Raw genomic sequence first — 72,089 nt, 5'->3', positions numbered from 1 at the left:
CCTTCCATTGTGAGCAAATGATATTCCCCCTTTCCTGCTTCAGACTCAATTTGATAAGGTCCTTCCCATTTGGGTGCTAATTTCACATCAACCGGATTTGTTGTGTTTTGGAAGGCTTTCCTCAATACTAGATCTCCTTCTTGAAATCTTCTGATTCTGATACTTTTGTTATATGCCCCAGCTACCCTTTGTTGATAAGCTGCCATTCTGATTTTTGCTAGATCTCTGAGTTCTTCTATAGTATCCAAGTCTTCAAGAAGGACTTCTTTATTAGCTTCATGATCACGGATGCTGGTTCTAGCAGTAGGGAAAAACGTCAGAAAATGTCATGTTCGAGCTACGCGACCAGGTCATACCATTCAAGAAGCATGTGGTAGATTCCAACATGTCCCAAGGCTGCCAAGAATGTTCAAGAATCAGCTACCACGTCTATTTTGTCTTCTAGTGGGCCTAGTGGGCTTGTTTTAACCTATTTTATATTAGGAATGAGGTGTTTAAACATATATATAAACCCTAAAACCCTATGAACGAAATTATTCAAGTTTCCAGCCATCCCACACCTGCTCTAGAGGAGAAACCAAGGAGGACAAGCTTACGGTTACATCTTTTATCCTTCGGTTGTCGGTTTTGACTATTTTAACGTTTGTGAGTTCGTTTTTGGTTTTTAAGCCTTCAAACCTTTTGTAATCAGATTTATATGAGCATGTTTATCATTTATATCAATTTTATCTACTGTTCATTGATTATGATTGGCTAAACTTATTAGTTCTACCTAGGTTAGATGAATATTGTTAGGTTTTAATGAGTTTTATGGATTGTTGATCATCATGGCTTGAATTGTTAATGAAAAGTTGGGTTTAACATTGAATTAGGTTGTGTTTAGTGGCTGTGAATTTATTAGTTATACTCATATACCTCTTGCTTTGATTAATCGAATAGGTTTTGATTGATTTTAGCTTGTTTGAACTCTTTACTTTGTGTCTAGAGATTGTTTGCGGGGTGATCAACCATAGGGTTTAAGTGGGTATATTAATTGATTAGATTCAGTGGGTGAACACCTTCTTAGAGACCGAGAGGTGATAGGAAGTAAACTCGTCTCATAGCTTTTGCTTGTTAGAATTAGGATCGCGCGAGAGCGGGTTCGGTTCTTGTCGGGTTTAGGTTTTTGAGCGATTAGTTGGTCTAGTTTAAGTTAAACTAAATTGTTCCTCTATCCTTGGTTGCGTAGTATTCGTCTCCATTAGGGTAGTGTATCGGTGAGTCCGAGAGGAGAGTCGACATTAGAACACTTTAACATTTCGTTTCTCGGTTTGTTCTTAAAATCAACTAAGTGTAAGTTAGAGTTTGTTAGTGAGACTGAGAGGTGATCTAGCTTTATTGAGTGAACCTTAGTTGAGTCATCCTTAGGAACCGGTGTCGTGAGAGTCCTCAGTTAATTAGCTTATTATACCTTCAATATGATTCTTACCTAGGTAGACGTTTTCTCCGATTGCAGTAAAGTTTCCAAGTTTCGTCAAGAGTTTCATTTAATTAAGTTAAGTTTAGTTAATAATTTAGTTAAAGTAAGTTAGGTTAAGTAGTTAATTATATTAAAAATCATTTAAATATTATTAGGTGAGTCTTGGTTAGGGTTAAGTATCATATACGTTTTCAAGTGTCCTTGTGTTCGATACTCGGACTTCCTTAGGTCTATACTATTAGTGATCGGTACACTTGCCGGTTGTGTGTGGATTCGTTAGGATTTTTGTTTAATAAATTTAAAGCTTAGTTGTGAGTCATTTAGAAAGAGCATCATTATACACACATCACTCCCCAACTTCCTGTTCTCCTATTGCTGGCGTGAGAATGTGGATTATTGGGATTTTCAAATCCTCAGGAATCTTCAGAGATGAGGCTAAGTTTTCTAAGGCATCTGCCCCAGCATTTTCTTCCCTCGGTACCTGTGTAATACTAAATATATCGAAGGATTTCGACAATTCCTTCACAACATCTAAATATTTCATTAGTTTCTCACCTTTAACAGCATACAAGTCGTTAAAGTGGTTAGTTATCAATAAAGAGTCTACATAAACTTGAAGATACCTGATCCTCATGCTTTTGGCTAATTGCAAACCTGCGATTAAAGCTTCGTACTCTGCTTCATTGTTTGTTGTCCGGAACTCACAAGCTATGGACTGGGGTAATATGTCCCCCTGTGGCGATTTCAATAGGATCCCTAATCCTGTTCCTCTTACGTTGGATGCTCCATCTGTGAAGAGTATCCAAGGATCCTTGGTCTTTTCCAGTTGTTGGACTTCCAAGTCAGCTTCTTTTTGTAGATCACTAGTGAAATCAGCCACAAAGTCCGCTAGTGCTTGAGACTTGATTGCTGTTCTTGGCTCGTATTGGATATCATATGCACTTAACTTTACAGCCCACTTAGCCATTCTACCTGACAACTCTGGTTTTCTAAGAACATTCTTTACAGGATAGTTAGTTCTCAAAATAATAGGGTGAGTTTCAAAATAATATCTCAGTTTAGTAGAAGCCATAATAAGTGCAAGAATTAGATTTTCTAAATGAGAATACCTGGACTCTGCATCTAAAAGACTTTTACTTACATAGTATACAGGATGTTGTTCACCTTCATGATTTTTTACCAAGACCGCGCTTACTGCATTTCCTGACACAACAAGATATAGATACAAGGATTCTCCATCCACAGGCTTCATCAGAGCTGGAGCCGAGGATAAGTAATCCTTCAGGGCTGTAAGAGCAGCTTCATGTTTTTTAATCCACTCAAACTTCTTGTTCTTTCTAAGGATATCATAGAAGTCTTTGCACTTCTCGGAGGATCTTGAGATGAACCTATTCAGGGCTGCTATTCTTCCGGTGAGTCTCTGGACGTCTTTGGCATTTGCAGGAGATTTGAGATTGACAATAGATTCGATCTGCTCCGGGCTTGCTTCAATTCTTCTCTTTGTGACCATATATCCCAGAAACTTTCCAGCCTTAACACCGAAGTGGCATTTGGATGGATTTAGTTTCATGTTATACTGGTCAAGGATATTGAATGCTTCCTCAAGGTCTCTGAGGTGATCCTCTGCTTTCTTCGACTTTACCACCATATCATCTATGTATACCTCCATAGTCTTGCCCAATTGGTCCTTGAACATCATGTTGACTAGTCTTTGGTACGTTTCTCCTGCATTTCTTAGTCCGAACGACATAGCCGTATAACAATATATGCCGGTTGGAGTCATGAACGTTGTATCCTCTTGATCAGATGGTTCCATCTGAATTTGTTGGAATCCAGAGGAAGCATCCATAAAGGTGAGCACTTCATGTCCAGCCGTCGCATCCACCATGGCATCTATTTGTGTTAATGGGAAAGGATCCTTGGGGCATGCCTTGTTTAAATCCGTAAAATCGACACACCCCCTCCACTTTCCATTCTTTTTTGAAACAACGACCACATTAGCTAGCCATCGAGGATATTGAACCTCTCTGATCATACCGGCCTTAAGAAGTTTTTCAACTTCTTCTTGTATGATCTTGTTCCTCTCAGGAGCGAATTTTCTTCGCTTCTGATGAATAGGTTTAACAGATAAATCAAGGCCGAGTTTATGAGTGATTACCTCTTTTGAAATACCTGTCATCTCTGAGTGCTTGAAGGCAAAAGTAGATCTTCTTCGCCCCAGGAAGGATATTATATCCTCCTAGATTTTGCTGGGGATACTGGATCCTAGGAACACTTTTATCTCTGGATCTTCGGGGTCCAATGATACTTCTTTGAGGTCTTTCTCCCGAGCTTCCAGCACGTCTTAGGATGTTGCTGTAGTTTCTATGCTATAATTTGCTTGGCTGCTAGCTTCATTGATGATGAATAGTAGTTCTTAGCTTCCGCTTGGTCACCTACTATCTTTACAACTCCCCAAGGAGTTGATTGCTTGATGCATTGGTGATAAGTTGAAGCTACGGCCTTCATTCCATGGAGCCAAGGCCTACCTAAAATTACATTGCAACAGGAAAGTTTATCTATAACACAAAATTTTTTGTATGAGTTTAACCCTTCGATATAAATTGGGAGGTTGATGTCCCCCAATGTCTTCTTGGTTTCACCACTGAAACCGACTAGCACCGATGTTCTAGGAATGATTTTTGAATCCGGGATGTTCATCTTTTTGAGGACGTCATGCTGGATAATATTGACCGAGCTGCCCCCGTCCACTAGGATCCTGCATACATAATGGTTAGAGATAAATAAAGTAATAATCAAACCGTCATGATGAGGATCCTGGATGTTCAGCTTGTCTTCTTCATCGAAGAAGATTCTCTTTTCTGTTGTTAATGTAGTTGAGACTATAGGATGATCTCCGTTATCCATCTTGATCTCCTTGGCGAATATTTTTGCCGCAGAGAAAGAAGTTCCAAATATGTCTAAACCTCCCGAGATGAAATTAACTGCTGGCACATCCGGCTTGTTTTATTGAGGATCCTGGATCCTTGAATTGAAAAAGACTCTCTGATCAGTCACCCGAGTAGTGGGATGAGCGGTCTTCTCTCATCATCCAACTCGAATTCTTCTACGGGACTTTCTTCTATGGTACAGAAATCTTGAAATAATTCGTAGTCTCTGGAGACAAAGTTGATCACATGTGCATCTGGCGGTGGTGGTGTTGCTTTCTGTGGAAGGTCTTCAGGATCCTGGGTTTTGGATTTCTTCCTTCCCAAGAGTTCTTTAAAGTGACCCTTGCTCAGGAGGTATCCAATTTCTTTCCTTAAGCCGATGCACTCATCTGCCGCAAGGCGCACCACTTAGACTTGTCCTTGAAGCCAACCACCTTCTCATTTTTTCAAGGCCACCTTGCTTTTTCTCCCAGATCCTTCATGGCGCAAGTCAAGCCATGAATATCTACAGAGAAACAATAGTCGGAGATGCAAGGGTAGTCTTCATCGTCATCTCCTTCTTCAACTGCCCGTACGTTCTGATTGTTGAACTTGGCGTATGGCTTCGAATTGTTGTTCCTATTCCAGGGTCCTTTATTCTTCTCAGGAGTTTCTTGTTTCGTTTATCCCCCGAGACGATCCTGGATCTTTTTATCTTCTTCCAAGCGGATGTACCTTAATGCCCTGCTTCTGACTTCATCTAATGTCCTGCACGGAGTCATCACTAAATCATCATAAAAAGGGGAGCTCTTTTGAATTCTCATCTTGAATGCTTCAACCGCAGTAGTCATATCAAGGTTTGGGATTTCTAGAGCTTCCTTGCCGAACCTGGTAACGAAATCCCTAAGGGATTCATCACTAGGCTGGATAACACGATATAAATCACTGGTTAACCTCTCAAATTTCCGACTACAAGAAAATTGAGTGTTAAACAAATTAACTAAATGAGAGAAAGATGTAACCGAGAAAGGGGGGAGACTTAGCAGCCATTTTAGTGTAGCTCCCGTCAGTGTGGCTCCAAATCCTTTACAAAGGCAAGCCTCTTTGAGTCTTTCAGGAATAGGATTAATTTTCATCCTTTCCCTATATTTGGCAACATGTTCCTCAGGATCGGTGCTCCTATCATACGTCTTCATGTTGGGAGTTTGGAACTGCTTCGGAACTTCAGCATCACATATGGGCGGAGCGAATCTGGATAACTTGTGACTTCCCTCCGGTATCTCAGGAATTGGACGTATCACCCCCGGGACACTGGATATCATATCCTTTAGCTTTTGTAACTCCCTAGCCATGGCCTGGTTGATCCCTGAATCCTGCATGGGAACATGGTTAGTATCTAAAGATGTAGGATCGTACCAGTTACCTCTCTGCTGGGTGGTGTTTGGTATTCCAGACGAGTATCTGGGAAAAGAGGAGTCAATAATAGGAGTAGGTCCTCCTGAAGCTATGGTCTGCATGGGGATTATGTCCCCATCATGGACTTCGGAAGACTGTATGTGTTGAATTCTTGAGGATCCTTGATCCTGAACAAAGGATCCTTGAGGTTGGTAACCATAGGAGCCTTGAGCATATAACCCAGATGATCCCGGCGGAATGATTGATGACCCCTGCTGAAATTACGAGGATCCTTGAGCATGTAGACCCACGGACCCTTGTTGAAGGATATGTGATCCTGACTGAAAGAGTGAGGATCCTTGAACCTGCTCTCCCATGGGCCCTTGTTGAAGGATAAGTGATCCTGACTGAAAGAGTGAGGAGCCTTGAGCTTGCTGACCCATGGGCCCTTGTGGAAGGATGGATGATCCTGGGTGAAAGATCGAAGATCCTTGAGCCTGTTACACCATGGACCCTTGTTGCAGGATAAATGATCCTGGCTGAAACACTGAGGATCCTTGAGCCTGTTGACCCATGGACCCCAGTTGCAGGATAGAGGATCCTGGCTGAAAGATTGAGGATCCTTGAGCCTGCTGACCCATGGACCCTTGGTGCAGGATAGATGATCCTGGCTGAAATACTGAGGATCCTTGAGCCTGTTGACCCATGGACCCCGGTTGCAGGATAGAGGATCCTGGCTAAAATAGTGAAGATCCTTGTGAAAGCTGAGCCATGGATCCCGGACTGGTGAAATCCAGCATCCTGGGCACCAGGGGAGTGAGATCTTCTGCTGGCCTCTTATTCTTCCTGAGATCTTCTACCTCACGAAGGATCCTCTGGTTAGTCTTGTTCTGTTGCTCCATATACGCTTTAACCTGTGAAAACATAGATGAAACATCACTGTTAGTATTAACCGCCGGGGCAGCAACAGTGGTTTTCGAGCTCTGGAAGATTGGTAGTTGCGTTTTGCTTCTAGTAGTAGCAGTTCGTTGTGCTGCCGTGATTGGTGGAGGCATCGGTGGCAAGGTCCTCTATGAGAGAGGAATTGATGAGGGCATGGTTGACGAAGCAGAGGTAGATTTAGAGGCCATTGTGAGTGTTTAGGGTATGGAAAAATGAAGCTTGATGAGAATAATATGGATTATAGCACCAATTGCCCCACGGTGGGCGCAAAATTGTTTTGGACAAAAATCAGCTAAGGATCAAGTATCCAAATCTGTTATGTGAGGTAAGGTGCCAATTCGATGATAACGAGTGTATGAGCGTGATATTGATGAACACGATGATTTGATCTAGAGGGAAAAAGCCCTTAACCAAGATAGTCTTACTTCGGTCAAAACTTATCAAGGCAATCGTTGGTAAAATAGCTCCGGTCAATGATTAATAAAATAATCTTTGGTCGAAGTACTTTAGTCAATGATCAACAAGGTAACCTTTGGTCGATGAGTATATGGTTATCTCGGTCTCCGGCACAAAAAACCCCCGGACAGTGAAAACTATCACCGTCGAGTTTATTGATGAACAAAAGGTGATTACAAATGTTTGTGGAGTATGTGATCGAGATTACAAAGAATATCTAAGTGTGTAGAGAAAGTATTTGCTTATGCTCTAGTGTGTGTGTAAGTACATGTGTCTATTCCTACTCGATCACACTCAAATATATAAGGAAAAAGTAATTAACAAACTTAACAACTTCATCCTATAAATCCGCTAGTCTTCCATTCTTCATCAACGTGCCCTTTGACCATGTGCTGATAGCCACTCACTAGCGAATAAAACGGTAGACCAGGTCTAGATACTGTTGTTGTTATTTAAATGTCAATCTTCTAGAGAGTTCGTCCATAATCAGCTACGTTGAATTAGGATCCTAGATCCACGTTCCAGCTATAGGATGTCCCGCGAGGATAATTGATGCAAGTTCATCTTAAAGTAGATATACCTTCCTAACACATCACCATACTAAACGCAATCATTAGTAAACGGCTGTGTGACTCGTTCTTCCGCTTATCTCGCTACTGAACGACTATACGCACGTGGTCAAAGTCATGGAGCGGCTAGTGGAGGACTTCCGTGTAATTAGGAGATATTGTTATTATTGTTATATTATTTAAACAGGTAACGATCGACTAGGAAGAACACTTGTATTCTCACACACACTAGAGCAGATTCAATAATTCTCTCTATACACTAGCTTACATTGTAATTTCGATCATATACTCCACAAACATTTGTAACCACTTTTCGTTGATTAATAAACTTGACGGTGATAGTTTTCACGGCCCGGGGGGTTTTTTGTCCCGGAGACCGAGATAACCATATACCCGTAGACCAAAGGTTATCTTGTTGATTATTGACTAAGATACTTCGACCAAAGATTATCCTATTAATCCTTGACCGGAGCTATTTTACCAACGATTACCTCGATAAGTTTTGACCAAAGTAAGACTAACTTGGTTAAGGGTTTTTTCCCTCGTGATCAAATCATCGTGTTTATCAATATCACGCTCATACATTAGTCATTATTGTGTTAGCACCTTACCTCACATTTACAAATTTGGATACTTGATACTTAGCAGATTTTTGTCCAAAACAATTTGGCGCCCACCGTGGGGCAATTGGTGATATAATCCATATTATTCTCATCAAGCTTCATTTTTCCATACCCTGAACACTCACGATGGCCTCTCAATCTACCTCTGCTTCGTCAACCATGCCCTCATCAATTCCTCTCTCATCGAGGACCTTGCCACCAATGTTTCCGCCAATCACGGCAGCACAATGAACTACTACTACTGGAAGCAGAACGCAACTACCAATCTTCCAGAGCTCGAAAACCACTGCTGCTACCCCAACGGTTAATACTAATAGTGATGTTTCGTCTATGTTTTCGCAGGTTAAAGCATATATGGAGCAACAGAACAAGACTAACCAGAGGATCCTTCGTGAGATAGAAGATCTCAGGAAGAACAAGAGGTCAGCAGAAGATCTCACTCCCCTAGTGCCCAGGATGCTGGATTTCCCCAGTCCGGGACGCAAGGATCTTCACTGTTTCAGCCAGGATCCTCTATCCTGCAACCAGGGTCCATAGGTCAACCGGCTTAGGGATCCTCAATGTTTCAGCTAGGATCCTATATCCTGCAACCAGGGTCCATGGGTAAGCAGGCTCAAGGATCCTCACTCTTTCAGTCAGGATCACATATCCTTCAATAAGGGTCCGTGGGTCTACAGGCTCAAGGATCCTCACAATCTCAGCAGGGGTCATCAATGATACCGCTGGGATCATCTGGGTGGTATGCTCAAGGCTCCTATGGTTACCAACCTTAAGGATCCTTTGTTCAGGATCAAGTATCTTCAAGAATGCAGCATATACAGTCTTCCGAAATCCATGTTGGAGACATAATCCCCATGCAAACCATAGCTTCAGGAGGACCCACTCCTATTGCCGGCTCCTCTTTTCCAAGATACTCGTCTGGAGTACCAAACACCACCCAGCAGAGAGGTAACTGGTACGATCCTATATCTTTAGATACTAACCATGTTCCCATGCAGGATTCAGGTATCAACCAGGCCATGGCTAGGGAATTACAAAAGCTAAAGGATATGATATATAGTGTCCCGGGAGTGATACTTCCAATTCCTGAGATACCGGAGGGGAGTCACAAGTTATCCAGATTCGCTCCGCCCATATGTGATGCTGAAATTCCGAAACGATTCCAAACTCCCAACATGAAGACATATGATGGGAGCACCGACCCTGAGGAACATGTTGCCCAATATAGGGAAAGGATGGAAATTAATCCAATTCCTGAAAGACTCAAGGAGGCTTGCCTTTGTAAAGGATTTGGAGCCACGCTAACGGGAGCTGCACTGAAATGGCTACTAAGTCTTCCACCTTTTTCGGTTACATCTTTCTCTCATTTAATCAATTTTTTTAACACTCAATTTTCCTGTAGTCGGAAATTTGAGAGGTTAACTAGTGATTATATTGCGTTATCCAGCCTAGTAATGAATCCCTTAGGGATTTCGTTACAAGGTTCGGTAAGGAAGCTCTAGAAATCCCAAACCTTGATATGACTACTGCTGTTGAAGCATTCAAGATGGGAATTCAAAAGAGCCCCCCTTTTATGATGATTTAGTGATGACTCCATGCAGGACATTAGATGAAGTCAGAAACAGGACATTAAGGTACATCCGCTTGGAAGAAGATAAAAAGATCCAGGATCGTCTCGGGAGACAAACAAAACAAGAAACACCCGAGAAGAATAAAGGATCCTGGAATAGGAACAACAATACAAAGCCATACGCCAAGTTCAACAATCAGAACGTGCGGGTAGTTGAAGTAGGAGATGACGATGAAGATTACCCTTGCATCTCCGACTATTGTTTCTCTGTAGATACTCATGGCTTGATTTGTGCCATGAAGGATCTGGGAGAAAAAGCAAGGTGGCCCCGGAAGAATGAGAAGGTCGTCGGCTTCAAGGACAAGTCTAAGTGGTGTGCCTTCCATGAAGACTTTGGCCATGCGACAGACGAGTGCATTGGCTTGAGGAAAGAAATTGGGTACCTTCTGAGCAAGGGCCACTTTAAAGAACTCTTGGGAAGGAAGAAATCCAAAACCCAAGATCCTGAAGACCTCCCACAGAAAGCAACACCACTACCACCAGATGCACATGTGATCAACTTCGTCTCTAGGGACTACGAATTATTTCGAGATTCCTGTACCATAGAAGAAAATCCCGTAGAAGAATTCGAATTGGATGATGAGATAAGACCGCTCATCCCCACTACTCGGGTGACTGATCAGAGAGTCTTTTTTAACTCAAGGATCCAGGATCCTCAGCAGAACAAGTCCGATGTGCCAGCAGTTAATTTTATCTCAGGAGGTTCAGACATATGTGGAACTTCTTTCTCTGCAGCAAAAAGATTAGCCAAGGAGATCAAGATGGACAACGGAGATCATCCAATAGTCTCAACCACATTAACAACCGATAAGAGAATCTTCTTCGATGAGGAAGACAAGCTGAACATCCAAGATCCTCACCATGACGGTTTGATTATTACATTATTTATCTCGAACCATTATGTACACAGGATCCTAGTGGACGGGGGCAGCTCGGTCAACATTATCCAGCATGACGTCCTCAAAAAAATGAACATCCCGAATTCAGAAATCATTCCTAGAACATCGGTGCTAGTCGGTTTCAGTGGTGAAACCAAGAAGACATTGGGGGACATCAACCTCCCAATTTATATCAAAGGGTTAAATACATACTAAAACTTTTGTGTTATAGATAACCTTTCCTGTTGCAATGTTATTTTAGGTAGGCCTTGGCTCCATGGAGTGAAGGCCGTAGCTTCAACTTATCACCAATGCATCAAGCTACCAACTCCTTGGGGAGTTGTAAAGATAGTAGGTGACCAAGCGGAGGCTAAGAACTACTATTCATCATCAATGAAGCCAACAGCTAAGCAAACTATAGCATAGCAACTACAGCAACATCCTAGGAACGTGCTGGAAGCTCGGGAGAAAGACCTCAAAGAAGTATCATTGGACCCCAAAGATCCAGAGATAAAAGTGTTCCTAGGATCCAGTATCCCCAGCAAAATCTAGGAGGATATAATATCCTTCCTAGCGCGAAGGAGATCAACTTTTGCCTTCAAACACTCAGACATGACAGGTATTTCGAAAGAGGTAATTACTCATAAACTCGGCCTTGATTTATCTGTTAAACCCGTCCATCAGAAGCAAAGAAAATTCGCTCCTGAGAGGAACAATATCATACAAGAAGAAGTTGAAAAACTTCTTAAAGCCGGTATGATCAGATGGCTAGCTAATGTGGTCGTTGTTTCAAAAAAGAATGGAAAGTGGAGGGTATGTGTCGATTTCACAGATTTAAATAAGGCATGTCCCAAGGATCCTTTCCTATTACCACATATAGATGCAATGGTGGACGCGACGGCTGGACATGAAATGCTCACCTTTATGGATGCTTCCTCTGGATTCCAACAAATTCAGATGGAACCATCTGATCAAGAGGACACAGCGTTCATGACTCCAACCGGCATATATTGTTATACTGCTATGCCGTTCGGACTAAGAAATGCAAGAGCGACGTACCAAAGACTAGTAAACATGATGTTCAAATACCAATTGGGCAAGACTATGGAGGTATACATAGATGATATGGTGGTAAAGTCGAAGAAGGCAGAGGACCACCTTAAAGACCTCGAGGAAGCATTCAATATTCTTGACCAATATAACATGAAGCTAAATCCGTCCAAATGCCACTTCGGTGTTAAGGCTGGAAAGTTTCTGGGATATATGGTCACAAAAAGAGGAATTGAAGCAAGCCCGGAACATATCAAAGCTATTGTCAATCTCAAATCTCCTGCAAATGCCAAGGACGTCCAAAGACTTACCGGAAGAATAGCAGCCTTGAATAGGTTCATCTCAAGATCCTCCGAGAAGTGTAAAGACTTATATGATATCCTTAGAAAGAACAAGAAGTTTGAGTGGACTGAAAAACATGAAGCTGCTCTCACAGCCTTGAAGGATTACTTATCCTCAGCTCCGGCTCTGATGAAGTCTGTGGATGGAGAATCCTTGTATCTATATCTTGCTGTTTCAGGAAATGCAATGAGTGCGGTCTCGATAAAGGATCATGAAGGTGAACAACATCCCGTATACTATGTAAGTAAAAGTCTTTTAGATGCGGAGTCCAGGTATTCTCATTTAGAAATGCTAATTCTTGCACTTATTATGGCTTCTACTAAACTGAGACATTATTTTGAACCTCACCCTATTATTTTGAGAACTTGTCGGACCGGTGCGGGACACGGTTTCCCAACGATTCACGGGGCAACGTGTTACAGTGCGGAATCCTCTAACACGGCGATTCGGTGGTGATCAACAACGCACGGTTACGATTCCTAAGACGGTTTGACACCTAGGGACGGAGGAAAAGACCGACACGACGAAGATGGGCAGAGAGGATTTTCGGCAGTAGCAGGTTCGTGACTGTGTGTAATGTGTGCTCTCTCTTGTGAAATTTCCTAAGTTTCGTTTATATATCGTATACTGATTCGATCGAATGAGTATCTCATTCGATCGAATGAGTCCTGGTTCGATCGAATCAGTCACTGATTCGATCGAATCAGTTTCTTTTGACATTTTCAGTCCGTTAACTTGGTTTCACGATCGTTATTTTCATATCGAACCATCCTGATAGAACTGGGGACATACACATGACATTTCATGTCCTAACAAACTCCCCCTTGGAGCCAGTTCTATTTACTTATAATCAATCGAGTTCTCTTGCTCGATCATAACTCCCCCTTGGAGTTATCTCACTCTCTCTTTTCTCAAAGCTAGTGGTGCGCACGTTGCATCCACGAACTCCTTTCTTCATGAAGTTCTCTCAAGATCAAATGGTTCAGTCAGTCAGACTTACCATAGGTTCCGCATATCCTGAGAAGCTGTTCTGTTGCTCTTTCCAGTTTGATCCTGCATGTATGTCATAGGCAAAGCAAATCCTAATGACATTTCTATACGTTAATGCTTGCTCTCTCTTGTGAAATTTCCTAAGTTGCCGCAGGATGTAATGATGTAGGGTCTGATTCTAAGTCTACAAAGCCGCAGACTTCTCGGATTACCTGGGCAGATATTACGATGGCATGCCCTCTGACCGTGGAGCGAATAACCGACGGCACGACTGTTTTGTCGTGCGTGGCATTCCTCCAGAACTCTTGTTGAATTGACATTATAGGCTCAACGATCCTCGAGATAGGTCCAGAAATCCTTGACCTCTTCAGAAATTTGATAACTGTTGCAAAATCCTTCCCGTGGCTAGACTTTTCGTCCAGGAAAGCCACGATATTGTGCTTGATAGACGTTTTGAATGGAGCAACCACTTCTGCAACTTCAGCCATTGAATATTTTTGTAATCTACGTGAAAAACTGAATAAAGTGATCGGATCAAAAAGAGGGTTTGAGAAAAACAAATTTGAGAGAGAAAATCCGTAATATTTTTCGAATAATTCTGTCCGATCGAATAAGTTTGAATATTTATACTGTTTTTGGACTTATTCGATCGAATGGACTTGTTCGTTTGGATCATTCGATCGAATGAGATTCTATTCGATCGAATGAGTCTCTTCACAACTGTTCGCATTCTCTCACACACTGATTCGATCGAAACTGTCCATTCGATCGAGTTATTCATTCGAATAGCAACCTATTCGATCGAATGAGGGAAAACATTTGAAAAATAAATTTTTTAAAATTTCTTATTTCCCGTCCATCGATCGTGATGCCTTTGAACCTGCACGAAAACATAAACTTTTGACACTTGGTTAGTTTTCTTAGACATTTTCCAATCCTGAGAGCTTCGTTCCTACAGAACATATAGATCATAATACATTAGTAACAAATGGAAAAATATCAGGCTCAAACATCTTTGGGTTTTCTTGTCACTTCATTCTTTCTTTCATGCACAGCCTGTTGCACAGATGAACATTTAGCAACCTGCATGAAATTTTCTTTCATTCCTACACACTGGATAAACATTTAGTAGGAACAGACAGGGATCAGACTACCTGTCACGATGATTTCTCATTAAAAAAAAACAGAATAAAATTAAAAAAATTAATTCAGAATAAAAATCTTTTTGTATGTTTTTTTTTTTTTATAATATCCAAACTGAAATAAACAACTGTACAAAAATTTAAAACACATTATTTTTTGTTGAGAATGATCTATAATAAGAAATCATACAGACGTATATGACTATCTACTGAGACTTTTCGGGAATTTTTTTTTTTTTTTTTTTTTTTTTTTTTTTTTTTTTAACAGAATATACGAAGTTAAACAAGACATAATGAATATTCTTTTTGTGAGAAAGATCCGAACAGGAATCATACTAATTACGTGACTGTCACACAGATCCGTGTTTAGCTGTATTATGACATAAAGAAACAGGTTGTGAGCATGTAAATAACTTAAAATGGTTTTCATCGTTTCTGTGATACGAGTTAGGTTCAATTATGTCTCAAAATTTAAGTGGGTAACAACTCAGAGATTATGATGCCTCCTATCTATTCTCAAAGCGTATTTGGCTTTCCCCAAGTCACCCCGAATTGACCTTGACCCATAGTGTCTGATTAAGGTTGTAAGTGTCTTCATCTGCTTCCCGTTTTCTTTCTTACTCCATGATTGAGAAGTCTTGACATTGTTAACTCTAGAATGTTTCAATCACTCATAAGGTAAATTTTTTTTTTTTTTTTTTTTTTTTGAATGTTACATAGACTTCAGAGTAGTAAACAATTGCAAGTCCCGAATCTGGATCACTGCAGTTTCTTCACACACTATCTTTACAGGAATCAGAACACTTATGGGCTCGTGTATGACTGGGTAATCGCTTTTCTGCCTATCATTCGGAAAGATATATATGAAGACATACAAAACTCTTAAGGAGTTTCCACGTAAAATCGAGTAGATTTAGTTTGTATCACATCTACTTTTACGCACCATAAAAAGCTACCATGACACACAATGACCGTTCTAAAGCCTTTTAAGCCTAATAACTTCACTATTTAAGCTCACAGAATCAGTGTATCTATCATTTTCCAAGGTTGGATCAATTTCTCATTTTCTGAATATATATGAATGTCCTTTTTTTTTTAAAAAAAATAACGTTTAAATTATTTCGCCCCGATCAAGTCAAAGTCTTCAGGTAAACGGCTATCCTGAAGATCCAATGGATCAACTGGACCGACCACATACGAGTATGTGTCCTTCTAACTAAGTATAACCGACTATTTTTCAGCGAAAGAATAAAAAACCCATCAAAACCCGCCCCGATCACTTTCAGTCATCTGGTTAATGGCTATCCTCATAATCTACTAGTAGAAGTAAGGACCAAAACACATCCGAAAATGTGTCCATCAAACTGAGGTAACCGACATAATTTTAAGCGATAGTGATGTATAAAAATTTAATATAAGAAAAATGAAAATAAGCTGTACAGAAATAACAAATCTTTTTGATGTCTCAGTATGATAGCGTCTGTGTACTATCACCTTTCTTGTAACAAGATCAACTTCTCAAAATTTTGAAAATTTTTGGTTTTTCTTGAAACCTTTCTCCCCCTAGAATTTATAAAAAAAAAAACAAAATCTTTTTGGATTTTTTTTTTTTAAATTTTTAAGAAAAGAAAAAATGAAAACAATTTAAATGATATCTTCAGGAACATCTTCTGATATACGTTTAACGCCGTTGATCTCTAGTAAATATAAAAACCGTGGTTTATCAAATGCTTTAGTGAAGAGATCAGCGCGTTGTTCCTGAGTGGGGATTTTTATCACATCGATTAACTTCTTTTCGTAGCAGTCACGAAGGAAGTGATATCGAATTTCGATGTGCTTCGTTTTGCTAAAATGGACCGGATTTTTGGTAATTGAAATTGCAGCAGAATTATCAATATATATGGGAGTAGTAGAACATTCAATACCGTAGTCACGCATTTGTTGCTGAATCCAAATAACTTGAGAACAGCAACTGGCAGCCGCAATATATTCCGCCTCAGCTGTTGAAGTGGAGACTGACGTCTGCTTTTTGCATTGCCACGTTACTAAACGACTTCCAAAGAACTGACATCCTGCTGTTGTTGATTTGTAATCGAGTTTACAACCACCATAATCCGAATCACTATACGCATGAAGATCGAAGTTGTCATCATAAGGATACCAAAGACCCCAATCTGGAGTACCCTTCAGATAACGCAAAATTCTTTTGACTGCAATCAGATGGGAGACCTTCGGCTTTGACTGGTAACGTGCACAGAGACACGTAGCAAACATTATGTCTGGCCGAGAAGCAGTCAGGTACATTAGAGATCCGATGATCCCTCTATAGTGAGTTGGATTGATCAATTCACCCTTCTCGTCAGGATTAATCCCGTGATTAACCTCTAAAGGAGTTCCCTGTGAAGAAGAACTCAACATCTCAAACCGTTTCAAGATGTCATTGACGTATTTTGTCTGGTGAATGAAGATACCGGAATCTTTTTGATCAACTTGAAGTCCTAAGAAGAACTTCATCTCACCCATGGAGCTCATTTCAAATTTTTCTTTCATCACTTGTTCGAACTCCTTACAAAGTGTTTTATTCGTGGACCCGAAGATGATGTCGTCCACGTACACTTGTACCATAATTAGATCTCCTTCTTTTTCTTTTGAGAATAGCGTGCAGTCAATGGTTCCCCTTCTAAACCCGTTGTTCAGAAGGTGTTTGGATAGTTCTTTATACCAAGCTCTCGGGGCTTGGTGAAGACCGTACAAAGCCTTGTTGAGCAGATAGGCTTTGTCCTTGTGATATGGGTCTTCAAAACCTGGAGGTTGTGCCACATATACGGTCTCTTCGATGTGACCGTACAAAAAGGCACTCTTGACGTCCATTTGATATACTTTGAATTTCTTGAAAGATGCATACCCCAAGAACATCCGGATTGCCTCCAAACGAGCAACCGGAGCATATACCTCATTGTAGTCTAGGCCTTCGATTTGCCTAAACCCTTGGACCACCAGGCGGGCTTTGTTGCGAACAATCACTCCACGATCGTCACGTTTACATTTTAGTACCCACTTAGTGCCAATTTTCTTCTGTCCTTTGGGGAGATCCACCAGCTTCCACACACCAAGTCTTTTAAACTGCAATAATTCCTCTTGCATGGCTGAGACCCAGTTGGGATCTTTCAGCGCATCGGTGGTGCTGTGTGGTTCTTCTTGTGCTAAGAAGCATTCATGGGCATTAAGAGCAACTGATCCTGACTCCATCATTTCTGTGTAGAGACCAAAATTCAGCTGTCGACGAGTTTTGACACCCTGTTGAATGTCCCCTATAATGTTGTCTTGTGGATGATCACGTTCAGTCCTAACAACCGGATTGTCAGGAACGACAACATTTTGTTCCAAGTTAGTTAAGTTCGGCTCAGGAACTGGAGCGGATTGTGGTGCCTCTGAAGTAGACGTTAGAGGCTGATCTGCATTCGGCACTTCTTGATTTGACGATGAAGGTTGTGAAGTAACCTGAGTTGGTGCCGATTGTACATCATCTGCTGGAGATTCATCTTCAGATTCAGATTCGGAAGATTCTTGAACTTGATCGCTAGACTCTGTGGAGGAAGATGATGACGGACCAGGATGAGTTGAAGATTGCAAAGATTCATCAGGAGGTGCATTTTGCGCCTCATACATCATTTGAATAGCAATCTCATACAGATTGAAAGACTTGAACAATTTGTCATAATCAAACAACCAGTCTTCTCCTGTCCCCTTGGCTGGTTCTGTGTAGCGTTGAACATCGACATGGTACCATTCTTCAACTAATTTTGTTGTTCTGTTGAAGACCCTTTTGAGAGGTACGCTGTAACCCAGAAAATAACCCTTGATAATCTTCTCCTCGAACTTATTATCAACGTGCCTTTTAAGTAACGTGCAAAGAGCTCCGAATGGTTCCAGGTGCTCTAAGTTAGGCCTTCGTCGTTGAAGAAGCTCGAAACTTGTCTTGCCGTGGCGCTTGACAATGCCTACCCGATTTAATGTGAAACAGGCGTTGGCAATTGCCTCACTCCAAAACGTAACAGGTAACACTGAGTCGGCTAACATTGTTCTTGCTGTCTCGATTAACGTACGATTTTTCCTTTCAGCAACCCCGTTCATTTGTGGAACATATGGAGCACTGAACTCCTGAACGATCCCTTTTTCTTTGCAGAAATTTTCAACATTCGCATTTTTAAATTCTGTACCGTTATCTGACCGCATTCTTCGAACCTTCAGATTATATTGAGACTCAATAGTTGTAACCAGCAGTTGTATACATCCAAACGTTTCTGATTTTACTTTCAAGAAAAACACCCAAGAGAATCTAGAATATTCATCAGTAACCACTAGACAGTATGAGTGCCCAGAGATACTTTTGACGCTTATTGGGCCAAAAAGATCCATATGAAGGAGTTCCAACGGAATATCAATCGAGTGGAAACTCTTAGACTTGTGGGACCTTTTTATTTGCTTTCCTGCTTTGCACTGCACACACGAATCAGGGAGACGAAAGCTTCTCAGATTAACTCCCTCAACTAGTCTGTTGTGCACAAGCTTGTTCATGTTCCTGACATTTATGTGTCCCATCCGTCTATGCCATAAGACAGTATCACGTTCGGATGCCTTGGACACAAAACATGTCGCCGTTGGAGACGATGACCCTGCCTTAGCCATATCCAGAATGTAGAGATCACTCTGGCGTGCAGCTGACATTAAAACCTTGTCTTCAGGAAAGTTGAAATCCTTAGCCAAGATGTGGCAATCTCGGTCGTCAAACATAACTTTGAAACCTTTGTCGCAGATTTGACTTATCGACAACAGGTTGTTCTCCAACTCTTTGATGAAATTAACTTTCTCAAACGAAATTCGCCCATTAGACACAATTCCTTGGGCCGTGATATAACCTCCTTGATTTCCTGCAAAGGAAACTGCACCTCCTTTTATTTGTCTGACACTTGAAAGGAGATTCATGTTTCCAGTCATGTGCCTGGAAGCTCCTGAGTCTATGATCCACATGTTGAATCTTGGATCATATAGAGCAACCTGCACACAAAAACAAAAGGTTTAAATATCATTGGAAACCCAAGCCTTTACGGTCTTGGGTTTTCCATTTTCATCACGAATGTACAATTCAATCCATTTACCCTCATTAACACTGTTTTCTGGTTTGACATTGTTGTCAACAGTGTTAGTTTTCTTTGGTTTCCAAAAGTCAGTCTTCTTCTCAACATGTTTGAGATAGATGGTTGAAGACTGAGTTTCACTTGTCGAAGTGGAAACATTTGGATCTGAGGGGTTTGGGGATTGGTGTGGTGAGGTTGGCTGAGGTTTCCGAGGAGAAACCGACCTCGGTGTGTGAAACCGTTCTTGACCTTGAACGTCAATGGTCGGTCGCCTCCTAGGAGGTGACTTGGCATACCTCGGATCCGGAGTCGATATGTACTGCTTAGGATCCGTGTACTTATAGCAAAATCTTGCTATATGCCCTACCTCTCCACACGAAAAACAGTAGTTTCTCCCCCTTTGACTTGGTGGAGAGAAATAACTCTGTTTTTGTCGGTTATCATAGTACCCCCTGGATTTGATATTTTGGGGTGTAGTTTGTCTAGGAGGGTGTTTTGGGAAATTATGTTTTTCATTAACGTTACCCTCCTTTACAAACTGGGTACTATGTTCCACATAGACTTTCTCAGATTTAGGATTAAACTTTTTCTTCTGAGAATTTCTTGTTGTTGTTGCCTTTGACTTAGATGGTGGTGGGCCCGACTTAGTTGTGGAACCTAAGTCTGTGGCAACAACATTTTGTTTGGACTCAGGAGCCGGGTCAATGACTTCTTTTCCCTTAGACTTAGAAATTTGGTTTGTGTCCTCGGGTATATAATCATTTGATTCATCATCCGGCACAGCTCCTGGTGTGCTTGCAAATTGATTCAGGATCGGGGGTGGGACATTGTTATATCCCACGCCTTTTTCCTTTTTGCCTCGGAACTCGGGAATGATGTGTTCTAATAAATAAGATGAATTTGAGTAACTTTTTAATTTGAAATTCAATGATTCAAAATCAGCTTTCAAGTTTTCCAATTCTTTTTTCAAAACATTATTCTTATTTATGTGAAAATTGATAGAATCTTGTTGATTCAGAACACATATTTCAAGTTCCTTGTTCTGACGCTTAAGGCTATCAATCTTTTCTTTAAAAGCAGACTCTTTCTGCTTCCAAGCCTTATTCTGTGCAAGCGCGTCAGTCAGTTCCATTAAAGATCTTGAGGCTGCTTGTTTGTAAGCCTCGAGATCTTCAATTCTCTCTTTTAGAGATTGAATTTCTTGTTCATACAATTCACATTTTAAACATTTAACATTTTCTGGTTTGGGAGTTGATGGGTTAGAACTTACCTTGGCATTTGATGTCTCTGCCATGAATGCAAAGCAAAGATTCCCAGCTTTTTCCAGAAACGATGCAGAAGTTGCTTTAGACTCTACTTCGTTGACTTCTTCAACTTTAGCAGCCTCTGCGGGAATTGTCGAACATGGAGATATTTGAGGAACATTTGACTCTTTATCGTGATCCTCCTTAATCTCCAAAGATACCACTTCAACCTCAGGTTCTTCTTCATGGACTTCAGCAGCTGGTTCATCGACAATATATTCTTCATTGGTCGAGGAAACAAAAGACTCGGTTTCAGAGTTTCCATCTACTATTGTGACATCAGCCATGTTGATGCTGAAGTTCCATGTCTCGCCTTCATCCCCTTGAACTGCAAGAGCAGTTTCATTGTTGATGTTGACGTTGTTTGCTGCGGTTTGATTTTGAGGGACCAGTTGTCTCTCAAGGTTGACAGTTGCAGCAGCTGCAGCAGGAGTGGATGATGATGAAGTGGTTCGGAAGGGATATTGGTGACCTTCCCTTCTTGGCTTCGAACACTCCTTGGCAAAGTGACCAAGTTCGCCACAGTTGTAGCATTTTACTTTGTTTTTATCAAAGCCGAACTTGGATTTGTTGTTTATTGAGAGGGCCTGACCTGTTTTCTTCGTCCACTTTCTGGCCCTTCGGAACGCACTGCCAAGAGCCCACATAATGTCTATGCGTTCCATATCATCTTCGTCAAGCTGTTCATAGTCATCACTGTCCAGATGACTATTTCCTAGCTTACCCGCCACCATTAAACTGTAGGACTCAATTATCGTGCCTAGAGTTGCCATGTGTTCTTTGGCAACCTCCACTGTTACTGTTCCCAAGCCTTCAGTATTCAACGTTGCTTTCTCAGTTGACTTGGGTCCGGAGTTAGTACTTGAGTTTCCAGAAGTTGATGGTGGGACGGAAGATCTCGTTTCAGTCCCCTTTGATTGATTTGACGTTGAGGAGACAAAAGCGGTCTTCATCGGAGCATGATCAGTTGAATCTGACATAGGAGGTTTTGACATGTAGAGTGATTTGTCAGAAGTTGATCTCGGTTTTCTGGAGGAGGCTCTTAGTTCAGCCTCTTCTTGTCTGATTTCTTTAATAAAATCAGACAGGAGAATCGTCTCCAGCTGATGACTTCTTCTCATTACTGTCAGGAAGGTGTTCCAGCTGGTTGGAAGTCCTTTAGCAAGACATCTAACCTTTTCAGTCCCTGTTGTTTTGACATTATAGGACTTGAGTTCTGACATTAGATGATAGAATCTCGACAGTAACGATTCAATGTCTTCTCCCGATTCTGGACCAAACAAATCAAATTCACGCTTGAGCTCCCGTGCGTGAATTTCTCTAAGTGAGTCAGATCCTTCACATCGTTCAACCAGTGCGTTCCAAAGAGTTGACGCTGTTGTAAACTGGTTAAACTGATGGAAGAGATCGCTTGAAAGTGCTTGTGACAGTAACGAGAAGGCTTTCTTCTCAGCATCAAAGGCTATCCTTTGATCTTCAGACAGCCTAAAGTAACTCAAAGTCTCACCATCATCATTTGTCGGATGCACCCAAGTTGTCTGAACAGCTTCCCAAAGTCCAGGATTCACACCTGTTATATGAATTTGAAATCTTGTCTTCCAGGTTGTAAAATCGTTTTAAAGTCATTAGCTTTGGTGGCTTGTTATAGCTTCCCGATTCAGAATCACTTTCGAGAATCGATTGAATCCTCTTGTTGGTACTCGAACTTGCAGCCATCTTTGTTTCTTTGCTTTAACGTTGAACTGTTGATCGAATGGGTTTGATTCGATCGGATGTCTCTCTGAAATGCTGATCTGTAAGTTATTCGATCGAATGTGAATCTGGTTCGATCGAATGGGTTGAGAGGTTCGATCGAAAAAGTTTCTGGTTCAATCGAACGGGTTCTGACAGTCGAATAAGACAAAGATCGAATCGGCGGATCGAATAAAAGACTTATTCGATCGAATGGTGACTAATTCGATCGAACGAACTAGGAGTAATTCTCGGCGAAAAAAAAAAACTGATTCGGTCAAAGTTTAAACTTGTTCGATCGAATAGGAAGGCTATTCGATCGAATGAGTTCCAAAAATAGACACGTTCGATCGGAAAATCTGGAAATTCCAAAATTAGAAGATTTTGACGGATTTTCGAATTTTGAATCAAAAACACAAATCTTGGAAGATCAAGAAGCAACTTAAGATCAAAATATGACTTTTAACACAAAAACAACTTAAGACCAACCAAAAAAACGGATCAAAACCACCAAAAATACGAAGAACACGAAGAACGCGAAGAACGTTCTTGACGAAACTCGAACTTTTAACACACAATTCTAAGATCAAAACACCAAAGTATGACAATTTTAACAGTTTTTGACAAGAACAGGACGAACACCAAGATCAAAAACACCAAAAATTCGGAATTTTCCGGCAAAAATTACGATTTTCGCGAGAAAAACACGAAATTTACCACGAATCTAACGTGAATCTAGAACCAAAGGCTCTGATACCACTTTGTCGGACCGGTGCGGGAAACGGTTTCCCAACGATTCACGGGGCAACGTGTTAGAGTGCGGAATCCTCTAACACGGCGATTCGGTGGTGATCAACAACGCACGGTTACGATTCCTAAGACGGTTTGACACCTAGGGACGGAGGAAAAGACCGACACGACGAAGATGGGCAGAGAGGATTTTCGGCAGTAGCAGGTTCGTGACTGTGTGTAATGTGTGCTCTCTCTTGTGAAATTTCCTAAGTTTCGTTTATATATCGTATACTGATTCGATCGAATGAGTATCTCATTCGATCGAATGAGTCCTGGTTCGATCGAATCAGTCACTGATTCGATCGAATCAGTTTCTTTTGACATTTTCAGTCCGTTAACTTGGTTTCACGATCGTTATTTTCATATCGAACCATCCTGATAGAACTGGGGACATACACATGACATTTCATGTCCTAACAGAACTAACTATCCTGTAAAGAATGTTCTTAGAAAACCAGAGTTATCAGGTAGATTGGCTAAGTGGGCTGTAAAGTTAAGTGCGTATGATATACAATACGAGCCAAGAACAGCGATCAAGTCTCAAGCATTAGCGGACTTTGTGGCTGATTTCACTAGTGCTCTACAAAAAGAAGCTGACTTGTAAGTGCAACAACTAGAAAAGACCAAGGATCCTTGGATACTCTTCACTGATGGAACATCTAACGTGAGAGGAACAGGATTGGGGATCCTACTGAAATCGCCACAGGAGGACATATTACCCCAGTCTATAGCTTGTGAGTTCCAGGCGACAAAAAATGAAGCAGGGTACGAAGCTTTAATCGCAGGTTTGCAATTAGCCAAAAACATGAGGATCAGGTATCTTCAAGTTTATGTAGATTCTTTATTGATAACTAACCACTTTAACGGCTCCTACGCTGTTAAAGGTGAGAAACTAATGAAATATTTAGATGTTGTGAAGGAATTGTTGAAATCCTTCGAAATATTTAGTATTATACAGGTACCGAGAGAAGAAAATGCTGGGGCAGATGCCTTAGCAAACTTAGTCTCATCTTTGAAGATTCTTGAGGATTTGAAAATCCCAATAATCCACATTCTCACGCCAGCAATAGGAGAAGAGGAAATTGGGGAGATAACAAAAGATAAAGAAATCGTGCTCTGGGATCCTTTATCCTCCAATAATAAAGGATCATGGATCCATCCTATCAAGAACTATATTCAGACTGGAGAAATTCCAACCACAGAAAATCCCAAGTCCTTCAAGCTCAAGGTATCCCAATATATTTTATTAGATGATATGGTATATAGAAAATCTCTTGCAGGTCCATATCTGAGATGCATCGAGGATCCTGAGATCCAAGAGGTACTTAAGGATTTTAACGAAGGAGATTGCAGCAATCACACAAGTGGAAGAGCGTTATTTTCCAGGATACTTAGAACCGGATACTTCTGGCCAACAATGAAAAAAGATGTAGTGGAGTATTCAAAGAAGTGTGATGCTTACCAAAGACACGCAAACATCCTTCATCAACCAGCGGAACCTCTATATCCTATATCATCCTCATGGCCTTTTATGAAATAGGGTATGGATATTGTAGGCAAACTACCAAAAGCACCAGGTGGAAAAGTCTTTATGCTTGCCATGACTGACTACTTCTCCAAATGGATTGAGGCAGAGGCATTTGTACAAGTCCGAGAAAGGGAAGTAATATCTTTTATTAAACGAAATATTATAACTAGATTTGGTATTCCTGCTGAAATTGTTTGTGACAATGGTTCCCAGTTTATTGGGAAGAGAACTACTAACTTTTGTGACAGTTGGGGCATCAAAATGATTACTTCGACTCCAATTCACCCTCAAGCCAATGGCCAAGCAGAGTCTAGCAACAAGATTATCATCAACAATCTAAAGAAGAAGCAAGGATCCAAGAAGGGAAAATGGGCTGAAGAACTTCCTTATGTTCTTTGGGCAGATAGAAATACACCCAAAAATGCTATAGGCCAGACACCCTTCTCCTTGGTGTTCGGAGCAGAAGCAGTAATTCCTACAGAAATGGTGGTCCCTACTGCTAGAACCAGCATCCGTGATCCTGAAGCTAATAGAGAAGTTCTCCTTGAAGACTTGGATACTATAGAAGAACTTAGAGACCTAGCAAAAATCATAATGACAGCGTATTAACAAAGGGTAGCTGGGGCATATAACAAAAATATCAGAATCAGAAGATTTCAAGAAGGAGATCTAGTACTAAGAAAAGCCTTCCAAAACACCACAAATCCGGCTGATGGAAAGTTATACCCCAAATGGGAAGGACCTTATCAGATTGAGTCTGAAGCAGGAAAGGGGGCATATCATTTGCTCACAATGGAAGGCAACAGGTTACCAAGAGCTTGGAATGCCATTCACCTCAAGAAATATTTTTTCTGATCAAGATCCGTTATCCTGAGAAGATATATTATCCAGTAAAAGGATCAAGGATCCTTAAAGCGGTAACATCTTTCTAATCTATTATTCTATTCGAATTATTATTATTAATTTAAAGATAATATATTCTTAACCTTTTATCTTTTCCAAGTCTTGAATAACCATGCAGGATTGAAACGGGAGATTTGATGTTCAAGAGGTTGGCCTCTCCGTTGCATTTAAGGTACTTTATTATTTCCCTTGGCATTGCCCACGTTTGGATATGACCCTCGATGGCCATATCCCCTAAGGCTTAAATGTTTTCACCTTTCTCACGATCGCCAGTTGCGCACGCTATCCAACATATAGTTCGGGGCAGCGGGACCAGTACACGCTTAATGGCTGACAATTTCGTTGTCTCCGGCTATATAGAGGATCCTACGAATTATGGTAGACGTACCATACCCCCGGTTTATAACGTCACGTTATCTCACGTTTGGGCTAAATCCCGATTCGGGCGAGACCCCAGTTAACATCCGTATCCTTGGGCCATTCCCCAGTTTGGGCTTGTCCCCAGTATGTTGGGCTTGTCCCCAGATTACACGAGCTTGTCCCCAGTTGCACGGGATTGTCCCCCGAATATTTGTTGGGCTTGTCCCCAGTTTAACGGGTTTAACCCTAATTAATAACATGAATTGTTTGCAGCGAATTTTCTGTGACAATCGTCAATTTCAGGTTAACTCCGTTAACTCAACTCCGTCAATTTAAACTTAAAGATCACTGAATCTATAACGCACACCTCATTACATTTAAACTAGGGTTTAAATGACGCTTGACACTTACTACATGTGTAGTCTTTCGGGAATTGCACCGAAACGCAAACGAGTTGACGCAAACAATTGGTGAATAAACGAAAAACATCAAAACAATAATTATGTGATAATTATGTGTTAGACTTATGTGTTATGTGATAACATTGTTATAAACATTAACTCAATGTGTTATAAGTTAGAAAAGTACAAACTAGAAGTTGAGGGACTAAAGTGTAACATGTTATTATTATTAATAAATATAAACCCTAACCTCTCCTCCCTCTCCCTCTTCCCAAAACTGACGGCCAGCCCCCCTTCCCCCTCCTCACGATCGGCTCACACACACACACATATCTTTTGGTTTTTGATCTTGTTTTTCACAATTGAAGCCTCCTACACCCGATTCTAGTCATCTTCTACCTTCCTCTTGCTTATTTTTGTGCTTTTGAAGGTATAATTATAAACCCTAAAATCTGGAAATTTCATATATTGTGTTCATATGATCTTTGTTTGATTTGATGATGTATTGATGATGATTTGATAACTAGAATTGATACTATTACATGTTAATTGTTGTGTCTTTGATTTTGAGATCAAATAAAACCCTAACCATGTATGTATGGTGTAATTGATATGCATGGATGATGGTTATGGTGTCTAGAATGTTATATGAACGGATTATGGTCCATAGATAGTTAATATATTGAGTTTGGATGCAAACAGTTTCTGGACAGATTGTGTTGCTGATGTTCAATTGACTGTAACGGGGTGTAAATGTGAAAATTGGTTGAGATTATTGATACTACAGTAAACTAGGATGAGTCTAGTTTCTAAAGAATGTAAATTTGCAATTTTTGGACGTGTAAAAGTTAACCTTTATGATTTTACAAAAACGTTGTGCAAAGATGAGTTGTTAGACCTGCTGTTAGGTTGTTTTGTAAATGTTATATCTCATGAACTACGAGACCAATTGGGTTGGTTCCACTTCTGAAAGTTGACTTGTTGAGTTAGGAACCTAACCCAAGTGGTCTTGAAATTATTGGATATTTTTTTTAACGGGAATTTCAAATAACATTCTATTGCGCATGAATTTGACTGTTATGAGTTTGCTGTGATGATTTGATTATTATGAGAAACCTATGTGGAATAAAAATATAATAAAATATGTTCTGGAAACCTAAGACATATATGCTTTTGTGATGATTTTTGGTAAATTAATTGTGATGCTATGATCGGTAGGATAGACTAGTTTTTCAAGTAGAATTCTGCCGTTAAGAAACTAGTTGCTGAATTTTGTGAAAGTTGCATGAAACAACGTGATTGCTAATTTATTATCGTGTTTTGACCAAAATGCCCTTGCGGGGAATAATTGCTAATTGATTGTCATGATTTGACCAAATTGCCCTCGTGGGGAATAATTGCTAGTTAATTGTTATGTGTTGACCAAATTACCCTTACGGGGAGTAATTGCTAGTGATGTACATTATGAATACATGACACATAAATAATTGCTCACACATGTAACGTATCACAAATATACTTGTTAAAGTCACACACGATTCACAAACGAAACACGAAACATGTTGTGTGCATAGGTATTATGTGCCGAGTCTAGAGACTCGATAATAATTCCGACACTTAGAAAAATCTCTTTGTTGTTTTAGAACGCTAGAGAGAGTTTTTCTATGACGCGCATCCTTTGGTGAATTATTTTGGGAATACTTCGCAAATAGTGAGTTCACTTACCCCTTTTAAACTGTTTTCAAACGCTTTTCACTTGGGGGAGATAACATACTCCGAAAACGCATTTAAAATTTTGTTAATATAGATTATATATCACTTGTAAAGACTAAGTGGCAAACGCAATAACTAAAGTCCTTCATTCACATCGAACCGTTTAATATTGGATAATAGCGAGTCATTGTTGAGTAGTACTACTGGGTTTGACAAACCCCACCCAACGCTAAACTCGACTGGAGGTCGAGTGGGTGTAATCTTGGCTAAACACATACCATGGTCGGGATAGACCTGGTGGCAAGGCAAATGATAAACAGTCAGGTTCGGTGTCGAACACTTAGTAATACTTGTTTTATAGGCTAGCTACCTATAGATATATAATTGACATAACACTATCTGGTAACGCAAAATGCTGAACGCTAAACGCAAAACGCTGAACGCAAACGTAACGCTTTATTGATATAAGCTTGTGAACTCACCAACCCCGTGTTGACACTTTTAGTATGTTATTCTCAGGTAGCCGAGGCGGGCGCGCGGTATAGGATCATGCATTGCTTGAAAACGCTTTTGTTATGCAAACTATTTTAAAACTGTTATCATTGGGTTTAAGTCGTCCTGCGTGACGCAACATTTTTTTTATGGTTTTTACGCTTCCGCATTTAAATACTCGTAAACGTTTTCATGGTTTTGAAACTTTGTTTTATGGTTTGATTATAACTAATGAATCCGATCCTGTTAGTTCACACCCTCTGACGGTAAAACTCCGTTAGTGGATTTTGAGGGTGTGACATTTTCTAAGTTCTTACTAAGAGTTAAGTGCCATTTTAGTACATGTGGTTTGACCAACGACGTAACTTTAATACCTATTCTTTATTTTGTGCAAATGGCTACCTCAGTTTTTAAAAAACTTGCATTTTTAGTACCTTTTTTAACCCCGTCAATTTTCATCCGTTAAGTCCAGGGTATTTACGTAATTTCATTATTATTTGTCCTTTTCTTTTATTTTTTCTCTCCTCTTCTTATATTGAAAATATTATGATAATAATAAGAATATTTATCATCATCCTCATCCACTCATCCATCATCCAGATTCATTCTCAATATCCATATTCAAACACTCATCTCCATCTACAAATCTAAGTGTTCTAAAACCCTTTCCCTCATCATCTTCTTCATTCTTCAGTAATAAGCAACACACACTACAACCTCATCTCACTGGAGAAGACAAATATCCATGACCAAAATACCATTTCCCTCATCATCATCTTCAACAACCCAGAAGCAATCAAACCCCACAACGTCCGGTTGAACGGGATGTCATGAGGATGGCTTGTAGGTATCCGGTGGCGGCGGAGATGGGTATGCCGGAGAAAGAGGCGGAGATGGGTCTTCCGGAGAAATTGACGTTGGGCCCGTTGGGGATTCCGACCACCATTGGTACAGTGGGATGCCGAGGCTGGGTGTGTCGGTGTCGTTGTTGGAGAGGCGGGATTATATGATGCCTAGGCTGGGTGTGTCGATGCCGACCACCATTGTGTTTTGTGAAGAAGAAGAAGGGGATTATATGATTTATAGGATATTCAAATGATGGTTGGCGAACCTGCACATAATTATGATTGATTTTGAGGAATTAATGTTTATTGGAAGTTTAAGGAATTAGGGTTTATAAGATGATGAATTGGGGGAAAGAGTTTTAAAGACGAGGAGAGAGAAAAGGAGAAAAAATGGAAAACAAAAATATAGTAGTGAAATTACCAAAATATCCCTCATTTAAATTATGAAATTACGTAAATACCCTGGACTTAACGGATGAAAATTGACGGAGTTAAAAAAGGTACTAAAAATGCAAGTTTTTTAAAACTGAGGTAGCCATTTGCACAAAACAAAGAATAAGTACTAAAGTTGCGTCGTTGGTCAAACCACATGTACTAAAATGGCACTTAACTCTTCTTACTAAAGATCAAGAAACTAGGGATCCCGGATCCTAGAGCTACTCTTGTAAGGAACATTAGGAGTTTGATACTTCTGGTAACCTAGGTCTATTTGGACATTCTGGTATGATCTTTATTGATTAACTTAAGTTTGATATTTATTATAACTTTTGATATTCCGGCTAGAAAGGCTAATCTTCTAAAAATAGTTATTTAATTACTGAAGTCTTTAACTAATTTCCGGTTATTTTATCCTAAAATTTTCCTTATATAAATTTATTGATTACTTAAGGATAATCTATTCTAAAATTTTTTTAAAGATCTTATATCCTAAAAATCTAATATTCGAAGATTATTTACCAAACTCTAAACAATGCTTAAACTTATATACAACAAGTTTTTGAAAATAAGTAACAAGCAAATAGTCAAAAGATTTATGTCAATTAAAGTAAATAAGCCACAAGGACTTATCCAAAATTTCTTAACCCGGACTTCACCATACGAAAAGATGGACCATCCATCCGGGTTAAGTAAGAGTTACTAATAGTTCATAAAGTGCAGGAAAATAAAAAAAAAAAAACAGGGGCAACTAAGGCTTCATCCCCACAAACAGAGGATCCCTCCACCTTTGTCACCCCCGCATATTGTCTTAAGGATCATAGATCCTTTATCCTAAATACTATTGTTTACTACAGACCATAGAAATTGTTCATAAAAACATCAACATCAAATAAAAAAGTGGGCTCGGGCCTTGTCTATAATATCCTTCATCGCCCACTTAAGCTGCATCTTCAACAGCAGCATCACCTTCCCCCTTGCCGGCTTCAACCGCCTCCTTAACGCCACTGGTCCCAGCCTCGGTGTTCTCAACCATCTCTTCATCATCCTCACCACCAAGGTCGTCAAGTGCAGCCTTCCATTTCTCCACCTCCCAGCCTGACTTGTCGAAAGCAGGATCACCGGCCTCCATCGCCATCTTGATCCGTGCCTGGAATACCGATCTGGCAGCCCACACCTTGGCTTCGTTAGTCGCCTGCTCCACTGCCTCTTGACGTTGGGCCTCGTCTAAGGATACCTGATCCTCTAATTGTTTCTTGAGTTGGATCATAACCTTATCCTTAGCGACCGCAGCTTTCCCTAACCCAAACATCTTCTTGCTCATATGGAGGATAGTCTTTTCATAGTGGTCCCTCATAGCAATCACAGCCTACCAACAAATTTCGTGTCAAAATTGGGACAATGCTGGATCCTAAATTCTTATAGGGAAAAACACGGTACACTTACAGAGCAGACAATGTCATAGTGGGTCTCGGGATCAGAGGGTTTCTTCCTCTTGGAAGCTGCAGATTTGTCCCTGGTAGTGGCGGTCTTTGGCTCAGAGCTTGTGCCAGCCTTTGAACCCTCCATCTTGACAGCAGGAGAGGTAACCATACAGTCGATGTCGTCAAGGGAGAACTTGAGAGCGGACTTTCCAGATATCTTGGTGCCTGTAGAGGAGAAATCAACAGATAAGTATTCCATTTTGTTTTGTTTACTTTAAAATGATTAACTTACTTGACATGTTTGAGCTTGAGGAGATGTCACAAAAACCTTCAACAATCCGAGCTTGAAAGGTCCTAACTTCGGTATCCAGTGCTAGGAACCGTTTTGCCTTTTATTCTGTTCCAGGTAGCTTGCTTAATGAAGTGAAGTTCTCAACTGCAGATAACAAAAAAGAATAAGTTTTAAAGCTGAAGAATAAAGGATCCTGCTATTCCTTAAGGATCCAGGATCCTACCCTTTGTGACCCACGTGGAAGGAAGATCAGTCCCCCCTGGTATCGAGTCGCGTTTAACGAAGAAAAATTGTTTCCTCCACACGGAATCGTTTAACGTGGCTTTTAAGATCGGATGGGGCTGTCGGGGTTTGGACTTGAAGATAAAACGGGCATAACCGAAGGTAGTAAGGGTATACAAATAAGACAACTCCGGGAGGCCAAAATCGATTTTTTCCTCCTTAATGATTCTTTCGATGGTGCTAAAAACCCTTCAAATCATCGGCATGGCTTGTATGTAAGATATGCCGGTTGAATCGAAAAAACTTTGGGTAAAAGATGGAAAGGGGTATTTATAGCCGATAAGAAAGGGAGTTGCTGGAAAGCAGACCCAGACCTTGGAGTAAGTGTCACATCTAATGCTGGATTCATAGGGTCGGAACAAGGTTTCTGGAGGAAATAATGTGTGAAAACTGTCGACCTCGGAATCCGTGAGCTTATATATTTCAGAAGAAGGGTTGGAAAGCAGGCCTTGTGGTTCCATTTCGACCAGTTCGGAACCACCGGATGACTGTTCGGAAGGTTTAGAAGGGGCCGGAAAAGAAGAAGCGGCAGACATGATTAAAGAGAATAAGAAACGAGGGCTAGAAGAATACCTGATTCGTCGGATGAAGGTGTATATAATCAAAGATATAGGGCGGCATATATAGACGGTTATAATTAACCTTAAGGGCTAAATGGTAAATTTTCTGACAAAACCGTCCCATCGTGCAGTTTTCACAATGATTTTGAATTTCAAAATAACAGCTGTGTTCCACTGTCACCCGCCATTTTGGGGGTAATTGTTAGGCCGTGATTTTTATACTGAGGATCCTATATCCTTAACTGTCTTATGGATAGTTTATCCTTGAAATATATGTCAGGATATAAAGGATCGACGATCCTCGGTATTGTTTGTTTACTAATGATTGCATTTAGTATAGTGATGTGTTAGACAGGTGTATCAACTTGGAGACGCATTTGCGTCAATTATCCACATGGAACACCCTATAGTTGGAACATGGATATAGGATCCTAATTCAACACAGCTGGTTATGGACGAACTCTCTAAAAGATCGAAGTTTAAATATCACCAACGGCTGTGTGACTCGTTCTTCCGCTTATCTCGCTACTGAACGACTATTCGCACGTGGTCAAAGTCATGGAGCGGCAAGTGGAGGACTTCGGTGTAATTAGGAGATATTGTTATTATTGTTATATTATTTAAATGGGTAATGATCGACTAGGAAGAACACTTGTATTCTCACACACACTAGAGCAGATTCAATAATTCTCTCTATACACTAGCTTACATTGTAATTTCGATCATATACTCCACAAACATTTGTAACCACTTTTCGTTGATTAATAAACTTGACGGTGATAGTTTTCACCGTCCGGGGGTTTTTTGTGCCGGAGACCGAGAGAACCATATACTCGTAGACCAAAGGTTATCTTGTTGATTATTGACTAAGATACTTCGACCAAAGATTATCCTATTAATCCTTGACCGGAGCTATTTTACCAACGATTACCTCGATAAGTTTTGACCAAAGTAAGACTATCTTGGTTAAGGGTTTTTTCCCTCGTGATCAAATCATCGTGTTCATCAATATCACGCTCATACATTAGTCATTATTGTGTTAGCACCTTACCTCACATTTACAAATTTGGATACTTGATCCTTAGTAGATTTTTGTCCAAAACAACCGTCTATATATGCCGCCCTATATCTTGGATTATATACACCTTCATCCGACGCATCAGGTATTCTTCTAACCTTTGTATCTTATTTTCTTTAATCATGTCCGCTGCTTCTTCTTCTTCTCTGGCCCCTTCTAAACCTTCTGAACAGTCATCCGGTGGTTCTGAAATAGTTGAAATGGAACCCCAAGGTCTGCTTTCTAACCCATCTTCTGAAATTTGTAAGCTCATGGATCCCGAGGTTGACAGTTTTCATACATTATTTCCTCCAGAAACCGTGTTCCGACCCTACGAATCCAGCATTAGATGCGATATTTACTCCAAGGTTTGGGTCTGCTTTCCGGCATCTCCCTTTCTTATCGGCTATAAATACCCCTTTCCGTCTTTTACCCAAAGTTTTTTCGATTCTACCGGCATATCTTACATACCTGTATACCCTCACTACCTTCGGTTCTGCTCATTTTATCTTCAAATCCAAGCCCCGACAGCCCTATCCGATCTCCAAAGCCACGCTAAACGATTCCGTGTGGAGGAAACAATTTTTCTTCGTTAAACGCGACTCAATACCAGGGGGGCTGATCTTCCTTCAACGTGGGTCACGAAGGGTAGGATCCTGGATCCTTAAGGAATAGAGGGATCCTTTATTCTTCAGTTTTAAGACTTATTCTTTTCTGTTGTCTGCAGTTGAAAACTTCGCTTCATTGAGCAAGCTACCTGGAACAGAAGAAAAGGCAAAACGGTTCCTAGCAATGGATACCGAAGTTAGGACCTTTCAAGCTCGGTTTGTTGAAGGTTTTTGTGACATCTCCACAAGTTCAAACATGTCAAGTAAGTTAATCATTTTAAAGTAAATAAAATAAAATAGAATACTTATCTTTTGATTTCTCCTCTACAAGCACCAAGAAATCTGGAAAGTCCGCTCTTAAGTTCTCCCTTGACGACATCGACTGTATGGTTACTTCTCCTGCTGTCAAGAAGGAGGCTTCAAAGGCTCGCATAAGCTCTGAGCCCAAGACCGCCACTACCAGGGCTAAATCCGCAGCTTCCAAGAGGAAAAAATCCTCTGATCCCGAGACTCACTGTGACATTGTCTTCTCTGTAAGTGTACCGTATTTTCCCCTTTAGTGATTTAGGATCCAGTATTGTCCCAATTTTGATACGAAATTTATTGGTAGGCTGTGATTGCTATGAGGGACCATTACGAAAAGACTATCCTCCAGATGAGCGAGAAAATGTCCGGGTTAGGGAAAGCTACGGTTGCTGGATAAATCTATGATCCAACTCAAGAAACAATTGAAGGATCAGATATACTCAGCCGAAGCCCAACGTCAAGAGGCAGTGGAGCAGGAGACTAATGAAGCCAAGGTGTAGGCTGACAGGTCGGTATTCCAGGCGCGGATCAAGATGGCGCAGGAAGCCGGTGATCCTGCTTTTGACAAGTCGGCCTGGAAAGTGGAGAAATGGAAGGCTGCTCTTGATAACCTTGGTGGTGAGGATAATGAAGAGATGGTTGAGAACACCGAGGCTGGGACCAGTGGCGTTAAGGAGGCGGTTGAAGCTGGCAAGGGGGAAGGTGATGCTGCGGTTGAAGATGCAGCTTAAGTGGGCGATGAAGGATATTAAAGACAAGGCCCGAGCCCACTTTTTTATTTGGTGTTGATGTTTTTATGAACAATTTCTATGGTCTATAATAAACAATAGTTATTTAGGGTAAAAGATCCATGATCCTTAAGACAATGTGTGGGGGTGACAAAGGTGGAGGGATCCTCTGTTTGTAGGGATGAAGCCTTTGTTGCCCCTGTTTTTAATTTTCCTACACTTCTAAACCGTTAGTAACTCATACTTAACCCGGATGGATGGTCCATCTTTTCGTATGGTGAAATCCGGGTTAAGGATTTTGGATAAGTCCTTGTGGCTTATTTTAATTAATATATAAATCTTTTGACTATATACCTGTTATTTATTCTCAAAAACTTGTTGCATATAAGTTTAGCATTGTTAATAGTTTGATAAATAATCTTGAGTAAAAGATTTTTGGCATAAAAGATCTTTAAAAATCGTTTAGAATAGAATATCCTTAAATCATAAATTTTAGGATGAGACATCTTTATTAATTAATAAAATTTATACAAAGAAAATTTTAGGATAAAGTATCCCGAAATTAGCTAAAGACTTTAGTAATCAAATAACTTTTTAAAAGATTAGCCTTTCTAACCAAAACATCCAAAGTTATTGCAATAAATATCAAACTTAAGTTAATCAATAAAGATCATACCAGAAGGTCTAGATAGACCTAAGTTACCAGAAGTATTGAACTCTTAATATTCCTTACTAGAGTAGCTTTAGGATCCGGGATCCTTAGTTTCTTGATCTTCAATAATAACTTAGAAAATTCACTGCAAATAATTCATATTATTAACTGGGATCAACCCCATTAGACTGGGGACAAGCCCAACAAATATTCCGGGTACAAGCCCGTGCAACTGGGGACAAGCCCGTGTAATCTAAGGACAAGCCCGTGCAACTGGGGACAAGCCCAACATACTGAGGACAAGCCCATAAAATAAACTAGGGACAAGCCCAACAAACTGGGGACAAGCCCAACAACTTGGGAAAAGCCCAAACTGGGGACTGACCCATAAATACGGATGTTAACTGGGGTTGGCCTGTTACTCGGGATTCTCGATTATTCCATTTCTTGATGTTAGCAATGTACAGTGGTCAAATAGGATCATTTTCTTCTCGGGACCTTTTACTTTTTTTCATCATGTGGGAATTAGAATTAATTCCAGTTTATCTACTTCTATCCATGTGGGGAGGAAAGAAACGTCTCTACTCAGCCACAAAATTTATTTTGTACACGGCGGGGGGTTCTATTTTTCTCTTAATGGGAGTTTTGGGTATTGGTTTATAGGGTTCTAATGAACCAACATTAAATTTTGAAACATCAGTTAATCAGTCGTATCCTGTGGCTTTGGAAATAATATTCTATATTGGATTTTTTATTGCTTTTGCTGTCAAATTGCCGATTCTACCCCTACATACATGGTTACCAGATACCCACGGAGAGGCGCATTACAGTACTTGTATGCTTCTAGCCGGAATTTTATTAAAAACGGGAGCGTATGGATTGATTCGGATTAATATGGAATTATTACCACACGCTCATTCTATATTTTCTCCTTGGTTGATGATAGTAGGCACAGTACAAATAATCTATACAGCTTCAACATCTCCTGGCCAACGTAATTTAAAAAAAAGAATAGCCTATTCCTCCGTATCTCATATGGGTTTCATACTTATAGGAATTGCTTCGATAACCGATACGGGACTAAACGGAGCTATTTTACAAATAATCTCTCATGGCTTTATTGGTGCTGCACTTTTTTTCTTGGCAGGAACGAGTTATGATAGAATACGTCTTGCTTATCTCGACGAAATGGGTGGAATAGCTATCCCCATGCCAAAAATATTTACAATGTTCAGTAGCTTTTCCATGGCTTCCCTTGCATTACCGGGTATGAGTGGTTTTGTTGCAGAAGTGATAGTCTTTTTAGGAATAATTGCCAGCCAAAAATATCTTTTAATGCCCAAAATTGCCATCACTTTTGTAATGGCAATTGGAATGATATTAACTCCTATTTATTTATTATCTATGTCACGTAAAATGTTCTATGGATACAAGTTATTTACTACTCCAAACTCTTATGTTTTTTATTCTGGACCGCGTGAGTTATTTGTTTCCATCTCCATTTTTCTACCTGTAATAGGCATTGGTATGTACCCCGATTTTGTTCTTTCACTATCAGTTGACAAGGTCGAAGGTATTCTATCTAATTATTTTGATAGATAGTTTTATTAAATAAAAAAATAAAAAAACTCCTTTTTACGAGTTTATTGGCTAATGAAAAAAAAAGAAGTATTTTTATTCTCTTAAATTTTAAATAAAGTAAAAATAAAATATGAATTTCAATTTTGACCTAATATGCTTGGTCTTTGTGAGAACCGCGTGAATCACTATACTACTTGATTCACATGGTTCTCGCCGGTTGAGACAAGATTTTTTATATACACCGTATTGCATTCTGTTTGTATTCGTAATAACTTTTCTTTAATTTACCTAGAGGTTAACGTAAATGAACCATAACTATGTAACCCTATTCCTAATAGATTGACCCCAAAATAGCATATCCAAATTATAAGAAAGCCTAGAGTTGCCACAACTGCGGAATTTGCTACTTGCAAATTTTTATTTGTTCGAGTATGCAAATAAATTGCAAATACGATCCAAGTAATAAAGGCCCAAGTTTCCTTTGGATCCCAACTCCAATATGATCCCCATGCTTCATTAGCCCATACTGCTCCTGAAAGAATACCTATGGTTAAAAAGAAAAATCCTAGGCTAATCACACGATAACTCCAATAATCCAATTGTTTAAGAAAATGGGCCTTGTAATAATTCTATCAGAAAAAAAAGAAGTTTTTTTCAAAATATTGTTTCTTTCATTCTTGTATTGGATTTCACCAAATGAAAATGATGCATTTAATCTTAATAAATTATTACTTTTAGAACTATAAAAAAGATTTCTAAATGTAATGACTAGAAGTGCTACTGATAATAATGATCCACAAAGAAGAGCCGCATAGCTCAATATCATCATACTTACGTGCATTATTAACCATTCCGATTGTAGAGCAGGTACTAATATTGTGGGTTTGTGTATTTCATTTAAAAGACCCGAAGTAGCAAAGCCTTGGGTAAAAATAGTACTTGAGGCAGTTATTGTGGTTAAATCATTTTTTCTTATTTTGAAATAAGGGACTATATGAATAAGGGAGAAACTCCATGAAAGAAAAATTAATGATTCATATAAATCACTTAGGGGGAAATGGCCTGAATAAATCCAACGAGTGATTAATGATCCTGTTAGGCATAAAAAAGTAGCTATCATCCCCTTTTCTGATGAATCATATGGTTTTATTATTTCATTGCCCAATAAGGTTATCAAATGAAGTGTAATTACAATTGAAACAATAGAAAAAGAAATATGATTTAATAGATGCTCTAAAGTTGAAAATATCATAAAAATGAAAAAGGGCGGGGGGGATCCCCTATATTAATTAAGAAAAAGAAATGGGAATTTTTTTTTATTATAGGATCTATTGGATATCTTTTAGAAGATGGCATGCCGCCACTCGGACTCGAACCGAGATGCTCTAGCACTGCTTCCTAAGAGCAGCGTGTCTACCGATTTCACCATAGCGGCTTGCTCGAACTCATAATAGCCTATTTATATTCAATCGTCGAGATCGAGATTGAACAAGTCAATTCAACCAAATCAGTTTTTTTAGTAAAGATTCAATTAGTAAATGATAAAAAAATGAGTTCAAAAGTCAATTTGAAGGTTCATTAGTTTCATTTTATTTAATTTTATTTACTTTTTTTATCATTCTTTATGGTTTATCTAATTTCATAAATTGAAAAAAAAAAATTTCAATTCATTGAAAATATGTCTATTTTAGATTACTCCAAATTGACACATTTTATGTACAAAATAGTGCACAAATTAAATTCTTTTTTTCATTGGACTGAAAATTGGAGATATCGATATATAGAAAACTCATTGAAGGATCAGATATCCTCAGCCGAAGCCCAACGTCAAGAGGCAGTGGAGCAGGAGACTAATGAAGCCAAGGTGTGGGCTGCCAGGTCGGTATTCCAGGCGCGGATCAAGATGGCGCAGGAAGCCGGTGATCCTGCTTTTGACAAGTAGGCTTGGGAAGTGGAGAAATGGAAGGCTGCTCTTGATAACCTTGGTGGTGAGGATAATGAAGAGATGGTTGAGGACACCGAGGCTGGGACCAGTGGCGTTAAGGAGGCGGTTGAAGCTGGCAAGGGGGAAGGTGATGCTGCGGTTGAAGATGCAGCTTAAGTGGGCGATGAAGGATATTAAAGATAAGGCCCGAGCCCACTTTTTTATTTGGTGTTGATGTTTTTATGAACAATTTCTATGGTCTATAATAAACAATAGTTATTTAGGGTAAAAGATCCATGATCCTTAAGACAATGTGTGGGGGTGACAAAGGTGGAGGGATCCTCTGTTTGTGGGGATGAAGCCTTTGTTGCCCCTGTTTTTAATTTTCCTACACTTCTAAACCGTTAGTAACTCATACTTAACCCGGATGGATGGTCCATCTTTTCGTATGGTGAAATCCGGGTTAAGGATTTTGGATAAGTCCTTGTGGCTTATTTTAAATAATATATAAATCTTTTGACTATATACCTGTTATTTATTCTCAAAAACTTGTTGCATATAAGTTTAGCATTGTTAATAGTTTGATAAATAATCTTGAGTAAAAGATTTTTGGCATAAAAGATCTTTAAAAATCGTTTAGAATAGAATATCCTTAAATCATAAATTTTAGGATGAGACATCTTTATTAATTAATAAAATTTATACAAAGAAAATTGTAGGATAAGTATCCCGAAATTAGCTAAAGACTTTAGTAATCAAATAACTTTTTAAAAGATTAGCCTTTCTAACCAAAACATCCAAAGTTATTGCAATAAATATCAAACTTAAGTTAATCAATAAAGATCATACCAGAAGGTCTAGATAGACCTAGGTTACCAGAAGTATTGAACTCTTAATGTTCCTTACTAGAGTAGCTTTAGGATCCGGGATCCTTAGTTTCTTGATCTTCAATAATAACTTAGAAAATTCACTGCAAATAATTCATATTATTAACTGGGATCAACCCCATTAGACTGGGGACAAGCCCAACAAATATTCCGGGGACAAGCCCGTGCAACTGGGGACAAGCCCGTGTAATCTGGGGACAAGCCCGTGCAACTGGGGACAAGCCCAACATACTGAGGACAAGCCCATAAAATAAACTAGGGACAAGCCCAACAAACTTGGGACAAGCCCAAACTGGGGACAAGCCCAACAAACTGGGGACAAGCCCAAACTGGGGACTGGCCCATAAATACGGATGTTAACTGGGGTCTCGCCCGAACCGGGATTTAGCCCAAACGTGAGATAACGTGAAAACGTTATAAACCGGAGGTATGGTACGTCTACCATAATTAGTAGGATCCTCCATATAGCCGAAGACAACGAAATTGTCAGCCACTAAGCGTGTACTGGTCCCGCTGCCCGGAACTATACGTTGGATAGCGTGCGCAACTGGCGATCATGAGAAAGGTGAAAACCTTTAAACCTTAGGGGATATGACCATCGGGGGGTCATATCCAAACGTGGGCAATGCCAAGAAAAATAGTAAAGTACCTTAAATGTAATGGAGAGGTGGCCAACCTCTTGAACATCAAATGACTCATTGCAATCCTGCATGGTTACTCAAAACTTGGAAAAGATAAAGTGTTAAGAATATATTATAATAATAATTCAAAAAGAATAATAGATCAGAAAGATGTTACGCTTTAAGGATCCTAGATCCTTTTTCTGGATAATATATCCTCTCAGGATAGCGGATCCTGATCAGAAAAAATATTTCTTGAGGTTAATGGCTTTCCAAGCTCTTGGTAACCTGTTGCCTTCCATTGTGAGCAAATGATATGCCCCCTTTCCTGCTTCAGACTCAATTTGATAAGGTCCTTCCCATTTGGGTGCTAATTTCACATCAGCCGGATTTGTTGTGTTTTGGAAGGCTTTCCTCAATACTAGATCTCCTTCTTGAAATCTTCTGATTATGATACTTTTGTTATATGCCCCAGCTACCCTTTGTTAATAAGCTGCCATTCTGATTTTTGCTAGATCTCTGAGTTCTTCTATAGTATCCAAGTCTTCAAGAAGGACTTCTTTATTAGCTTCAGGATCACGGATGCTGGTTCTCGCAGTAGGGACCACCATTTCTGTGGGAATTACTGCTTCTGATCCAAACACCAAAGAGAAGGGTGTCTGGCCTGTTGCATTTTTTGCTGTAGTTCTGTCTGCCCAAAGGACATAAGGAAGTTCTTCAGCCCATTTTCCCTTCTTGGATCCCAGCTTCTTCTTTTGATTGTTGATGATGATCTTGTTGCTAGACTCTGCTTGGCCATTGGCTTGAGGATGAACCGGAGTCGAAGTAATCATTTTGATGCCCCAACTGTCACAGAAGTTAGTGGTTCTCTTCCCAATAAACTGGGAACATTGTCACAAACAATTTCAGCGGGAATACCAAATCTAGTTATAATATTTCGTTTAATAAAAGATATTACTTCCCTTTCTCGGACTTGTACAAATGCCTCTGCCTCAATCCATTTGGAGAAGTAGTCGGTCATAGCAAGCATAAAGACTTTTCCACCTGGTGCTTTTGGTAGTTTGCCTACAATATCCATACCCCATTTCATAAAAGTCCATGAGGAGGATATAGGATATAGAGGCTCCGCTGGTTGATGAAGGATGTTCGCGTGTCTTTGGAAAGCATCACACTTCATTGAATACTCTACTGCATCTTTCTTCATTGTTGGCCAGAAGTATCCAGTTCTGAGTATCCTGGAAAATAACGCTCTTCCACCTGTGTGATTGCCGCAATCTCCTTCGTGAAAATCCTTAAGTACTTCTTGGATCTCAGGATCCTCGATGCATCTCAGATATGGACGTGCAAGAGATTTTCTATACACCATATTATCTAATAAAGTATATTGGGATACCTTGAGTTTGAAGGACTTGGGATTTTCTGTGGCTGGAATTTCTCCTGTCTAAATATAGTTCTTGATAGGATGGATCCATGATCCTTTGTTATTTGAGGATAAAGGATCCCAGAGCACGATTTCTTTATCTTTTGTTATCTCCCCAACTTCCTGTTCTCCTATTGTTGGCGTGAGAATGTGGATTATTGGGATTTTCAAATCCTCAAGAATCTTAAGAGATGAGGCTAAGTTTGCTAAGGCATCTGCCCCAGCGTTTTCTTCCCTCGGTACCTGTGTAATACTAAATATATCGAAGGATTTCGACAATTCCTTCACAACATCTAAATATTTCATTAGTTTCTCATCTTTAACAGCATACAAGCCGTTAAAGTGGTTAGTTATCAATAAAGAGTCTACATAAACTTGAAGATACCTGATCCTCATGCTTTAGGCTAATTGCAAACCTGCGATTAAAGCTTCGTACTCTACTTCATTGTTTGTTGTCCGGAACTCACAAGCTATGGACTGGGGTAATATGTCCCCCTGTGGCGATTTCAATAGGATCCCTAATCCTGTTCCTCTTACGTTGGATTCTCCATCTGTGAAGAGTATCCAAGGATCCTTGGTCTTTTCTAGTTGTTGAACTTCCAAGTCAGCTTCTTTTTGTAGATCACTAGTGAAATCAGCCACAAAGTCCGCTAGTGCTTGAGACTTGATTGGTGTTCATGGCTCGTATTGGATATCATATGCACTTAACTTTACAGCCCACTTAGCCATTCTACCTGATAACTCTGGTTTTCTAAGAACATTCTCTATAGGATAGTTAGTTCTCAAAATAATAGGGTGAGTTTCAAAATAATGTCTCAGTTTAGTAGATGCCATAATAAGTGCAAGAATTAGCTTTGCTAAATGAGAATACCTGGACTCTGCATCTAAAAGACTTTTACTTACATAGTATACAGGATGTTGTTCACCTTCATGATTTTTTACCAAGACTGCGCTTACTGCATTTCCTGACACAACAAGATATAGATACAAGGATTCTCCATCCACAGGCTTCATCAGAGCTGGAGCCGAGGATAAGTAATCCTTCAGGGCTGTAAGAGCAGCTTCATGTTTTTTAGTCCACTCAAACTTCTTGTTCTTTCTAAGGATATCATAGAAGTCTTTGCACTTCTCGGAGGATCTTGAGATGAACCTATTCAGGGATGCTATTCTTCCGGTGAGTCTCTGGACGTCTTTGGCATTTGCAAGAGATTTGAGATTGACAATAGCTTCGATCTGCTCCGGGCTTGCTTCAATTCCTCTCTTTGTGACCATATATCCCAGAAACTTTCCAGCCTTAACACCGAAGTGGCATTTGGACGGATTTAGTTTCATGTTATACTGGTCAAGGATATTGAATGCTTCCTCAAGGTCTCTGAGGTGATCCTCTGCCTTCTTCTACTTTACCACCATATCATCTATGTATACCTCTATAGTCTTGCCCAATTGGTCCTTGAACATCATGTTGACTAGTCTTTGGTACGTTGCTCCTGCATTTCTTAGTCCGAACGGCATAGCAGTATAACAATATATGCCGGTTGGAGTCATGAACGCTGTGTCCTCTTGATCAGATGGTTCCATCTGAATTTGTTGGAATCCAGAGGAAGCATCTATAAAGGTGAGCACTTCATGTCCAGCTGTCGCATCCACCATGGCATCTATATGTGTTAATGGGAAAGGATCCTTGGGGCATTCCTTGTTTAAATCCGTAAAATCGACACACCCCCTCCACTTTACATTCTTTTTTGAAACAACGACCACATTAGCTAACCATCGAGGATATTGAACCTCTCTGATCATACCGGCCTTAAGAAGTTTTTCAACTTCTTCTTGTATGATCTTGTTCCTCTCAGGAGCGAATTTTCTTCGCTTCTGATGGACGGGTTTAACAGATAAATCAAGGCCGAGTTTATGAGTGATTACCTCTTTTGAAATACCTGTCATGTCTGAGTGTTTGAAGGCAAAAGTAGATCTTCTTTGCCCTAGGAAGGATATTATATCCTCCTCGATTTTGCTGGGGATACTGGATCCTATGAACACTTTTATCTCTGGATCTTCGGGGTCCAATGATACTTCTTTGAGGTCTTTCTCCCGAGCTTCCAGCACGTTCCTAGGATGTTGCTGTAGTTGCTATGCTATAGTTTGCTTGGCTGTTGGCTTCATTGATGATGAATAGTAGTTCTTAGCCTTCGCTTTGTCACCTACTATCTTTACAACTCCCTAAGGAGTTGGTAGCTTGATGCATTGGTGATAAGTTGAAGCTACGGCCTTCATTCCATGGAGCCAAGGCCTACCTAAAATAACATTGCAACAGGAAAGGTTATCTATAACACAAAATTTTTGGTATGAATTTTACCCTTCGATATAAATTGGGAGGTTGATGTCCCCCAATGTCTTCTTGGTTTCACCATTGAAACCGACTATCACCAATGTTCTAGGAATGATTTTTGAATCCGGGATGTTCATCTTTTTGAGGACGTCATGCTGGATAATGTTGACCGAGCTGCCCCCATCCACTAGGATCCTGCGTACATAATGGTTAGAGATAAATAAAGTAATAATCAAACCGTCATGATGAGGATCCTGGATGTTCAGCTTGTCTTCCTCATCGAAGAAGATTCTCTTGCCTGTTGTTAATGTAGTTGAGACTATACGATGATCTCCGTTATCCATCTTGATCTCCTTGGCGAATCTTTTTGCCGCAGAGAAAGAAGTTCCACATATGTCTGAACCTCCCGAGATGAAATTAACTGCTGGCACATCCGACTTCTTTTGTTGAGGATCCTAGATCCTTGAATTGAAAAAGACTCTCTGATCAGTCACCCGAGTAGTGGGGATGAGCGGTCTTCTCTCATCATCCAACTCGAATTCTTCTACGGGACTTTCTTCTATGGTACAGGAATCTGGAAATAAATCGTAGTCTCTGGAGACAAAGTTGATCACATGTGCATCTGGCGGTGGTGGTGTTTCTTTCTGTGGAAGTTCTTCAGGATCCTGGGTTTTGGATTTCTTCCTTCCCAAGAGTTCTTTAAAGTGACCCTTGCTCAGGAGGTATCCAATTTCTTTCCTTAAGACGATGCACTCATCTGTCGCATGGCCAAAATCTTCGTGGAAGGCGCACCACTTAGACTTGTCCTTGAAGCCAACCACCTTCTCATTCTTTCGGGGCCACCTTGCTTTTTCTCCCAGATCCTTCATGGCGCTAGTCAAGCCATGAATATCTACAGAGAAACAATAGTCGGAGATGCAAGGGTAGTCTTCATCGTCATCTCCTTCTTCAACTGCCCGTACGTTCTGATTGTTGAACTTGGCGCATGGCTTCGAATTGTTGTTCCTATTCCAGGATCCTTTATTCTTCTCAGGAGTTTCTTATGTCGTTTGTCCCCCGAGACGATCCTGGATCTTTTTATCTTCTTCCAAGCGGATGTACCTTAATGCCCTGCTTCTGACTTCATCTAATGTCCTGCACGGAGTCATCACTAAATCATCATAAAAGGGGGAGCTCTTTTGAATTCCCATCTTGAATGCTTCAACAGCAGTAGTCATATCAAGGTTTGGGATTTCTAGAGCTTCCTTGTCGAACCTGGTAACGAAATCCCTAAGGGATTCATCACTAGGCTGGATAACACGATATAAATCACTAGTTAACCTCTCAAATTTCCGACTACAGGAAAATTGAGTGTTAAACAAATTAACTAAATGAGAGAGAGATGTAAGCGAGAAAGGGGGGAGACTTAGCAGCCATTTTAGTACAGCTCCCGTCAGTGTGGCTCCAAATCCTTTACAAAGGCAAGCCTCTTTGAGTCTTTCAGGAATAGGATTAATTTCCATCATTTCCTTATATTGGGCAACATGTTCCTCAGGATCGGTTCTCCCATCATACGTCTTCATGTTGGGAGTTTAGAACCGCTTTGGAATTTCAGCATCACATATGGGCGGAGCGAATCTGGATAACTTGTGACTTCCCTACGGTATCTCAAGAATTGGACGTATCACCCCCGGGACACTGGATATCATATCCTTTAGCTTTTGTAACTCCCTAGCCATGGCCTAGTTGATGCCTGAATCCTGCATGGGAAAATGGTTAGTATCTAAAGATGTAGGATCGTACCAGTTACCTCTCTGCTGGGTGGTGTTTGGTATTCCAGACGAGTATCTGGGAAAAGAGGAGTCAGTAATAGGAGTGGGTCCTCCTGAAGCTATGGTCTGCATGGGGCTTATGTCCCCATCATGGACTTCGGAAGACTGTATGTGCTGAATTCTTGAGGATCCTTGATCCTGAATAAAGGATCCTTGAGGTTGGTAACCATAGGAGCCTTGAGCATATAACCCAGATGATCCCAGCGGAATGATTGATGACCCCTGCTGAAATTGCGAGGATCCTTGAGCCTGTAGACCCACGGACCCTTGTTGAATGATATGTGATCCTGACTGAAAGAGTGAGGATCCTTGAACCTGCTGACCCATGGGCCCTTGTTGAAGGATATGTGATCCTGACTGAAAGAGTGAGGATCCTTGAGCCTGCTGACCCATGGGCCCTTGTTGAAGGATGGATGATCCTGGCTGAAAGAATGAAGATCCTTGAGCCTGTTGACCCATGGATCCTTGGTGCAGGATAGATGATCCTGGCTGAAACACTGAGGATCCTTGAGCCTGATGACCCATGGACCCTTGGTGCAGGATATATGATCTTGGCTGAAACACTGAGGATCCTTGAGCCTGTTGACCCCTGGACCCCGGTTGCAGGATAGAGGATCCTGGCTGAAACAGTGAAGATCCTTGCAAAAGCTGAGCCATGGATCCCGGACTGGTGAAATCCAGCATCCTGGGCACCAGGGGAGTGAGATCTTCTGTTGGCCTCTTATTCTTCCTGAGATCTTCTACTCACGAAGGATCCTCTGGTTAGTCTTGTTATGTTGCTCCATATACGCTTTAACCTGCGAAAACATAGATGAAACATCACTGTTAATATTAACCGCCGGGGCAGCAACAGTGGTTTTCGAGCTCTGGAAGATTGGTAGTTGCGTTCTGCTTCCAGTAGTAGCAGTTCGTTGTGCTGCCGTGATTGGCGCAGGCATCGGTGGCAAGGTCCTCGATGAGAGAGGAATTGATGAGGGCATGGTTGACGAAGCATAGGTGGATTGAGAGGCCATTGTGAGTGTTTAGGGTATGGAAAAATGAAGTTTGATGAGAATAATATGGATTATAGCACCAATTGCCCCACGGTGGGCGCCAAATTGTTTTGGACAAAAATCAGCTAAGGATCAATTATCCAAATCTGTTATGTGAGGTAAGGTGCCAATTCAATGATAACGAGTGTATGAGCGTGATATTGATGAACACGATGATTTGATCTAGAGGGAAAAGGCCCTTAACCAAGATAGTCTTACTTCGGTCAAAACTTATCAAGGCAATCGTTGGTAAAATAGCTCCGGTCAATGATTAATAAAATAATCTTTGGTCAAAGTACTTTAGTCAACGATCAACAAGGTAACCTTTGGTCGATGAGTATATGGTTATCTCGGTCTCCGGCACAAAAAACCCCCGGACGGTGAAAACTATCACCGTCGAGTTTATTGATGAACAAAAGGTGATTACAAATGTTTGTGGAGTATGTGATCGAGATTACAAAGAATATCTAAGTGTGTAGAGAGAGTATTTGCTTCTGCTCTAGTGTGTGTGTAAGTACATGTGTCTATTCCTACTCGATCACACTCAAATATATAAGGAAAAAGTAATTAACAAACTTAACAACTTCATCCTATAAATCCGCTAGTCTTCCATTCTTCATCAACGTGCCCTTTGACCATGTGCTGATAGCCACTCACTAGCGAATAAAACGGTAGACCAGGTCTAGATACTGTTGTTGTTATTTAAATGTCAATCTTCTAGAGAGTTCGTCCATAATCAGCTACGTTGAATTAGGATCCTAGATCCACGTTCCAGCTACAGGATGTCCCGCGAGGATAATTGATGCAAGTTCATCTTAAAGTAGATATACTTGTCTAACACATCACCATACTAAACGCAATAATTAGTAAACAAACAATACCGAGGATCGTCGATCCTTTATATCCTGATGTATATTTCAAGGATAAACTATCCATAAGACAGTCAAGGATAAAGGATCCTCAGTATAAAAATCGTGGCCTAAGCAACGAAAACGTTATAAACCGGTGGTATGATACGTCTACCATAAATCGTAGGATCCTCCATATAGCCGAAAGCAACGAAATTGTCAGCCACTAAGCGTGTACTGGTCCCGCTGCCCCGGACTATATGTTGGATAGCGTGCGTTCCAGGCGAGAGTGTAGAAACTCTAATTTATAAGAAAGGTGAAAACCTTTAAACCTTGGGGGATATGACCATCGGGGGTCATATCCAATCGTGGGCTAGGCCAAGGAAAATAGCAATGTACCTTAAGCGTGAGGGAGAGGTGGCCAACCTCTTAGACATTAAACCTCTTATTGAAATATGCATTATTACTTAAAAACTTGGAAAATATAAATGTTAAGAATACATTATCCTTAAATTAATAACAAGAATATGAAATAAATAAGTGATCAGATACATATTACCAATTTTAGGATCCTTGATCCTAGATGGATGCTTGATTTTCGAAGGATACTAGATCCTGACTAGAAAAAATACTTCTTGAGATGGATAGCATTCCATGCTCTTGGTAACATGTTGCCTTCCATGGTGAGTAAATGATATGCCCCCTTCCCTGCTTCCGACTCGATCAGATAAGGACCTTCCCACTTGGGTGCTAGTTTCCCATCTGCCGGATTGGTTGTGTTTTGGAAGACTTTCCTCAAGACTAGATCTCCTTCTTGAAATCTTCTTATCCTTATATTTTTGTTGTATGCCCCAGCTACCCTTTGTTGATATACTGCCATTCTGATCTTGGCTAGGTCTCTGAGTTCTTCAACGGTATCCAAGTCTTCAAGAAGGATTTCTTCATTGGCATTAGGATCACGGATGCTTGTTCTGGCTGTAGGGACCACCATTTCTGTAGGGACTACTGCTTCTGATCAAAACACCAATGAGAAGGGTGTTTGGCCTGTTGCATTCTTGGGTGTTGTCCTGTCAGCCCAAAGGACATAAGGTAGCTCTTCAGCCCACTTTCCTTTCTTGGATCCTAGCTTCTTCTTTAAGTTGTTGATGATTATCTTGTTGCTAGACTCCGCTTGACTATTAACTTGAGGATGCACTGGAGTAGAGGTAATCATCTTGATGCCCCAACTGTCACAAAAGTTAGTGGTTCTTTTTCCTATAAACTGGGAACTATTGTCACAAACAATTTCAGAAGGGATACCAAATCTAGTTATAATATTTCTTTTAATAAAGGATATAACTTCCCTTCTCGTACTTGCACGAATGCTTTTGCTTCAATCCATTTAGAGAAGTAGTCTGTCATAGCAAGCATAAACACTTTTCCTCCTGGTGCCTTAGGTAGTTTACCCACAATATCCATGCCCCACTTCATGAAAGGCCATGATGAGGATATAGGATACATAGGTTCTGCTGGTTGATGTAGGATGTTTGCATGCCTTTGACAAGCATCACATTTCTTTGAGTATTCCATGGCATCTCTCTTCATTGTTGGCCAGAAGTATCATGTTCTTAGAATCCTAGAAAACAGAGCTCTACCTCCAGTGTGATTATCACAATCACCTTCGTGAAAATCTTTGAGCACCTCTTGAATTTCAGGATCCTCGATGCACCTCAAGTATGGACCTGCAAGAGATTTCCTATACAACACATCATGTAATAAAATGTATTGTGATACCTTGAGTTTGAAAGACTTCGGATTCTCTGTGGCTAGAATTTCTCCATCTTGAATGTATTTTTTGATTGGGAGGATCCAGGATCCTTGGTTGTTTGAGGATGATGGATCCCAAAGTACGATGTCAGTTGTTATCTCCCCAACTTCTTGTTCTCCTATTGCTGGTGAGAGAACATGAATGATTGGAATCTTCATGTCTTCTGGAATTTTCAGAGATGAGGCTAAATTTGCCAAAGCATCTGCCCTGGCATTTTCTTCCCTTGGTACCTGTATAATACTAAACAATTCGAAGGATTTTGCTAATTCCTTCACAACATCTAGATATTTGATATGTTCACCTTTAACAGCATATGAGCCATTAAAGTGGTTAGCAATCAATAATGAATCTATATATACTTGAAGATACCTGATCCTCATGCACTTAGCTAATTGCAAACCTGCGATCAAAGCTTTATACTCTGCCTCGTTGTTCGTTGCTTGGAACTCACAGGCTATAGACTGGGGTAATAGGTCCCCCTGTGACGATTTCAGTAGGATTCCTAATCCTGTTCCTCTTACATTGGAAGGGCCATCAGTGAAGAGTATCCAAGGATCCTTAGTCTCTTCTAGTTGTTGGACCTCCAAGTCAGCTTCTTTCTGCATGTCGCTACTGAAATCAGCCACAAAGTCTGCGAGTGATTGTGACTTGATGGCTATTCTTGGCTCGTACTGAATATCATATGCACTCAGTTTCACAGCCCACTTGGCCATTCTACCTGACAACTCAGGCTTTCTAAGGACATTCTTAACAGGATAATTAGTTCTCAAAATAATAGTATGAGTCTCAAAGTAATGTCTCAATTTAGTAGAAGCCATAATAAGTGCAAGAATTAACTTTTCTAAATGAGAATACATGACTTCTGCATCTAAAAGACTCTTACTTATATAGTAAACGGGATGTTGTTCACCTTCATGATCCTTTACCAAAACGGCACTTACTGCATTTCCTGAGACAGCTAAATACAGATATAAGGATTCTCCATCCACAGGCTTCATTAGAGCTGGAGCTGAGGATAAGTAATCCTTCAATGCTGTAAGCGCAGCCTCATGCTTTTCCGTCCATTCAAACTTCTTATTCTTCCTAAGGATGTCGTAGAAGTCCTTGCACTTCTCGAAGGATCTTGAAATGAACCTATTGAGAGCAGTTATTCTTCTCGTGAGCCTTTGGACATCCTTTGCATTTGCAGGATATTTCAAATTGAGGATGACTTCAATTTGCTCAGGGCTTGATTCAATTTCTCTTTTAGTCACAACCAATGGGGTTATACACATAATCTAAATAACAAATCTCCCCGTAATTCATAATTAGAAATCAGTATAACTTGAAATACATATATCCAAATTTTATCTTAATTTATACAAACAGGTCACATTATCGTCTAGCGATACTATCAATGAAATCTCAAATCAACGGGTCAAGCACCATTTACTAATGCCACTTATATTATCATCATTAAATAGTTCAAACATCAACTACTTTATTATCAATTTATCATGAATATGTCTAATTTCCAATAGCACACAAACAAGTTAAATTAGCAATTAACCAAGCTACCAATATGAACATTAACAACGGTTCAATTTTTTTCTAACTAGCATAGCATATAAAGCTTCACACAACGCAAATACCAACCTCGTAAGTCATAACTACTTGTTGTAACATTTACACCTTCTTACTGATTTAAATTCTATGAAATAGCATATGCATATAGAAATGTCATTTATGCCCCCCAACAAATTCCCATTTAACATACTTTAATATACGTTGTGACACTTCAACACATACCAAACAAGAATAAATACGTTGTGAAGTGCCCGCTTAATGTATGCCAAAGAGTAAGATACACTTACCTTAGCCCGTAAGATAGGGCATATAAGAACTTAATATGCTTCTCTGGCTCGTTGACTCCCTTTTAGTGTATCCATAGGTTATGGACCATATTAACACCAATTCTATATGGTTAGAAAATTACTTTAATTTTAAAACTTTGTTACTATTCTATAAAGTTACCCCATTATTATAACTAACTGATACATACTCAAATGCATGACATGTTCCTCATTAATCTTTCATACACATGCAAGACTCCATATAAATAAACATCAAATTCACATTCAAATGAACTCATGAATAACACTCCAATAAGTTCTTGTTATCAAATCATTCAAATTCAACACCTTTCTTTATTAACTTGGTGTGCATTCTACATCTTGAACTATATAATTCTCTACAAATGAACATTCTTCAAAAAACAAATCGCGATTTATGCTACCATTTGTATCAAAATAAACTACGGAAGGATAGAGTGGAAAAGGCTGATAGAGGACAACACTTCAAGTGCATAATTTGCTAGTGAATGCTTTTACATTAACCCTTTTTTAAAAGACATAAATTCATGATTGCTCTTTATTGCAATTATTCAACATAAAGTTGATGCATCTTATTTTATATTGGGTATATGCACATGACAGTGAAACATTTTACATTTACTTTAAATCAAAGATTGATATGTTGAAGTTAATCATAAAATTGTACAATTGGTAAAATAAGAAATACAACAGAACTATTCTAGATACATGTTTCATTAGTTTTTTAGTCTCACCAAAAGACTTTACAAACATACAATCCCACTTTACAAACATACAGACTTTCTTTTCTTTTACCAGTAATCACGGCACGAGCATTGACCATGGGCAAAATGATGATATATCTTAGAATCTCCCACAACTATTTCTCGGTGACACGTCAGCGAAATCTTTTTCATTGTATCATGACAATCTTCACATATTCTAATGTTTTTTCTAACAAAAACAGGTTTTCCAATCGACGTAGAGATCAACCCGAAGCAAACCGCAAGTCTCACACTATGCCAATCTGCTGACTTTGACCTTCTTCTCAAAACGTCAACGGGCTTGAACTTAAACAAATTACCACAAGGGCTCTTTAATATCACATCTAAAACATCATATAACAGATAACTGTTTTGTGACCTATCTTGATCTTTAAACTCAAAGGTTTGACCTTTGACGTCAACCATGGTCAACCCAATAGTTTTCGTCAAGTTTTGACTTTCCATAATAGCTTTGACCCGTCTGACATCTTCCCATCTCCCTGTTTCAGCGTACAAATTCGAAAGCAGAACGTACGATCCTGTGTTATCGCCACCCAACGATAATATCTTGTTAGCAGCAAACTCTGCAAGTTCAACATCTTTATGCCGTCGACACGCAGCAAGCAAAGATCCCCATATCCGAGAAGTCGGTTCCAGGGGCATTTTCGTAATCACCTCTTTTGCCTTATTAAGGTCACCAACGCGTGCAAGAATATCAAGCATACACCCATAATGCTCAACACTCGGGTCAATCGCGTGTTGACTTTTCATTTCCGTGAAATACTTCCACCCTTCTTCCACCATGCCCGAGACACTACAAGCCGTTAAAACCGACACGAAAGTACTCGAATTTGGTTTTATACCCACTTTCTTCATCTCCAAAAACAAACTAACCGATGTTTCACCGTACCCATGAATCGCATACGCCATAATAATCACATTCCATGAAATAACATCCTTCAAAACAATCCCATCAAAAATAACCCGGGCCAAAGCAAGATCCCCACACTTTGCATACATATACGTTAACGAATTGAGAACAAATGTGTTTGAATCGAAACCCGATTTAAAAGCATACCCGTGTATTTGTTTTCCTTCCCGCACGTGGGCTATTTCAGAATACACGGGCAATATGGCGGTAACTGTAACAGCATCCGGTTTGAAGCCATCATTCCACATATTACAAAAGATCTTTAACGCGTCTTGATATTGACCGTTTTGACCAAGGGCGGAAATTAGAGTATTGTATGATATTAAATTTCTTTGACGCATTTGGTTAAATATTAGTTTTGCTAATATGGGTTCTCCGCATTTCCCATACATATCAAGTAAAGCAGTGTCTAATATAATGTGAGGAAGAAACCCGAGTCTGATTGCGTAAGCGTGGACGGTTTTACCCCTCAACAAGGATCCTAGTTGTGAACATGAAGGAAGCAAGTTTATCAGTGTTACACTATCAGGATTGAGACCGTTTTCTTGCATCTTTCTCAAGCAAGAGTATGAGTCAACTGGTTGACCGTTTAGACCATACCCGCGAATCATAGCATTCCAAGCTGCAACACGCGTGCAAGAATTCGTGTTGAAAACCCTCTCGGCATAAGAAATTCCACCACATTTCGTGTACATGTCAATTAGTGACGTTTGTACCATTTCATCGGATTCTAGTTTTTCTTTTATTATTAGTGCGTGCATTTCTTTCCCTTTGGTTAAAGAACATACGAGGGAAGTGGCGTGAAGAACACTTACAATTGTGAATCTGTCGGGTTTGATCTTGTGTTTTTGCAGCTTAGAAACGCATTCCAGTGAGCTTAATCCGTCTTTAACCAAAATATACCCGTTAATCATCGAGTTCCATGAAACCAAATCTCTCACAGGCATTTCGTCAAACACCTTCTCTGCATATTCAATATTCCCAAATTTTGCATACATTAAAATAAGAGAGTTAGATACATGCAAATCCAAATCCAACCCAACCTTAAACACCTTCGAATGAACCTTTCGCCCCTCGGTGTAATCCAAACACCCGCCACACGCCTTTATTACAAACGGAAATGTAAACTTGTTGGCTCGAACACCCGTAACCGACATTTGATAATACAATTCGATAGCTTGTTTAAAAAATCCATTATTTGTTAAAACCCTAATTAGAATATTCCAAACAAAGGTGCTTCTTTTATGCATTTCATCGAACAGTTGGAGTGCATCATCAACAGACCCACTTTCCACATACGAAGTTAAAGTTTCCAGCTGCCGAAGTAAACTTGTTTCGGCATCGATGAATTCGATTGGAGTTTATTGGGTTTTACGGAATTGAAAGGCTTCTGCTTGATTGGGTCGTATTGATTGATGAATTCTGCAGCTCTTTTGGGTCGTGTTCTTGGAGTATTATTATTATTATTATTATTATTATTAACAAGGAAGTTGAAAGATGAATTTAGTGATAATATGGCAGCCATTTTTGAAGCTTAGAAATTGAACATTATTGATTTAAAGATTCATTAATTGTGGCGGGAATGAAGAAGAAACAGTTAATTTATTTATTTTTTTTTTTATTTTTTTTTTTTTTGCTTTTGTTTGCCTTTTATATAATTTACCATAAAACGATTACAATAAAGTGGCAGGCAAACGGGCAACAAGCTGCGCCGCAACCCCCTTTTGAACAGCAAAGCCAATCCTGCTAAAAACAGTTAATTAGTTTAGATAAAACTATATTTAAGTCAGGATATACTTTTAAATCTACCCCCTTAGGTTTACCATTATTATAAAAACAGTCCTCAATGTTAATCTTATATTGTTTTCGTAGGTCTGATTTTAATGAGTTTTTACTATTATAAACCAAAACAAAAGCACTGAATTGAAATTGCGTCAAACCAAACTTGAAATTGCGTCAAACCGAACTGTTACTAATGGTTTGTCTTTGGGTTAGTTTCTTGATTTGTGCTTATCGGACCTTATGATAAAATATGATCAAAATAAAATGCGAAAAAGTTCCGGTAGTTAAAACTTAAGGCTTCCTATGATGTATTATTAAGCAAAGCTCAATTATGTGTATAGAGTAACTTTAAATAATTATGAGCCTACTTACAAAAAACGTTACATAACCCAAAATCTTATGTCTGGTTTGTCGGTAGTTTTTTTCTGACTGGTTTCACACATGACCTGAGCTTGTATAGTTTAAAAATTTGTAAACCAAGGCCAAAGTTGGATGGTTTAATGTTGGTTTCAAGTTGAACCGTGAAACTATAATCTCAAGCTAGTTTGTGTGGTTTCGTGGCTCGTTTGAACCAATATATGAATATTGCAAATCCGTTTATGCTTAAAATTGACCTATTTAAACTAATTTGAAATTTTCTACATACTTTTTAAAACAATACACATCGATGCTTTCACGCAATGGATGTTTGTTATCAAGGATATGACAAACATGGGTGGACATAACACCTACATTCCATTAGGCAAACATGCCATTAAATGCTAAAGCCTAAGGATAAACAACCCACATGAAAAGTTAGTTAACATGAGATACATATTAACATAAAAGAAAACAATCAAAATAGGCATGTTTGAATTAAAAATGTTTTGTTGTGAAACAAACCTAATAGCTAAACATGTGAGAAAGAGATGTAGGGAGAAAGATGGAGATTTCATTAATATGGTGTGTATTCAATAAGATACAATGATATGTATATATAGGAAAAGATAACTTGGAGAATAAGCCTAATTTATATTAGGTATTGATAACCATAATAATATATATTTATAACACTCCCCATTGGTTATCAACTCAATACGCTTGGATATGCTGCCTCATTAAAAACCTTGCTAGGAAAACCCAGTGGGACAAAACCATAGCTAAGGGAAAAAAAGTGCAGCGCGTATTGTCTCCCCCTGATTAATATATCCGTCAAAATGGTAAATATCGATCTTCTATGAAAGTTGCCCAAAACTTTTGTAGTCAATCATTTGCGTCTTCGTCACTTGACATTTGAATCTTTAAGTTGAATAATGTTGTATGATCTTCACATGAAAACTTCTATTGCTTAATCTGGTAAACATTATGACCTTAATGTGTTTCTCTGCATAAACAAGACTAACCAAACTTGTTTTGATGGGTTAGTAAAATATAAACACATATCTTTCATACCTGAAATATATGTTTTAACTCATTCGGATGTCTCCTAGCATGACACATGCTGGTAAATATAAACAAGAAAATAATAATCCTATATAGCTAACAGTATGACATAATGCATATATGCATTATGATATTTCCAATAATATTTTATATTCATATAGGAAATGATAATAGAGTCATTGTTTGACATCCTTTAACGTGCTAAAATGATTAAATTTGTTCATTGGAAAATGTCTCAACATTTCTTAGATCTTCGATGGATTTATAAACATATAATCACACATATACTCGAACTATAAGTCGAGCAATAATCACACCTTGTCAAGGTCTTTGAAAAATAATTTTCTCTTTAAAAGCTCATAAGTTTCTCTCGATGATGTGTACATCATCAGTGTATGATTTTAGTGAACTTTTAAGAGTGAAATTTTGATAAAAAGTATGGCTATTTATATCCAACTTATCTCCCTCTTTATCAAAATATATCTTGATTTGTATCAAGCTCAATCCAATTAATCTATACTTAATAAGCATAAATCCATGCATTTACCAATCCATCATGAACTTCTTTCCAACTTGACAAATTATGCATGTGTATTCACTTTTCTAGGATTTTTGATGCATAAAGTTGCTTATTTAAAAACATCAATTTTGTATCACATATCATCGTTATTGTACTATTTATTTGTTTATTGAGATATTGTACTCATAATATAGATGCTATTCTATGCGTATGCTTATTGATGCACAAGAATTCCATCATTAAGATGTATTAGTTAACCTTTCAGGTATTCAACTACCTCAGGAAACTCTTTATGAGTTCTATTTATGTTCAACTTTCAATAACCGTAACATATTCAAATATGACTCTATACACAAAAAATCATTGTGTTCTCGAGAACTTACTTTACATGATTTGTTAATTTAAATCGTTCAAAAACTTTCTTGTAAACTTTCAGTATCAACTGAATCATAATATTTATTGGACGCGTATCAATTCTCTCTTTATATTACCAGACTTTTTAGTTATCCGAAAGTCATTGCTTCCACCATTGGAGAATGTGTCTCCTCAATCCTCATAATTAATCATGGGTCTTTGCAAAAAAAATTGTGCCATCACTTTTGCTTTATATCACTTGATGAATTTTCATAACTCATATACAAGACCCATTTGTATCTAACACATTTTACAAATTTAGTTGTACGGACTGTTGGCCCAACAAACTTTCCGTTATTTAGAGAATTCAACTCTGCCCTGTTTGCGTATTTCTACTTTGGTCAATCATTTTTTTATAGGCAGATTTAGAATCTTGATCCTCATCATCATTTCAAGCGCTAACTATATATATAAATAAAATTATAACGACGTCGACTTTATTTCGATTCCATATATCTTTGTAGACATATACAATATAATTTATTGAGAGCTCTTTTTTTTTCAGGTACCTAAGGTTCTTCAAGAACCATCATGTCTAATCTCTTCCAAGAGACCTTTTACTGCACCTCGACTTGACCATCTTTATTACTTGCTCCAAATTTCGAGGAAATTTTACCTCTGGAACCGATCAATCTACCACGCTACACGCGGGCATTAGACTATTATCAATATGCGTTTTTCCTTCTAGGACATTTATTAATTGGAGCATTAGCAGTTCGTATAGGTGTCTTAGCTAGACACTCTCTTTTGGTCAGTGAATCATCCGGTAATTCATTCGTTGATCTTTATTCATGAATTATCCTTTGAACTTTTAATTCATATAATTTAGTTTGAGGATCAATGATAATTCATTCCAACTAAATTTGTTTTCCAACTGCTTTAAATCCCCCCCCCCCACCCCCCCTAATGTTGGGAATGTTGATTCACTAAAGTGAAAACTAATGAGCCATAAGCAAATATCTCATTAATGGCTCTAAGTATTTAATCATATATAATATTTAATACCGACATATATTCTCAACTTCCTTTGAGTTCTCATCTTTGTGTCTTGTGGTGGATTAATTTCAATATATAACACATACGGAAAATTAGATGAGAAATATTTGGTTACTGACAAAAAACCAATTGCAAGGGGAGGAAGTATCATAACTTGTTGGCTTGATGTGAATTAATTTAAAGACAGTAAAATCATATGTACTCAAATACAAACATGAACCTTTGCTCTCGTGATGATTGTCTTTGCAACGAAAATTTAAAGACAGTAAAATCATATGTACTCAAATACAAACATGAACCTTTGTTCTCGTGATGATTGTCTTTGCAACGAATTATAGACGTTGAGTAATCATCTTTAACAAAACAATTTATGTAAGAACATAATCTGTTATGAAGTTCAACACTTATTCCAATGATCATTATTAACTTGGGAATCAAATTCATTATTATAACCGAATATAATATACCGATCTGGAATAATATGCTTGTTATCTTATTAGCTAAGCCATAGATCATGCAAACATGAAGTTGCGATCTTGATAACCATCTAGACGATGCATCAATTTTCAAAACACTAAATGGTATCATGTTAGGATATGTGTATCATTTTCTCAATTTCATAACATATAGGGATTCACACCCTCCTTCAGTTGGTAAATAAATGATTTCCCTTGAGAGCAATATGCATGTATAAGTATTATGAAGAATCACTTGGTTCCTCAATATATTTCACATCATTGACTCGGTGTGGTCTAACCGGTCATGCCATTAGATAATCATGATCCATAAACTTTAGGTTTATGATCGTATATGTAGTATGCTTCTTTAATGCAAGACTATAAATATTAAAGAACATTGTATTATCGTTTCAAACGATCATGTGATTTCACTTTAGTATTTTCACATTTTGTTCTCGTATATGATCAATCTCTTTGCTACATGTGGTGGTCGATCTCATTATTAGCATGATCAACATTATAATTCCGATAGTCGATCTCATTATTAATACAATAATTGTTACAAATTTTCAATTATGCCCATGATCGCAACAATCATTGCGTATTCACATTCACTTCGGGGAATGATGTCAAACCAACATTGTTGATGGTTTATTCATAATTTTCTCTGACATATATACAAAACCACTTCAAACCCTTCATACGTTTTAATGATATGCTACTTCAAGGGCATATTTGAGGTTTGACAAATGAAATATGGTATTAATCTTGTGTTTCCTCATAATTAATTTTCTCTTCACATGATATCAATAGAGAAGTAATTACATGAATGAGTCATGTATTCTTTTAATAAATTATAATTTTTAATAATGACATTAGAGAGAATGACACTTCAGGTGTCATATTATTCTAAATAATTGAATCTTTTATGATACCTAAGCATCATCGAGAGTAAAATAAAACACCAATTTATGATTAGCTTTAATATAATTTGTATGTAAATAATCAGTAACATGTAGATGACATATATATCACAAAGTTAAACCACGTAATTCACAATCTTTATTAAAATGTCATCATATTAAACAAGTTATTACAAGAACTTCATGAAATAAGATTTTTTTTAATCTCATCAAGCAGATATATATAGCGAATCTATATATAATTATGTATTTGTTTCTAACATGTATCACAAATCACATGGGTATCTAACATGCAATTTTATTATACTTTGCTTTAAAACATAAACAAATAAAATATGTAATATGAAGTGATAAATCATTAAAAGAGAACTTAAAATCTTGAATATATCTTAACATAACTCATTCAGTTTCATATTCAAACAGAAACATAAACAATTTACAGTGTAACTTGTTATGACAAAAATACTATGGTGTTATATATAACACAACTTATATTACGTGCATACAAACACATCTACAATTTGCACTCACTATATTGCATTGTGTATAGCGAAACAGACATGTAAAGCTTCAAAAATAACTATATTGCATTCATGATTGTAAACATTTATATATGTTACAATACAAGATCTAACCTCACTAACCAACTATTGTATCGCCTTTACTATATTAGTATATTTATTAAAATTTATAACTAAAAAAACTTTGGAGCCATAATTTTGTTAACTTCAATTTTATTTAGCATGTAAATCAAATATATAAAACATGTAAATCTAGTATATCGACCAACCACACATTTAAAAAAAACACAAATTCTCATATCAATACAATTTGTAAGAGTCTATAATAACTAATCGAACAGTAATCTAATTTCCATAATGGCGTGCGACTATAAGAGTTCAAAATCAATCTTAAATGATTAAATCATAGAAACTAGATAATTATGTATAAATAAATAAAATATATATGAGAAAAACCATTTGTTAAAATCATTAACTAATATAACTAATAATACTTTCTTTCTCAAAAACATTACATCCACGTTTAGTGGGTCCTAATTTGGAAACAAATTTAATTTTTAAATATATTCTTTGCATTTATCACAAATAAAGAAAATTTTACAATAGATGATTAAATATATAAGATTCTATAAGTTGGGTTTCATATATATAGTATCATATATCGTAAAAGCTAATTATCTTAACGCTATGCATATAACCACCAAATATAAACAATGATTATCAATATAATTTTAACTTTTTTTTATTTTAAAATAATCCGTATAATTAAAATTGAATGTGTTGGAAAATATATGAACTATCTAACAGGATTTAAATCATCCAATAAAAATATTTAGTTCCGTTCTTTTAGGAAAACATGGAGAAAAGAAAAATTAATATCACTAAAAGCAATACGTTTATTTTAGACTCAACAAAATTCTAGCATTATTATATAAGAGATCTTGTCAAATAGTTAATGTGACATTCCGGAAAGTTGAATTTCATTCTTTTAAGAAAACACAAGTAAACTAAAAGAAAATTGCATGGCACGATCAACAAATTTATTAACAGTTAGCACTATCGAAAATTTGTATTTTATATATTGCGATATAACTATTATGACATGATTGATTATCTTTCCGAATTAATTATAAAATATAACAGGTTAATTTTTAAGCATATTTGAAATAACTATAAATCTCGGTTAAATCCGGAACTGTATGGATTGCAAATGGATTGTTTTAAGAGATTTAAGAAAATAACAAAACTAATCTCAAACATAACCCAAAATCATAATGGATTAAGTTGGAAGAAAAAAAACAAAAGTAAATAATGTGACATACCTTATAACGATTCAACTCCAAAAGAACTTCGTGCTGATAACGTGTTGTGAAACAAACCTAATAGCTAAACATGTGAGAAAGAGATGTAGGGAAAAAGATGGAGATTTCATTAATATGGTGTGTCTTACAATAAGATACAATGATATGTATATATAGGAAAAGATAACTTGAAAAATAAGCCTAATCTATATTAGGTATTGATAACCATAATAATATATATTTATAACATGTTCAAAATATACAGAGAAAGAAATTTCAACTAACTCAGGCATACACATAATCTCCATGGGCTCCACTAGGCACCAAGGGAGCACTGCAGGTCTTCCATTCAAAATGACTCGGCACTTCCATATGATGACATTTTTCGTAGATTTTCTGTATCGGCGGCCAAATGTGACCAACAAGCCCTGCCAGACATCTTCTTAGCCCATGCAAGTAAAATATTTAGCTTGCGGGGTACCTCTAGAGCCTTGACAAACAAGACAATTTTTTTTAGTTTGTTATTCACATTTGGGTACCTTCGTAGTCTAGTTAAGACGCATAAGAGAGGTGTCAAGTCATTTTAAAAGGATAAATGCAATGCTCCTTTAGTACCTAAGGGTGTCCAATGAGCTTATGTGTATTAATGGCGTCAAATATGCCTAAAATAGATACCTATTTTGTGAAATTTATGGTCAAACATGTTTACTTTAGTCTTTAACAAAATCAAACAATCAATAATGTCAGGAGATTTAACCTTTATAATTTTTATTAACAAACGTACATCAATTACACTAGAAGATCTTGTACTTGTAGTTTCATATAGTTTCTGTAAAATTATACAAAATAACCTAACTAGATCCACTACAAGAAAAACATCATATAGGGACAAAATCTGTAGACACAATACAAGTTGTTTCTATAGTTCACCATATAGGGACAACATATTGTCTCTATAGAAGTTTCATTCTTTTTAAGTTTGATAAGCTTATAGAGACAACAAGTCGTCCCTATAGATTGAATAACATTTTTTTATAATTTTCTTTAATTCGGGTTCGATGAAAACAAGCACTAAAAAATGTTTTAACTTGTAGAGACGACATGTCGTCTCTACAACATTTCATATACATATATATATATTTTTTTTTGGTTTTTTATAATTAATGATAAAAATAAAAAATTCAAAAATTCAAAATATTATAATTTATAGAAAAGACAAGTCGTCCCTATAAATTTTGAGTAAAAAGAATTTACTTTCACTAGGGGTAAAATTTTCACGATGCTGAAAAAGAAAACTATGTTGAAATAATATAACCTATAGAGACAACATGTCGTCCCTAAAAAGTATTCATGAATAGGCTTAGCATCCTACCAACACCCAATGTCCAACACCACCACCACCAACAGTGTGCCGCCACCACAACCACCACCACCAACGTCCGCCACCACCACCACCACCGTCAACCACCCACCACCGCCACCGTCCATCACCACCACAACCCATCATCGGCCACAACCACTATCCACCACCACCACCCACACTATCCGCTACACCCATCCACCACCCATAACCACCGTTTTCCACCATCCACCACCACCCACTGTCCGCCACCACCACAGTCCACCACCCACCGTAGGCCACCACCATCATCCACCACCCACCACAATAAGATAAAATCATACTATAGACAGTTTTTGTCTTAAAAAACAAACAACACCTAAGTATTTGTATGTGTGTGTTCGATTGAATCAAACGAGTAATCTAAGTCCATTGAGCACACTCAATAATTCGAATGTCCATAGTAAGTGTGGATACACGAGATACCGTATTCAGTTATTCACAAAGAAGGATAAGCTCAATTAGAACTACTAAAAGGTGAGTTGATGACGGTTTTCTAAAGAAAATGACCGATTCATGTAAGTGTATGTTTACCGTTTGTAGGGACAACATTATTCATAGCTATAAGTAAGCCTATAAACACAACATGTCATCCCTATAAGTAAATATTTAGTGAGCACGGTGTAAACGAAAAGCAAAAAGAAAATGATTTACCTATAATGACAAAATGTGGTCTCTATATAGGTAAATATAAGTATTTTATAGATGTGTTAATAAATGGACACTGAGTAAAAAAGAATCAACAATTATTTTGGGGCTAAATGGAGGGAAATATACATAGGCGCCAAGTTAAACAAAAAGCAATTTCCCCCAAATCTCAAATTTCTACCTGATAGTGATAGCCACCATTGAAGCAATGCACCTCTTAGCACCCCCATTTTGAAGCTTGAGAGTAAGAAACATGCTATTTCTTGTTCAGTTTGTTAAGTTAGAAACACATATTATTCCTTGATCTGGGCAGCAGATAAGGGTTTGTGGTGTTTTCAGTTGTAGTTTTAAAAAAGTAGTTAACTTCAGCCTTATTTATGTAGTGTTAGAAACATATGTTACTGTAGTGTTAAAAAATTAGTTAATTTCAGACCTTATTTATGTTTTAAAACTGGGTTTCTACAAGTTTGGGTCAAACTTAGAGGTCGCCTATGTCATATTAATATGGATTATAGATACGAGTGTTCTTAATTGGTTTACTTTTGTCGAGACTTTTTGTTGGCTATTGTGTATTCGTTGGGTTTTGTACTGTTGTTTATGTTTATGCAACCAAATTGGTTGTTAATAGCTACTATAAGAAATTAAGTATTATCAACCTTGTTTGTTTTTGGTGACAGAAAACATGAACCATTTGTTTGTGCATTTTTATACAAAACTATAGAAAGCTACTATAAGTATTATCAATTGGTTATCGATCTAACCCAATTTTATTAAATGTCAGTAACAACTTGGAGATAATCTTACTGCCTCTTTAATCTAAAATCTTTGAGACGTCTGGAGCTTTACGCACATACTCAACCATTCAGGTACCAATTCTTTTCTTTAACAATATTATATATTGTAATTGTTATTCAATAATAGGCCTACTAATAGCGTCGTATTCACTTAGCCCAAATATATATATAAGTTCAGAATATTGAACCAGTTATGACAATGGATAAGAGTTGGATAAAGTTGAGGAATCGCAATTCTCCGTATTTCTTAAACGGTGTTCGCATCTTTATAGAAATTGCCCAGAACCATGTTGAGAGTCAAGGCAAAGCGTTTTGCCCGTGCAGACGATGTTGCAATGGGATACGGCATGATTTGAAAACAGTAAAAAACCACATACACGAGAGTGGGTTTCTACCATCGTCCAGACATAGCATTATCACGGTGAGATTCATCCTCGGGCTGCAGAGACAGCGTCCCTTTTTTCTCAAAGAACCCATACTCCGTTAACAAACAATGAGATGTTTGATTTAGTTGATGATATCATGGAGGAGCAACATGCATGTACTCCACCAACAGATAATGGAGTTGGGTTAGACCCAGAATTCGATGAATTGTTCAAGGAGCTGAATACCGAGTTCTACCCTGGTTGTACTTGGATATCTTCTCTAAACTCTCTAGCAAAATTAATGCATATTAAAGTCATCAACAAATGGACAGATAGTTCGTTTGACCAACTTCTAGAGTTTTTAAGATTTGCTCTCCCAAAAGAAAATAAGGTTCCAACCTCACACTACGAAGCTAAGAAGAAGCTGAGTAAGATTGGGTTAGGGTATGAAAAAATTCATGCTTGCATTAATGATTGCGCTCTTTTTTGGAAGGAGAATGCCGAGATGGAAAACTGCCCTGTTTGTAACGCGAGTAGATGGGTTGACAAAAACACAAAGGGGAAGAAAATAGCACAAAAAGTGTTGCGCTACTTTCCTTTAACTTCCAGGCTTCGAAGGATGTATAGTTCTAGATTCATAGCAAAAGACATGATCTGGCATAATACTGGACGTTCAACGGATGGTATGATGCGTCATCCGGTTGATGGGAAGGCATGGCAAGAATTTGACAAGAAATATCCTGAATTTGCCCAAGAACCTAGGAACGTTCGTCTGGGTTTGGCTACTGATGGGTTTAATCCGTTTGGTAACATGAGTCAGGGTTATAGTATGTGGCCAGTTGTGTTGACGACTTATAATACACCATCGTGGTTATGCATGAAAGAGTCTTCTTTCATGCTGACTTTGCTAATTCCAGGTCCTAAATCACCTGGAAAAGACATTGATGTTTTCCTAAGGCCTTTAGTGGATGAGTTGAAAATGTTATCGGGCGAAGGAGTTCAAATGAAAGATTCGTCAACCAACACTATATTCAAGATGCGTGCTGCACTATTGTGGACTATCAACGATTACCCCGCTCGTAGAAGCTTGTCCGGATGGAGTGGTCAAGGGTATAAAGCATGTGCTACTTGTAACGAAGACACGCCCTCATGCCCCGTAAAAAGTAAAATCGCTTTTATTGGTCACAGACGATTCTTGAGCAAGCAACATAAATGGAGGCAAGATTTGTCGTTTGATGGCAAAACAGAGACAAGAAATCCTCCTAGAAGGTTGACTAATGCAAAAATATTAGGACAACTAGATCGTCTCCCTGATCGTGTTTCGGGGAAACATCCTAACCATGGAGGGGTGAAAAGAAAGCGTGCCTCGTCAGAGTTGAATTGGACTAAACGAAGTATCTTCATTGAGCTAGAGTATTGGTCTTCTCTCCTTTTAAAACACAATCTTGATGTTATGCACATAGAGAAAAATGTGGCAGAGAGCTTGCTGGGTACTCTGCTGATGAATGAAAAATCAAAAGACACGCATAAAGCAAGAGAAGACTTAGAAAAGATGGGTATTCGAGAAAATTTATGGCTAACAACGAATAAAAGAAACAAGGTCGATCAACCGCATGCTCCTTACTCTTTCACAGCTGATGAACGAGAACATTTTTGTGAGTTCATTAGAGGAGTGAGATTGCCTGATGGTTTTGGATCCAACTTTAAAAATAAGGTGCTTTCAAATAATTCAAATATAATTGGGTTAAAATCTCATGATTATCACATACTCATGCAACGATTGCTACCAATAGCAGTTCGGGCAGGTCTGCCTGCAAATGTTTCAACAGCAATCACTAACCTTCGCACCTTGTTTCAAAAAATATGTGCGCGATCATTAGATGTGAAAGATATGCATAAACAAGAAAAAAATGTGGTAAATATATTATGCAATTTGGAATTGATATATCCTCCAGCATTTTTTGACATAATGGTTCATCTAGTTCTTCATTTGCCTCAAGAAGCTATTCTTGGTGGTCCCGTGTATATGAGATGGATGTATCCTTTCAAAAGATACATGAAAAAGCTAAAAGCATATGTCAGAAACAAAGCAAGGCCTGAAGGATCAATAGCAGAAGGTTATGTTGCAGATGAAGCATTGACATTTTGCTCTATGTATCTTGAGGGTATCCAAACCAAATTTAACCATCCTGGTAGAAATGTGGATGCTAATATTCCAAAGAGGCAGTTGCATGTGTTTTCATCTCAATGTCGACCAATGTCTAAGGCGAAAATCATTGACCGTTTTGAAGAGGCTAGGGAATCATTACATTATTTTGTATTGAACAACTGCCATGAAATTGAAGACTACAAATCGTAAGGTTTTCGGGTTTTTTCATTTTTACTTTAGCTATTATGCTAAACTAATTTAAAATTTGTGTTCCTTATCCAGAAAATTTAAAGCTGAATTTCCTCAACGAGACATGAAAATAGAATTTTCCTCATGGTTTAGATGTAAAGCAGATACATCTACATCTTCGTCATCATATAATATGTCTACTGACTATGCAAATGAATTATTAGCATTGGCCTATGGTCCAACGAGAGCATGTTCTTACGATGCTTGCATAGTCAATGGAGTTAGATTTGTGGTACATAACCGTGATAACCGACACACTACTCAGAACAGTGGTGTCATTTCAATAGGAGAAGATGGTACTCTATTCTATGGTCAATTAGAACAGATCATAGAGTTGAAGTATCTAAATAAATACTCGGTTGTACTATTTCGTTGTAAATGGTTTGACACGTCAGGTAAAAGACTAATTAAGAAAAACAATACTGTTGTTATCGACATCAGTCGTGAATGGTTTGTTGGTAATGAATGGTATGACGATCAGCAATATATATTAGCGACACAAGCTAAACAAGTCTTTTATCTACAAGATCCTTCTCAAAGAAGCGGCAATCGGAGGGTTGTGGAAGACGTTCACCATCGAAAACTTTGGGATCATCCAAGTATGAGTGTTGTTAATGAGATAGATATATTGCACGACACTCAATCGTCTGATTACAACTTAGTAGTCGACTCAGGCTTTGATGAAGATTTTACTGAAGATGAAAATTTCATTGATGATAATGGTGACACAATAACTATTGCTCCGGTTGTGGATGATGACAATTTTATTGATGAAGACGAAGAAGAGGACGAAGAAGAAGACGAAGACGAAGACACATACCTTTTAGATGAGGAAGACGATCTTATTATAGACACATGCTATTCTAGTGATGATTCCGATTGAATGCATGTATATAAGTTATTCATGTTAAATTGTGAATATTTAATTAGAATGTTTATTATATCTTTATAACATGTATTTGTTTATGTGAAAGGAATGGCAGATGTTGCACATGGACACGGGGGGGGGGGGGGGGGGGGGGGATGGTGGGAGTCAGGACCCCAATAGGAATCAAAATACAATCTCTAGCATTTGCGAGTCTTGTAAGTTGTTCAATCTAATTATATGTCCTCGTATATTGAATATTTCTTTTAGTATGCTAACTTTTCTATTTCATGTATAAATATGCAGCCCAAGCCAAAGGAAAGCGTGGACCAGGGAGAAATATAAAGTTATATAATAAAAGTCAACAAAACGCGAGTGAGCCACTTCCCCTTGAAGTTCTTGAAGGGGCACGCCAATATAAGTTTGTTGGATCGAATGCCTCGGATTTTGTAAGATTGATCTCCAACACTATTCTAGCACGAGTTCCTTTGCATTATGAAAATTGGCAGGTTGTTCCAGATGAGGATAAAAATAATGTTTATCCCGAACTTTCGTAAGGCCTCCATGTGTAATTAATTATATATTTGTATTTCAATTTTGTAACTTTTACATACTTTCCAATTATTTCTTTTTTACAGGATTTCTTTGATCTCAACAAATTTAAAGATGGCGATCCCATCAGGTGGTCAAGGATTCAACTTGGAATTACTGCTGATTGTCAGAGACGTTACACATCTCGAAAGTCTAAATTTAAGAAACATTTTGAAAAAAATGGAGGTTATGCCGACGTTGAAACAGCAAAGAAGTGTCCCCCAAAAACTTATGATGTGGGCAAGTGGGTTAAGCTTATTGATGATTTGTTTATGGATCCCAAATATAGGTTGAGATGTGAAGCAAATAAAGATAACAGAGCAAAACAAAGATACCTGAGTTTTCAAGGTAGTCAATCTTTTGCCCAAATTCAACACATATCGGTAAGAAAAATTGTCAATATTACCCAAAGATCTATTAATTTTCATATTGAAATCTAGAAATTAGTATTTTTGGTGTTTACAAAGGAGGAAAAAACCGGAAGTGCGAGTCGTATTGATATTTTCAAGAAGACGCATTTCAAGGAAGGGAAAGGATGGGCAAACAAGGAATGTGAAGCAGATTGGGTAAGTAAAAACCTTTTTTATATGATTTGGTATCTTATTATTATGTGCTGGTGTCAAATAGAGCTTAAATGAGGTATTAAAAGTCTTTTGTTAAATAATTGTAAAAGTTTTCATTATGGCTTCAGTAGGTATTCAAAAGAGCTTATATTATTGTAAAAAACTATTTGCTATATGATTTAGTATCTTATTTAATTATGGGTTCTCTCTTTTGGTTCGTATAATGAGTACAATAACTGAATAACAGTTGTAGTTTCGCGCAACGCGCGGGTTTCGTTAGCTAGTTATTCTTAGTATGTTGCATTTGTTGAGATAGATGCAACGCTATTGTCTATTTTTAATTATTTGAACAGGTTGGTTCTGCTCGTTTTATAGCAGTTTTGTTGTCATGTTATAGTAAAAAAACATCTAATGTATTGTTTAATGTAGAGTAAAATTCAAGACGAATTAGCAAAAACGTTAAAAGATTCGGCTGATCCAGCAACAGTTGATGAGATTGGGGTACTCCAGCGTGCTTTAGGTCCTAAACGTGGCTACATACGTGGTGTTGGACGTGTTGTGAGAAATGTAACCCCAGAAATATCGCGGTCATACCCTCCGCCACAGCAACAACAACAATTGCAAGACATGCAAGAAGAAATGAAAAAAGTGCAACAGCAACTGCAAGAATTGCAGCGGCAGCAGCAAGCTGCCGCTCAGCAGCAGCAGGCCGACCAGCAGCAGCACGTCACCCAGCATCAGCAACAAGTGTCACCATTCTCAAACCAAGCATTACTGGAAATAATGCAACAACAAAACCAACAACACCAGTTTCTAATGCAACAAATGACGCTGCAGTTCCAACAAGAAATAAATGCTTTGAAAAGAAAATTGCCTCAACTTGATGAAGATGATGAAGACGATGACTAGGAACTGAATGTTTTGCCTTTATTTAGAAGTTTGAATATCCTGCGTTTTTAACTTTAAATATCTTGTATTTTGAACTTTAAATATCTTGTATTTTGAAATTTCGCTTAATATTATGTGTCGTTTTACCTTTTTATATTGTTTAATTCAGGTTAAAATGAAAATTAAAAAATGTATATATATATATATATATATATATATATATATATATATATATTATTCCTTTAGAGACGACATATCGTCCCTATTGGTTTATTAGAATATTTCAATTTTAAAAGCTTTTATTTTGTAGGGACGACATATCGTCTTTAAAGATTTCATATAATTTTTTTGTTATTAGTCTATTGAGACGACATGTAGTTCCTATAAATTGAATATATATTTTTTTACTTTAATTGTATTGAGACGACTTGTCTTCCCTACAAACTAAAAGTAAGTATTTTCTACTTAAATTTGTTGACACCACATGTTGTTCCTAAAAGTAATCTATGGAGACAACACCTATAGGGACGACCTAAGGACCTATCGGTACAAGCGTGTAGTGACCAAACATGTGTAGACAACATGTCCCTACAGGGGATTTAGACCTATAGAGAGGACATGTTGTCCCTAAAAGCCTAAAAGGTCTCGTCCCCATACATCTAATTTCTTGTAGTGATCTCAAATCCTTGTCTCGTGCCCAAAACACTCTGATCAGTGAATGCTTAAGGGTAAACAATCTAGTTATCCGTGAATCATCCATTGGACCATTACACTAAGATCACTCGTAATGCAAGGGAGGTTGTCACTCCTCCCTTCTCTCCCCGTCTCCCTTCCTTGTTTCACAATCCTGCCCGAGCAAGCCTATTGAGGAAGATTTTTCATTAATCCAAACATATATGGATTACCAAAACCCATGACACATAATAAAAACTATAAATTATATTTATGAATCATCATATTATATCCTATGTGTGTGTATATATATTTTCAAAAAGTAAACAAAATAATGTCAATGGAGGATAACAATTTTTAGATGCAAGTCGATCAACTACTCATGTTTTGTAGAAAGATGACAATTATTGGAAGCGAATATTAAAATGGGTTTTAGGTATTATCTGTACGTACCAACCAAATTCGAAACAACATAAGCACAGCACATGCAAGGTTGTTTAGAAGAATTTCAACGTACATGATTGAAGGCATAAAAAAATGAGTTTAAACTTCATACTTAGTCTACAAAACAATTATAAACAAAAGAAAATAATTTTGAAGCTATTTTTCAACATCATAAAAGAATGAAATTTAGTTTTCCTCGAATATTACTCTCAACATAAAAAAAAATCAATACGCATCATAGATTTATAAAGTTGTAATCATCATTACACTAGAAAGATGCATCATAAGAGAAATGTAAACGATTTTTTTCTTCTTTATTTTAAAAAAATCAAAATAACGTGATTCTAAAAGCATACCCGGGCATAAATTCGTAACAACACATATTCATT

The 72,089-nt window shown here is 38.3% G+C and overlaps 2 protein-coding genes across 2 annotated transcripts; one reads left to right on the top strand and one right to left on the bottom strand.

Moving 5' to 3' along the window:
- Positions 1 to 52,848: 52,848 nt before the first annotated feature.
- On the bottom strand, positions 52,849 to 55,323 carry LOC143612982 (pentatricopeptide repeat-containing protein At4g35130, chloroplastic-like). The gene is given in 2 exon segments (XM_077086825.1): positions 52,849 to 55,075; positions 55,078 to 55,323. Coding segments are annotated over 2 exon segments (2,406 nt in total). The 5' UTR covers positions 55,262 to 55,323; the 3' UTR covers positions 52,849 to 52,853.
- A 10,089-nt stretch (positions 55,324 to 65,412) lies between these two features.
- LOC143612978 (uncharacterized) lies at positions 65,413 to 67,638 on the top strand. Its single transcript, XM_077086818.1, has one exon. The coding sequence runs from the start codon at positions 65,413 to 65,415 to the stop codon at positions 67,636 to 67,638; it is 2,226 nt and encodes a 741-aa protein (XP_076942933.1).
- The last annotated feature ends 4,451 nt before the right edge of the window (positions 67,639 to 72,089 follow it).

Source organism: Bidens hawaiensis, unplaced genomic scaffold, assembly GCF_021521415.1.
Source record: "Bidens hawaiensis isolate Kalapana, Puna unplaced genomic scaffold, B.hawaiensis_p1.1 tig00036321_1, whole genome shotgun sequence".
Lineage (NCBI taxonomy): Eukaryota > Viridiplantae > Streptophyta > Magnoliopsida > Asterales > Asteraceae > Bidens > Bidens hawaiensis.
The sequence above is the reverse complement of the archived record's forward strand: the minus strand, read 5'-3'. Positions and strand labels throughout refer to the sequence as shown.

Bases quoted from the DNA above. Each gene is read 5' to 3' on its own strand.
- LOC143612978 (XM_077086818.1), top strand. From the start codon at position 65,413: ATGTTTGATTTAGTTGATGATATCATGGAGGAGCAACATGCATGTACT.